We start from the raw sequence: 60,948 nt of genomic DNA on the forward strand, positions 1-60,948 counted from the left end.
CATCTGATCCACCGCCACGTTGATCTTCTTCTGTTGTATCTGCTTCTGTTGGACCGAATGCTGTTGCTGCTGCTGCTGCTGATGGTGATGTGGATGTTGATGGTGGTTTTTTATTCCGTTGGTATTTTTTTTGTCCTGTTGGCCGGATGCCGACGTTGGTGTCGCCGACGTCACCGCTCCGGGTCCCGCGGTCGGCGTTGTTGCCGCCGTTGACGAAGACGGCGGTGCGCTACTATTGGACGCTGCTGTGGACGTCGTCGTCACGTCGCTCAGGTCCGGGTTGGGGTTGTTCTTCGTCGGCAACGTTTGTTCGCGACAACCCGTGCCGGCCGCCAGTAGTTCCCGTTCCTTAGTGTTGCGCCACTTCATCCGACGGTTTTGGAACCATATCTTTACCTATACGTAATGATTAAATGTATTTTAATCGAAATTTTCAGTCACGAAATTGGTGGGGATTTCATATAAGATATTAATGAAGGCAATCCTATCACAGTTTTAAACTTGAATGTCCCTCCAAATGTACTTAGATGTATAAAAATTTTGGACGAGTAGTTTGTGGGTTATAACTTTTATAAGTATTTAAAATTTATAGATGAGCAAAAAATATTATTTTGTAATAGTTTCAAATGATATAAAAGAAAAATATTCAAAAACGACAGTATTGTTTGAAGTATAGTCTCTAACGTTAAATAGAATATCACCCCATACATCACACGCTGAGTTTTAATTAATTAATTTTAATTTTAATCTTTAATCTTGGTCCGTGGTGTACTGGTGTATACTATAATTATAATACTACATATATATCAAATTTAACAATAGATTTTAAGTTGTTAATTGTTGTAGCTTACATAGGCATTATATATTGATGTTCAAAGCTCACTCCATTAAATGATTTACAATAATAGTGTAGGTACCTACGTACCATATTATGTTTTATAGGTACTGACGTATTGTATAAGCGCATTATCAAATTTCTAATTGAATGGTTTCAACAGTGAACAATCCAAGTAAAGCGAAAAACTCGACCTCCTTCACGCCCTGCCTATATAGTCCGCAATAACTAATATTAATAACATTATTATTTTATTATTATTACTTTTTTTTTTTAGTGAAACCACAACAACAAAGATAATAATTGGCCTTTTGAAATTTAAATAATATTTACATGGAAAAAGTATATAATAATAAATTGTAGGCATATTATGAACATTTGAAAGAAGCAGATAGGTGAGTAGTATACTAGCATGTATAACAAATTCATAACAATACATTGGTATTAAATTATACTGTACAATTTTGATAATTTTAGGAATTTAAAGACAGATTTGATTTTGTCTGGATCGAGAGCCTAATGCTTCATGGAGGATGTGGGATATTTTGAAGTTGGCTCTGGTGTTCTTGTAGTTTCGGAAGTGGCAAATTATGTGTTTGAATAACATTATTATATGGTTTACAAGTTAGGTACATACAACACCAACACATTTTGGTATTTTCTGTCCTCCGGATATTATTCAATAAATATTTGTAGAGTATAATATTCACATATGGCGAGTATTAAGTACTGAGACCAAAGTTAGTATAAATTTATAATCGGCAGTCGGCACTATGTTATAATTTGGTGTAGTTATATATACATTTGTTAAAATGTTATTTGCTATTTTAATTTATATTTTGTTTACACTAACATTTTTTAAAAAGGTAGGATTTATTACGAACTTTTGGAATACCACTTTTGGATGGAACTATAACCCCACGCTTCTCTCCAAATGTTGACTCTTTTACCCCCGCTACTTGATGATTTACATTATGTGCACGTGTTATAACTGTTTGTATGTATAACTTATTCAAAATAGGTATAGGATATTTTGTTATTGTTGTCAATGAATTGGATAAGTTTCTAACACTTTTTTTTTAAATCCAATATGTCGTATTTTTTTATACATGCAATAAGTACCTAGTTACCAACTAGTACCTACATATTTTTTTAAAATTATTCCAAATGCTTACCTATTAAAGAGTTGTTATTATCTAGTAGAAATAATATTATTACAAAATAATATTTCATGACCATTCTAACCTAATTTATTTTCAAACTAATAGTTAATATTATATAGTTGCAACTTTGTAAGATCAATACTTTATCATTTCATTTCCAAGTTTATGAAAATAGTTGTTCTATATAGGTTACCTATAGGTCATAGATGCCAGTGATAAGTTTGTTTTTATGTATTTATTAAAGTAAAGTGAGTATAGTTTATCCTTGTGAAAATAGGGTATCTGTCAGTGCCGCTTAATTTGACAGTTGGTTTTTGAACCGATAATTTGTTATAACCCCGATATACCAATAAACATTTTTCACTATATAAATCACATTACCCACATTAAATTACCTACATTTTTTTCTGTTCAACAATATATCACCCATAATTTTACAAAAAACTTATAATAATTAATAAGTAAAATGCTTGTGGTTATTGTCACAATGTCTGTAAGCATAATTTCTTTTTTAATGTTGATCGTCATCTTGTTATAACTTTACAATAGCACAAAACTTCACTATTTTAAAAAAAGTAGACAACTGGTTGTCACTCTACTGTACAGTAGGTTACAAGTGGGTCACTGTAAAATATGAATATAAAACATTAGTACAAATTTAATTTAAACCTTTAAATTCAATTTAATCGAAAGGTAGACAAACTTATGAGGAATATTGTGTTATATTTTCAAACCTTAGGTAATATAAAAATTAAAATTGTTATGAATTTCTAACTCAAAATTACATATATGCAAATTTTCGTTATTTTGAACAATTTTGTCAAAATTCAAATTTTAGACGCTCATAAGAAACTATTTGTGATTTACGCTCAACTTTTTTATTTCTTTTTTTTTAAACTTCTTAATTTTCAATAACAAAAAGATACGAGTACTTTGTATTACATTTTCAAGTTCTTTGTCGTGTACCTTCTACTCACAGTAATTTTTTTTTAAATTACATAAAAAAATTGATTTTGGGTAAAATTTTCAGTTTTTCCTTAGTTTTTGTTTTTTTCGGTGCTTTTGAAAACTACTTGGAATTTTACCAGTCAACTCCTCAATGCACTAATTAGATTCACTTTCCCACCGGAAAAGGTACTGAAATTGAAAATTGAAGCATTATTTCGACTACTTATAGCGTACACAGACGACAACAAAAATGTGGATAAGTAGGTACAGTAGATAAGTACAGTAGGTTACAAGTGGGTTACTGTAATGGATGGTGTTAAATTTGAATTCAATGATATAATATCATTATACAAGAAAAACGATTCTGAGCGAAAACGGTAAGTCAGCCTATGATATTACCAAGTATATTTGACGATATTATTGTGAATAAAGTAATTTATATATAACCTATTTACGCGGAGGCTTGTTTTAAATTTTCAATCCTTAGCTATAAAAGTTGAACATTTTATAAATGTTTAACTACAAAATAATTATTAAATTATAAATTTGATAAATTTTGTAACATTTGAACTTGCTTACAAAAAAAATTGTGCCTTTGTATTTTTAATATTTTCCAACTGCTATTGTAACAATATATCAGCCTTGCATTAATTTTTCACGCTTTTTTACCCAACAAATAAAAATTGAAAACTGACAATGTCCGTAAACAGCTCATTAATAGTCAAATTATTTTCAAAATTGTATGGTGTATAGAAAATACAAACATAAAAACATAATATAAACATTCAATGAAATTTTCAAGTATCTACAGTCATTCGTTTTTGAATAACAACAAAATAGCAAAATCGTTACATGAGAAATCGAGTGAATATCAAATGTAAAAATATGAATTTCAAAAGCTCATAAAAATTTAATTTGACTTTCTTGTAGACATTTTTTTTTGATAAAGGTAGACAAACTTATGGATACGGATAATTTTGTATTACATTTTAAAATCTTAGATTTAAAAAGAAAAATTTTTATGAATTTTCAACTCAAATTAATTTGCTAATTTTTGTGATTTTTTCGTATTTTGTCGAGATTTAAACTTTAAATGCTTATAAATAAAAACTGTGACTAAGGATTTTTAATTGTTTTCATCTGAAACAATATATCAGAAGTCTTCTATTAAATTGTCAAGCTTTTTTAACCAACAAATAAAATTTTAATGATATTTATAGAAAAAAAACTAAAAAATTGGAAACTTAAAATGTCCGTAAACTGCTCAAAATAAGTCAAAATGTTATCGTGTATAGAAAATGCTAATATAAACATTCAGTTAAAATTGCATGTAGGTACCTACGGTCATTTGTTTTAGAATTGCACCAAAAACTAAAATCGATTTTCTCGAAAAAATATTTTGCGTAAAAATTCCCGATTTTCCTTAATTTTTCTTTTGTTTTTCAAGTCGCTTTTGAAGACTACTGGGAATTGTTTACTTTTGACCCCCAAAGTACCAACTAGATTCACTTTCCTACCAGAAAAGTTACGGTTGAAGAAAATCCATGCACTTTTACTGTCCTAAAAGGTGATGACAGACACAAAAAAAAACACATATCATTGTAAAATCAATACATTCATCGCTCCGCTTAGAATTTAAAACAGTTAATGTTTGAATAGGTAATAAAAATTAAAAATTATGAAAACAATTTTGGACTACAAGAGCTGAAAGTGGGGCGTGTACTTCATAATGTCATATACTCATTTGAAATACGAATGACATTCAAACAACATCATACATAATAAAAGATTGTTGGATATAAGAAAATATTATGGCAGTTAGAAGAACCTTCACGCAATTATAATATGAAGATGAGACTATTAGGATTAACGCTCATTGCCACTCACTAAAAATCGTATACTCTCAAAGAACAATTAATTTACTACTTTTAAAACTAAACTACTAATATCTAAAACATTTCTAAAAACAAATAGTATGGGATTCAACTTTGAGGATTGGTTGAGAAATCAAATTTAAACAAAATTCAAGCATTTCAAAATATCCAAGGGCACCCGCAGGGAAAGGCAAGAGTGGCCATTGCCCATCTGGGGATTCTTATCTGCATGTAGGACGTAGATACCTACTTGTATTTTATAGGGCGTGGTTTGTATGTAATAAAAAAAGTCAACATATGTAAATATTTATGTTTTTTTTTGCCAAAATATGTTCCTATTAAATACATGAAATATTTTACAAACTCAATTAATTAATTTAATTATTTATCAATAATCATATACAAAAGTCAAAAGACAAAAAGTACCTATTGAAGATATTATAGGTTTATTATATACATTTTTAAAATTGTATTTATTAATCAATGATTATTCATCTAATCATCTTCATTATTGTCTTCGCTTGGAAACAATTGGATACAGTGTACATATTATGGAGTTTTTAGCGAGTACCTATGTAGTTTTTTATTATAGCTCTGGATTCTCCTTGAACTTCATTTAATTTGTTCGCTGCATTTTCTACTACCGCAAGATTTTCAATTATTGTTAGATTTGATATTTCTAATTTTTTTATTACTTTAACCAAAAAACAACAATTTTTGGAAATAATATAGGCTAAATGATCATGGTTATTATCAGTAGCTTTTGTAATAGCAATTGCGCAGTATCTGAATCAATAATTGAAATAACTTCCTTAATTTTTTCGAAATTGTTAGAATAGTATTCGTCCATTGCTAAAATGTTGTTGGAATTTTTCTAACTTTAAGACTATACGGAGAAGCATCCGTTAAAAACAAAAATCGTTTCCGTACTTAACGCCCTGTGGCCATAGCAAAGCCATCGTATAATTAAAAACTCTTGCAATTATTGTTTAGTGATTGCACTTGATATAATATTGATATATCATTATAATTAATATTAAATTATAATTTATAAGTAATTTTCATCTTGCCCCTGGTTGGATTTTATCCTGAGGGCGCTCTTGTATTTTCCACTTCGTAAGATTACAAGATTACAAAGTCTCCGCCCTTTATCTCTATAACCTGACCCTCCACAAATACCTTTGAATTAAAACAATTGAGGAAGAGGCGTAGCAATATTGCATAAGCGTTTCTCTGTGGATTTGAAATTCACCCCCACCCCCATCAGACTAGGATTTATCCACCACTGTATTATATAGGAGTACACTGTACCCATATGGCAGTACATATTTTTTTATAGGGACACTTATGTTAAGCGGTTTAATATCCATTGACAAATAATTTCATATTGACATATCCTATAAACTTCCACTTAACTTCCCAGACACTCATCTAACTTTCTAGACTTTCAATAAACTTTTGAATATTTGTACACCGTTCTAGAGTCAATAGTTCTTGTCTGAAATTGTAATATAACTATACGAAGATTTATGAAAAACATATAAACGCGACACCACGTTAAAATAGTTTTCTTCGCAGAACAAGAATAATTACTATTAAACATTTTATAAATGTAGAATCAGCTAGAATGCAAGCGATTGTTCTCATATAAATATTTAAGTATGCAAATGTAAAGTTAAGGCATTAAATAGTTTAAATAGCTGAAATTTAATAGAATACCTACTGATGATCGTTCACAAAAATAATGACAACGATCAGTAAATTTTACTCTTTACTTATTATTATAGTTAATTATATGTGTGCATTGACTAATAATAATTACAACACTGTCTTTAGAACAAATAAATAATAATTAATAAGTAAATCGTTTTTATAGAAATATAAACACCGATATTTAGAAAATTTGACTCCGGAGGCAATAGACAAAATGTTGCTAAAAATCTCTACCTTCCCAAAAATAAATGTTTAATACTACCTAATGTTTTACGTAAAATACAAATATTTATTTTAAATTACCTGTGAATCTTTTAACGATAACTTGTCAGCCAATCGCTTTCTATCCGGTTTGCTGATATACTTTTGCACCTGAAACCGACGTTCCAAACCCTTCCGTTGCGCGTCAGAGAACACGGCCCGTCGCATCATGCCCCTCCGTGGTTTCCCCCTGTTATTTCCACCAACCACTACACCATTCATCACGTTTAAGGTGTTGTTGTTAGTGCTCATTAATAGCATGGTTGTTGCTGACGGATGATGCTGATGATGGTGCAACGGCGTAATTCTATGATGATGTGCAGTCGTTCCGGTTATATGTACAGATCCTCCTCCGTTTGCACTGGATCCCCCACTATAAGGCCACGTGGTGGAAGACGAAAAAGGCGACGGAGGAACGGAAGCCAGAGAGTTCGATGTTCCGTTATTGGAACTAGATACTCCATTTGATCGGGATTGCATCATGAGGATTTCATGATGAGTGTGAGGATGTTGATGAGCTAAATGATGGCGATAATTGTACTGAGGGTGTACCATAGGGAACCTGTTTGTTCCAGCGGCATTTGGTCGTCCTGGACCTAAACATTTTTTGGGAAAAAAATATTTATAACTAGTATAAAATGTATGTGCATTATTGACGATTATTTAGTAAATAAATAAGTACTTCCCGAAGGCCAAAAGTATCAATTTAGTTTGTTAAGTTGTCATTACTAACTAAGTATATCTAAAAAATATATACCTAACTTTAAATCCAATATATTTTAGAAGTAAGAAATTCAAAATATTGAATCATATAATCTACATTTTATTTTTATATATAAGTACCTATAAGCGTCACAAAAAATCAATCAAATCAATGACTGTTCAATTTTAGTGGCAGCACTGCAGCAGGAGTAATTGGTTTTACGTATTTATTTCGTGTATATTAGATATTATATATTATTACATATTTACACATAAATATGATTTAAAGAGTTTGGAAAAAAGTCAAGTAACTTTTTACAAACCAATCAGTAGGTACCCTGTAATGGTTATATAAATACCTACCATATACCTTTAATGTGTTAAATGAAACTGTATGTAAAGCCAACAATATAACCTACTATATGGTAATATAAATCGTTTGTATTTTTTTTCTTTTTAGATTAATTTGTACATAACGTTTTGCTTTTTAAATGTAAGTATAAATGTACATAACAACAAGCAGCTTGGGAGAGCGAATGGACTGCAAGCTTGCAACTCTATATTTTCCAAAATATTGCCATTGTTTAACCCGACTAGTCAGTGTATAAATAAATAATAATAAATAACCGCAGAGACGGTGTTAATAATAATATAAGCAGCCACAGCTGTTACCTTCTCATCTTATTATGATTATTACTGCGTTACGTCGACGCCACATTGCAGCAAAGAGCAGGGCGACAATATTCGCGCCGCCAACAGCACGTGTTGCAATAATAATAATAATAATAATAATAATTTTTATCCTTAAAATAATTCAAGTGTTATACGCATTTTAGTCACGGACCTATGATATTATGCCGGCCAGCAGAATGTTACACAGCTATCGTCTACGTTATAGTAGATGATTTTTAATTATTTATTATTATTATTTTTTATTATTGTATAAAGAAGGGGACGTCGAAATATATATACTATATTATATAAAAAAAAAAAACAGAAATGCAATCCGGTGCAACAGACGCTAATAACGACAACAACACTAATCGGTGGGCAGTGTGTGCAACTGACTTCAATAGTAAGAAGAATACGGCGGAAGGGTCCCTTTTTTGCGGCTGCATTGGATTATTAAATATATTATAATAAGTGAGTGGAAAAGAGAGATGGGAACAAGGGTAGTGCTGAGGGTAGTGTGTAGCGCGTGCGTTTGACAGGTTCGCCCAGGGGTTGGCGGCGGCGAATGAGTTTGCTGGCGGAACTGGGGAGGTGTATTAGAACAACAGCAATATGGAGCGAGGGGTTGGTTGGAATCACAGCACTCGATTACACTGCGCCGGGACGGGGTGAAGTCGGTTATTTCTCTTGTTCGCGCATTCTATATTATTTTCCTTATTTTTCCATTCTTCTCAAATTCGTCTCTATATTTATTATACTCTCTTATACAACTCCCAAGTTCTCGTTATAATTTTATTGATTATTATTATTTTTTATTTTTTGCTTTTATAATAGGCAGGTACCTTATCGTATGCGTATATATATATATTATATAGAACAAATAATAAATAATACACGGCGATTAGACCAACGATTATGGTCGTTTAAAATGCAATGTAATAATAAAATATATTATATTATATGATTATACGAATTGCTGTTAGTTGGTGCATATTATACTGCTGTGTTGCTGCATGTGCTGCCGATGACATTTCAGTCGAACGGAGGCCGGCGGCACGTGTCGGCCAGTCGCTGTAGACGCGACTGTACGAGTTTATGTTTACGACGTACGCGAATGCGTTTAACGATCTATTTTAACGCGTGGTATCATTCGTCAAAAACATATCCACGTAGATCGCATATTGCTAGTCTGTTTTTGATTTACGGTGCTCAAACTTTATAATAACGATATAAGTAATGAAATAATTATATATTTATATATGTATATCATAGCCGTAAATACGATAGTAGGTGGTAATTATAAGAGAAATTATTATTGTTAGCAACTGTGCAACATTCACTTACCCCCTCAACGAACTCTCTAGACAAACGATTATTTTATGATTAATGATTATTGTACGAGGTTTATGTTTTTTGGCACCTTCGAAAGGATCGCACCATTTGAGAAAAACATTTTTCCGGGTCAACGGGAAATTATATTATTATTAGTTTTTGTTTTTTTTTCTAAAGTTATGGTAACAAACTAACAGAAACAACAAACTTTCTGTTATAGGTACACTACTACCAATGCCAGCCACTACCACCATCATCGCTATGTACTTTATATAATATATTATAATATGATATACTATACATCATTAACGGTGAAGATTACAAATTACTTTAAACAAAATTTAAGTAATTAATCATTTTATACGGTCTGACGTTGGCCCAGCAGCAGCTATAATATATTATGATATAATATATATGTAAATAATATAGGTATAATTATTATAGTAAGTAATTACGGTGAATATAATATACAATAATTAATCTCTATAAGAAATTATAATATTAATATGCTATCATTACCGGGATTAGTAGAAGATGAAGTGGACGTGTTCGACAGTGCGGTGGAATTGCAGACGCTTGAGCCGCCGCTGCCAGCACTCTCGTTGGCGTTGTTCGCCAGACCGCCGCCGCTGCTCGATGGTCCGTTGGACGCCAAATTTGCGGCGGCAATCGGCAACAATGCGGAGTTGTGGAGATTCCCGTTGGAGCCCACATTGGGATTCGTGGCGTTGGTGGGCCTGCGTGCGATGGGCTTGGCAATGGTCCGGAGAGATTGTGCAGGCTGTGGAGCAGTGGTCACTGTGCTGGTGACGTCCGTCAAGAAGGTGCAAGTGGGCGGTGTGTTGGATGCGGCGGCTGGTAGACAAGACGGTGGAGGTGTTGGCGACGGACTGCAGGTTACCGCGTGTACTCGGTTTTGGTGTAATTGCTGCTGCTGCTGTTGTTGTTGTTGCTGTTGTTGTTGTTGTTGTTGTTGTTGGTGATGGTGGAGAGCAGCGACTGAAGCGAGATGATGGTGATGGTAAAACATTGGACCTAAAAATAAGAATAATAACCATCGTAGTAGCAAGTCTACTTTTAAAAAAAAAACTCATGTGTAGGTACCTAATATTATGCAGTCTTAATGAAATATCAATAAACATAGACCTATACCTAAGTATTCAAAGTATAATTTCAAGAGGTCCTGAGTCAGTACTGTTATTGGATGTCACTTGTTGACTGTTGTGCAATAATTATTATTGTGATATTATATGGATATACAGTCCATAGGGCATAGATAATATAAATTATGATGGATAGGCCATCATTCAGCACTGTACTTTTATAATATTGGTAACAATATGTAAATATACTTCTGTTCAAACTTCAAAATGTCAAATAACCCAATAGTTCAAAATTCAAACAGCAAGTAATACATTTTATTTATTTGATAACAATTATTAGTACAATAGAAAGGTAGAAATGGTTACATTAGAATGGTTACCTATTGGGTACTACAACTTAGTGTTGGGTAGTAACGTAACGAAAATTACTAATTACTGTAACGCAATTACTTTTTCAGTACCTAACGCAGCAGTAATTTCATTACATTTTACTTAAAGTAACGCAATTGTAACAAAATTACTTTTGAAAAGTAATTTCTATGAAGTAACGCACTATAACGCGGTATTTCCCACGTTATTAAAATAATAGTTTTGAATGTATTACAGGTATAGGATATCCTAGAAAAATTAAAAATCAATCATATTTATTTTTAATTCCGATAATTATTATAGTTAACAATATTACTAAACATTCCAGGAATAAATGTTATCATTTTATTAGTAGAAAGAAAAGAGTTCGGTTTAAAAATAAAATGTAATAAAAATTAATTATGATTTATGACATGACTATTGAATATATAGGTGAGATGATTGTAAATTTGTACATAATACTAAAATAGGTCTATTATCACTAGGTCTATGATTGGAAAATATATACATAATAATTGAATCTTATGAATTGAATATGGTTAAAAAAAATGATAAAAAAAAGTAACGTTATTTGTAACACATTACTTTATTAATGAAAAAGTAACGTAACGTGATAAAAATAATTTTAGGTAACGCAAATGTAATTTAAATAAAAATATTTGAAGCAACGAGTAACGTAATTTCATTACTTTTTAAAAGTAATTTACCCAACACTGCTACTACTTACTAGTAACAATGGTATATACCTACCGAAACTTCGGGAACGCTGCTCCTTGGGTGTTTAGTATAGGGATTGCCGATCCACTATTTATGACTATCTTTGGGATATACTAATTTGTGCAAAAATAATTTAATCGAGTACTATCGCATATGTATTATCGCAGCTACCGCTACTTATACTTATTTCCGATAAAAGCTATTCTGTTATTGCAACTACCACAAGTGACAAGTTATAACACTGCGTTATATTATTTTAAAAGAATTTTTTAATCTATAAAACAAAATAAAGTGTAAAACACATAAAAGCGATCAGTGGCGGATTTAGGGCGGGAGCTTGAGGGTTGAAGCATATTGAACTTTTTTTTTTATTATAAATTACTCAGTTAACAGTTATCACGTAGAACTAAACTCATTAATTGTAGACTACAGATGTAGACTACCAACTACCAACAAATAGGTTAAATTTGTTTCTAACCCGAAGTTGAAAGACGAGGATCTTTATTATCATCATAGTACCCACCATCAAAAAATCCTAGATTCGCCACTGAAAGCCATGTAAGCCACCAAATCAATTCCCAGGAACGCACATTGTTGCCTTAAAATATGGAATTTACTATGAAAAGAACATGTTCGTGACTCTTCCATAGATTATTGATGTGGATGCACATATGCATGTGGGTCGCATGAATCCAAATTATACGTTTTAAGAAACAGGTTTTTTTAATAGAAATGTTATAAAAAATCTTGTAAGAAATAGTAAATACCTATAGGTATTTACCTATCTTACAGGTAACAAAATTGTCCAAAAATAATATAACACAGTGTTAACCTGTGGTGATCGCAATAACAGAATTATTGAGTACATGACATTTACGGTGAAATTAAGGGGGATTAATAAAGTTTTGTATACATATATTTAACGTTTTTGTTGTTAAGTATGTACAGCGTTGTTAAAAAACTAACTACGAATAACCGATAGTTAAAGTTTTTAAAGGTAATATCTTATTTAATTTAAAATTGGTACATTTCAATAAATATACATGCTTTGAATTTTTCAATACTATTGGATGATGAATATGTTACATGTTGACATGTTGTTGATGTTATGAACATAAAATTTGATTACGAAAAAAACTAGTTGGTGAAATTAATCATATACTCCATATAACAAAATTCAATCATTTTTGATATAACTATGTCATATAAAAGTATGACATTTCAATACTGCTTGTAGCATAATATATATAAAAAAAATAAAAATTGTAGTCTGTAATATTAAATACTTCTATACATACTAAATAATATAGGGAGATATACCATATCAAAACAAAAATAATTGTATACAAGATGTATTTATTATCTTGGTTGTAAAGTTGTAAAAATGTAAATGACTAAGGAAAACAAATAAATTTATTATTTTAAACGAGCTAATTGTTCTCTGGCAAAATACCTATAGCTGACAACCGACAGAGATATTATGTAAATACTGTAAAAATGTATACAATTATAAAACAATCAAAAAAGTTAAATCTAAACTCTAAAGTAAATTACAACTCTTTGACTCTCTGAGATTTGTAACTGTTCTTACATTACCAATAGTTAAATGCCACGCTATATTATATAAGCAAACTTCGATTATACACTTGATTAACAAATAAACAGCCGGATATTTTCAGTGATTGATTTACCAAATTTTGGGTGAATTTTATTGTACCTAATAATTTATTAATAAGTTACTTATTATATAATTTGTTATCAAAAAAAAATGCTTTGTATACTTTGAAAAACTTTTAAAATTATACAATTATGAGAACCTGTCTTAAAATTCAGTTAGTAACCTACGTATATAAACAAGTTGATCACTTTTACTCTTTAATTAACATACTTAACAAATAGTATAAAGTAATTTAGCCGGGTTATGTTTGTCTAATGGTATCCTACGCACAATTAGTGCGCAACATAACAAATAAGATATTTGTGGAGTGTAGATTCTGGGTCAATAATAAAGTAAATTGTCTTATACTATCAAAATGAAATAGGAGAATATTATTTGTGACGTTTATACTTGATATATACTCATATATATATATATATATATATATATATATATATATATATATATATATATATATATATATTATATATTATATTATGTATATTGTATAATGTATTTAATATATGAGATTCGATAACACAATAATTTCTAGGAAATAAACCTTGCGTGATTATATAACCATCATACGGTAAACCTAATATTGCAAAACTAACATTTTTAAAATATTTAATGATAATTGATAATCATGGATAATATTCTTATTTTAAATTCTGAGCGGAATGATGTTGAATTGGAATTCGATGGTTTTACAATAATGTGTGATATGTGTTTGTTAATTTATAATTTTTCTTTTTTTTTCTCAGAACATTTTTTTCAATATTAAGCTTTAAGGGTGGTTTGGCAGACAATTTTATCTAATTAATACTGTGGTGCTTCTTAATTATTATAAAAAAAAAAACAGCGGGAAAGGGTGAATATTTATGCAACAATGTATTTGAAAGAATGAATTTTGATTTTTTTTTTAATCGTAATAATTATTTAGAAATTAATAATTATAGAGATTCGATATTTTCTCCAAATGTTAATTACAACATTTCCTAGACACTTTTTTTATTTATTGGTGTTTTTGAACTATATTGTATATATTAAAAGTTGAGATTTTCAGGTTTTTTTATTTATGTTAATAAAATAAATATGATTCTTCGATAAAATTATTGAAATTTTCTTACAAGGTTCCTCAAAAGTAGTTCTTATATCAATTTAAAATATTGAAAGGCACCTTCTCTTTTGAAAAGCGCTCAATGTTCAAATGTTTACAAAATTGTATACTTCAAATTTTAAACGAAAAATTATGATTTTTCATAAATTATGATTTATGATTGAACGTAATAAAATATAATATACTAAATATAAATTATAATTTTCTTTTAGATTCTGAGCGGAGCGATTGATTATTTTACAATGATGTGTTTTTTTTAATTTTTTTTTTTTGTGCCTGTCGTCACCGTTTGGGTAACTGTTTGTAAACAGTGAAACTGCTTTGACAAAATGAATCAAATTTAAAATTTTCAACTTTTATAGCTAAGGATTGAAAATTTATTTATTTGTGGTTCTTAACAGAATATATTCTCATATAGGTACACCGTACACATGTAATTATATAAATAACTCACATTCTATACCTACATAATTAATATTATAATATGTATTATTTCTAAGTACCTACCGACTATATTCATTTAGGTAGGTATATTATTTAATCTAAAATTGTTCTTGAATAAATGAATAATACACAAGAAATAATTGTGTACCTTAACATTAAATACACATATTTCATAGACCTGTATATAAATAAAAATGTCAGTGAATCATATTTCATTTTCCTAGTGTTTACTTTATAATAACCGTGGTGTTTCGTGTCATTTCTGTGTAACTCTATACAAATATCGATTGACTAACAGGCAACAGCACATATATATGTATATAATACAATCAGCTAAATCGAATTTTAAACATTGTGTATAAATAGTTTTATGTTACTATTAGTACTAAAGAGCTTCAATAGCAATATTTCAGCTGTGTTTGTGTTATATTACATTTTGTTCCAAGTGAAATAATCGATTGTACATTGTGTACATAATATTATGAACGAATATACGACGTACATTTATGTAAACAAAGAAGTGTTAATAGTGTTATAGTCGGATGTGCAGTGTTTACTATTATATTATATCTTATTATCTGTATCTATATCATTGACGAAAAATCGTAATAAATAAAGATCATGACATTTATTAAAAATATTTTACTCTTAAACGAAAATAAAATATTATAGTTTAGTGTGAAATCTCGTATAAGTTAGGGTTTGGATTTGAAGGAAAATGCCTTTTTTTGGATAACAATAGATCAATAATTTTTAAATTAAAATGAGTTCCATTTAATATCTAAGATAATGTGTGAACATTTTTTTTGCTATTTTTGCCTTTTTTACCTATAAATGTCATTTTCACTTTTTTCTCTTTTTGAATTTGTATGTGTTTTAATATAAATTACCTTATAGTTTTCTATATATATGAATGGAACAAATCGATAGAAGCTTGTGAAGACGACGCATTATCGATGTAATGTTTAAAATTAGTTTTAATGGGATTTATTATTGGCGATATCAATAAAGTATTTGGTATGGCAAGTTAATTTATTGTTTGTGTACATGGCAGTTATTTTTTTTTTTTATATATACAAACTAGTTAAATTAACTGAAATCTATTACATTTTTTAGAAAATTTTGTAATTGCTTTTGTATATTTTTAAATGATTTTTTTGGCATTTTTTTCATATTTTAAATGTTTTTTTTTATTGATTATACTACTTTCAAATCCGAACGCTAGTTATAACTTATAAGTAAATATTATTGTCAGTTTTTCAACTAACAGTTTTGCATCTAATTCGTACATTAATATTACTATGAATAGGTGTGTTACAATAATAATAATAATAATTGTTACAGTTGTTGTAATAAGATATTTTTATTATTATGTATAGAGTGAGATAAATGTGCAAAAAGGGCTGTGAATGACAGCACTAAACGGTTAATGCTATAAATTTAAGAACACGCCACGTTCTACCCGGTCGGGGAATAAGAAAAAAATGAAAGTTATAGCAAAGGAAAAAAGAGAAGATCGAACGGAAGTCCCGCCCATTATCATCATAATAATAATATATACTTCAATATCATTGCACGCAAAGTCCCTTTATAATGTTAAGCATTTATATACGTATTTATTTATTGTATGAAATATGAAGCCTCTTTGACGTGGTAATTAACTATATTACCTATATATATATATATATATTGTTATGTACCTATTACGTAATTTACTACCTATACAATATGAAAAAATGTACAAAATAAAATATGTATTCCGTTGTATATATTGTTTAGTATTTTATATCTAAAAGTCTTCCTAATATTACACACTTTACCTACCTATACCAATATTAATAATTATAAGTTTTAAGTTATAACTTTATTAATCATTCAATATTTCAATATCACAGTTTAATAATAATATTATGTGTTGCAAACGACGAATCGTTGCGTACTGCTCTTTTACCTATTACTTATTACTTTATTAGTAATCACTCATGTTATAAAACATTATACAGTTATATATTTTATTCGTTTGTTAAAATACTATCGCACTACTTTATAGTCTATTATTATTCAGATAATCAGATGCAACATTCGACTTACCAGAAGGCGATGAAGCGGAAGCTGCTGCAGCTGCAGCTGTAATTCGCAAAAAAGCAGCAGAAGCCAAATGTTGGCTGTGCTGTTGACCAGTGTCATAAATATTTTGTTGATGTGGCATCATTTTTCCACCGTACCCGAAACCACTGGACCCGTTGCTCCCGTTGCTTCCGGTGCTACAGTTGCTACTAGTACTATTGCTTCGTCCATTTGAACATCCTCCGCCACTGAGAATGGCGTTGACGCTGAAGTTTAACGACGAGACAGGAATGGTTGACGTTGAAGTAGGTGTTTGGGTTGATGTTTGTAGTACGGATTGTTGATGTTGATGATTCATAGCTGTGGATAAGTATATTGAAATAGGCGGTGGTTGGGTTTGCATTGATTGCATTTGTGAATCTTCCGCCGAAACTTTTGGTGATGCTGGTTCTTTATCAGCTGTTAACATTAATGCCAATGCGTTAATTAATTAATACATGTATAATTGATGTTACAAAATAAACAAACAATAATCGGTCTTAAGAATTAAACGTTTGTAGCATAAATACCCACCATTACGAAAATCGTATAGGTGCCTAAATATTATTTACTAAACATTTTTGTTTTTATAATAAAACCAATAAGGATTAAAAATAAAGTAATATTATAATTATTCCTGGGATACCTGTATACAAAATTAAGTTATTTCTAAATGGTTAAATCTACAAAGTAATGGGGTAAAAATAGTTCAAAATAAATTGTAATTGGGATAATATTATTGTAATCTATACATTTAGACCTTTAATAAACCCGACTAACTGAATACCTGTATTACTAATAGTAATAAGTAATGAATAATAACACGTATACTTGCCAGATAATCTAGCTATTTGTGTAATAAAATTAAGGTAACTGTATTGATTTTCAAGTGTATACGATTTACTTACTGTTAATTTTTATCTAAAATAAAATGTTAAATTAATAATATTACCTTATATAATTTATAATTAAATAATGATTTTTAGCTATCACATTCATCAAATAGTTACCTACGTGATTTATAAATTTACGTTTTAAATTATGTAGGTACCAGAAATAGACAACTAGGTACTATTGTTGTATTGAAAACAAATCTTTAAAACATAAATAATATTTTAAACTTACTTCAATCAAACAAAATACCTAAATTTTTTTGTTACTTTAATCTAATTCACTAAGTCGGTACCTGCATGTTGATATATAGATATAGATTGATATAGCGTATATAAAAAATAATTTTAAATAAAAAATTTAGCTAAGTATAATATGATTACTTTAAACTTAAATTTGTTAGTTATTTTACTAATTGTAAAATAAGAAATGTTGGTATTAACCGTGCAAAAAATTGTTTATAAAATTCTAGATTGTTATTGATTTTCTTACTTTCTCTTTTTTCAATATCACTTTCGCCGCTAGCATTAGTGCTGCTGCTTTCTGTGTTCTTAGATGTTCTCCTTCTAAAAGGAATAGTGCATTTACGTCTCTTAATTCTGTAGTGTTCTGCATCGTACATTTCATTAACATCGTCTTCTTTTTCTTCTTTAACGTCCATTACAGGGGATGATAGCTGTATCTCCTGTGGACTACAACTTCTACTTTTGCTTTCACTGCTGCTACTATTATTACTAGTATCTTCATTGTCGTTATCTTGTTCTACTATCGGATGTGATGGGGGAGATATAGTTGTTTGCACTTCACTAGCATCACCCGAACATGAAATAAGTAAATTGTGTATGAGAAATGATGTAGAGGACCGTGATCGAACACTGCTGGTACACCACCGACCATTTCCGGTAGTCCTCTGGCGTCTCTGATGCTGTTGTTGACAATCTTCAATATTATCCCCATTTTTCAATTCGTTATTCTTATTTGACGATTTATTATCAGTTGTAAATGCAGTAGAAGTAGTATTCTCCATCAAATTAGTTTTATGAAAACCAAATGTAGGAAATACCGATAAATATATCTATAGAAAATGGATTTAAATTTATTTTAGTAACGAATAAATATAAATTGAAGGTAAACCTATTTGATGATCATAGATGCTGTTACCACCGTAAGAATCGCGTGCCAATACTTTTGTTTCGCAACATTTTCACACGTATTTCACAATATAATATAATATAATATATTTATACATATTATAAAGCGGTGGCTATTATATATACAATTGTAACATAATGTAAATTAAATAAAAATAATATTTAGAAAAACCTTTTTATTTTATTTTTACGGTGTACAAGGAACATCCAACATAATCCTTAATCGCAGGATACACATTTATTCACCACACTGGAAAACTATTATTCGCACTACTGCTAACAGTTAACTCTATACTACATAATTATACACACAACAACTTGATTATTATTACTATTATTATTGTTATTATTATTAAAATTATTTTGCTTGGTATTATCAATAATGTTAAAATATTATATAGATGATAATACAACAACGGCGGCTGATTTCGCACTGATTATGACACTGGCGGTAAACGGCGGTGGTCTTCTCTCGGCCTTAATGTTTTTGGCCACCACCATCATTGTTTTTCCTCTCAGTCAACTTACTCCCGCACCCCCTGTAGGCAATAGAAGGGGATGAAGTGGATGCCACCGGGTAGAGTGGGATGAGGGATGCTGTACTGACGATAATTGTCGAGTATGGTCGGCCATTGCTGCTATTGCTCCTATGGGCGTGCCTCGAGAGAGCAGGCGTCACGCCCAGGTTACCTCCACCAAGCTGCAGTTAGCTACCCCACATCCCGTAGCCTTCAGTGGAAAACGAACGACGATAATAGCAAGAGAAAAAATGACGGCCTTTAATAATAATAATGAGATAATACCACCGAGTGTAAATATAAGGTACCTAATCGATTTAAGGATTTGGGGTAAAAAAAACCACTTCTCTGTATAGTTTATGTATTTATTATATTATATATTATATATATCTTACAAAAACAGAAACTCGCGCCAACAATCACATTGTAAATTACAATTTGATTTGAATATAGATAGGTAGGTATAGTGTTACATAATAATATAATATAATATATAAAAACTAAACAGATACAATAGATGGATATATTATGTTTTAAACCGAGTCGCCGAGAAGTAGGTACAGTTAGGAAAGTGTATATGATTGCATGTGTGAGCTCTTTATACAAACGAAATTATAAACGTTGTCCTTAATATTTTTAGCCTACATTATAAAATATAGTGATTTTTTTTACATCAGTATGAAAATAAGTAGGTACCTATATGAATTTTTTAAAAATTACAACAAGAAAAATATTTTGTTGAAATAAATATTATTATACTATATTTGAATGGAAAAAAATGAGTCGACGTTCTGTCGTACATTACCCCCTCGGCTTTTCTCGGACGTCAGCTCGACTGCTGGCTGGCAGCGAAAAGACCGTATATGACAGGGAAAAAAAATACGATGGGATTGCATATTAGAATAGAGATTTAGAATAGAAAACTGAGGAATATGGGGATAGAAGATTACGCTGCTGTTTTTGACGCTATGAAAAAGAGCATAGAAGGAGAAAACCGATAAACGGCAGCAAATGGCAAAAAGAGTGCAGGAGAGGTTAGGGAAAAGAGCAGTAGCTAGTGTGTGCGCATGACGGCAATGTATATATATTATGTACATATAGAAACATAATATATGTGTTTATATACATTTCTATTTTATAGATATAATATAACTATATAAGCGTGTCATATATTGTTGTGTGCAAAATAGTATTTAATATTTATGTTAAACAATATGTAATAATAATAAATTACACAATTATATTAGGTACCTACATGCACGTGGTGATAAAAATAATTGTGTACCTAATAAATGAAGACTGTGCAAGTTACTGAATAATGATTAATCTATACATAGTTCGGAGTCCTTCATTAAAATAATATTACAAGGATTAATATAATATATACAATTGGTAGGTACAGACTGTATATAATGTCCGAAAATACTTTTTGTCAAAAGTGTTAAATCGTTTGATCACAGTTTCTTCTTAAAACAATTAGATTCCTGAAATTCTATATTTTCACATTTTATATATTTCTTCATTATCAATTTTTAAAACTACATCAATCAGCTTTATTGTCATATAAAGTCAGTGTAAATTCCGAAATGTAGAATAATTATGTTTTATAAACGATATAAAGTTCATAATAAATGTCTACTCTTGGATAAGTTTTTAATTAACTAACTATAAACGTTGAACGTCAAAAGTTTTTGATAAAATGAGAGAGAAGAAATATTAAAATATTTTGGTTCTCACCTTTTTATTTACAAACCAGCTCATCTCGTTTTAAATACTTTTTTGTTTGAAATTTTACAATTCAAAAGTTAAATTTAAGTATAGTAACTAGTAGGTATAATTATTAAAATGTCCAGTAGGTATAATATTATATGGTAATAAATAATAATACATGTGTTGATTATAAATAGTTATTCGAACTAGGTTTATATGAAAAAATATAAGTAATATATTGACCATCATATATACATTACGCAGGTACCTATTCACATTTGCCTACACTATAAATTACTACACTAAGTCACTTCTACACTATATATCAATAGGTACCTATATAGGATATATATACGTATACGATACGTCATACCCATACGTATATATTTTATAAACATTTTCAGAAAATTATTCGGGAACAAAGTTATAACATTTTGATACGCAGGTATAGTCCGGTATTAAATTTATTATAGTGTAGGACATTTTTGAAATCTGTAGACAAATAATCTAAATAAGTATAGAATTTAGGGAAATTAAATATAAAATAAAAGGGGACGACGCTGTAGCATAGCTAGAACTTAAATTTAATAAAACAATATCGATTAAAATGTCATTTTTATTTTATTTCACAAAAAAATCATAATCAAATTAACTTCTAAAACTTAGATAAAATTATAAAATAATATTAAGAGGATGTCAGCGCACTATTTGTTTTCTCTATCTGGCCCACGCGCAGCATAGACAAAACGCAATAAAAAAATATTGTACTCACATTAAAATGATGTTTAAATTGTTTTGAGACAATATTTAGACAAATCGATATGACATTCCCTCAAAAATATTATTCTCTATCTTTTTTGTAATGGGTGATTTTACTCTGAGATTACTTAAAAACATAGAAAAATGATTCTGCGTAAATGCGTTTTGTCTATGTTCCACGTGGGCCAGAGAGAGAAAACAAATAGTGCGCTGACATCTTCTTAATAAAAACCACATTGTTACTTATATAAAAAAAAGTAGGTATACCTACCTATTTTCATAGAGAACATTTTTATATTGTTATATCTTCATCGGAGTTGTCAATTACAGCAGATAAAATATTATAATGATATACAATAAAATATATAATATTATAAATTATTCATTACACTATTCGATTCGTCAGTTGTGCATCTGTTTCTTTTTTCCATCGCACTTATGTAGTTTCAATTGTTTGAAAACCCGGCCATCCACTGGTAAGTGGTAATACTTTAATAGTCACTCTACGGTGCGTAGTATACTGTAGCTACAACTTTTTCGAGTAGGTATATCTTGTTATTGAGTTGGTCATAACTCATAATAGTAGGTGTGTTAAATATGAATTCAATGATTAATGATTCCATACGAAAAACGATTCTGAGCAGAGATAATCAGTCAGCTTGTAGGTTAGGTGTTTCGATATTCGGTTCGGTTAGGTTAAGTTCTAAGGTATGTTTTATTTTATATTCACATTGCTATTAGTATATGTTATTATTTAGTTTTCTATATTAGGTCCCTATTAAATAGTCGGTAGGTCGAATAACATTTTGTTGAAAATGTTGCATATATTGTTTTATGTAATTTTTACAATTTTACTTCGAAGTCAAATAGCCAATACTAGCTGATATAATAATACCATAGTCCATTTAGAACAGTCCGGCTATAAATATATGATATAAATTCTTAGCTTAAAATAAGTATAAATATTTTAAAAATTGTCTTCTGAATAGAAAATATAATACGTATAATGGCGCAAAATGTCAAGTTCCTACGATTAATATGTTTTGAATTAAAACTTGGTATAACTACAATCGTTCGAGGTAAAATCATAATTTTTTGTTTGACTATCCTGCAATTTTGTCAGAATTTTAACTTAAAACACTCTTAAAAAATTAATGGGGCTTGACATTACACCAAATTTTTTTAAAATTCAATAAAAATAATAAATGGAAGAATCTGGTATTACATTTTTAAATTTCATAAAATATATATTTAAATGTTAACTTTAAAATAAGTATTGGTGAATTTTCTTGATTTTTACGAATATTTCCAACATAAAAAAATTGTGACTATGGATTTTTGATATTTTTATTGCTGTAGAACTGTTTCAAAAATAATTTAAAAAAATTTAATATCTTTAAGTAGATCAAAAGGAGCTAAAATATTTTAAAAATGATTTCAAGCCGAGAATATATGGTGATACTTCGCTGTACCTATCAATATTTAAATAATAACAATCTAACAAAATCGATTTGTCGAAAACTGGTAAAGTAGTAAGACTTTAGAGTACCTACTATATAATTTTATGCATTTAGAACGAAACGAGTTACCGTAACGAACGCAACTCGCAAGTATTGCTATCGGCTAATCCCAGAAACTATAATAGGTACTTGACCGATTTTAATAAAAGTTATTTTAATAGATTCCTTACGATTTGAAGAGTGTTTTCAACTTCATTTTTCAACCCCTATTTGGCATTTTCTGATATAGGGTTTCTCACATTCTCACACATAAATTTTGTCTAGATCACAAAATACGAATATTTTTGGATTTGCGTAAAAATGAATGATTGCAAATTGTATACAGATTATTTCACTAAAATAATTATTATAGAATAATTTTATAAAATTATTATATTATTTTTATAGAAAAACTGGAAATAAAACTCTTCCTAAAATGTTGCACTAATTTTTATGACATTTTTGTGGGTCCTTGAATGGTTTGTTTTAATTGGAATTACCGGTAGTAGGGTCAACATGGTTACATCGCCTAACCGGAACATCTAAAGACATGAGTATGACATTTGGTCAGTAGGTACTTTATTTCTTTGATGTAAAGACCAAAATACCAAATAATATAGGATTTTCAAAATTTGAATTTTAAAGAGGTCCACAGACATGAATTTTGAGATTCATGGTTAAATTATAATTTTTTTTGTTATTGCTATTGTTAGTTCCAGATTATAATAGTAATAGTATAAATTAGTATTTATTTTGTATATAAAATATACCATAGCATACATTTTTTTTTGTTATTACATTGGTTACTCGGAAGATGAGGTTAAATCCAAAGTCGTACCTTATAAATTTTTAGAACAGTACCTAGAGTCCCAGAAACAACTACTTTTAATAAATCAATGTGAACTAGTAAATAATAATGTTAATAATGGTAATGATCTAAAGGCAATCTTTGCATGTAAGATAAAAATTGATAAAAAAAAACCATGGCGTGGTAATCGATATTTTTCCTCTAATCCTCCTAATAATTTGGTAAAAAAAAAAATATATGTACCCAACCCAAAAACATATAAGTGTAGGTAAAAAAAAGGTTTAGCACAAAAAAATCTGCACATGGGCTGCAAAGCTGAGTTATCCAGCTAGCTATAAATATAATACCTATATTATTAAATTATATTTTAATACATTTTGAAAATTATATCTATTAATGATAGCTATTTTATTTTCTGGAACCAAAGCAAACATATATTTTTGTATAAACAAAACAAAATAAGACTTCAGAATGTCTCTTTAAAATACGAATTTCATAGAATCACTTCTTATTGCACATCTAGAGAATAAGAGACTATTCCAAATTTCAAGTTCTTACGTTTTGTCGTTGAGAAATAGTGATGAGTGAGGGGTATTTTGCTTTCATATCAATATAAATTAACCGTTCAAATAACAGTTGAAGAAAATTAATGTAGCGTGATAAACATATTACCGTGACCTAGTTATAAATAGTTGTCTGTAATCTGTATCAATTTTATATTTACGCCTCGTTTAATGTTATGCAATTAATTAGCAAGTAAAACAAGTTTAAAACTAATTCGTTTACATATTATTAGATAAATTTGAGTTATAAGTTTATAACTCAAAATTTAAACACTATACATAGTGTATTATTATAGATTTTTAAATTCGGAAAATATACCAACAATAGGCAAATAAAGTATTTTTAATTGTAGTAAGTCGATATACGTTATTGATATTTAATTTAAATATACTATATTATACGATATTATATTACTATGTACGTTTATAATAGGTAATTAAAAATATTTTAATTTTAGTAGGTACTTAATACTTATGCATAAAAATGTAATTATTGATTAGGTATACCTGTATAAACTTACAATTTAAATATAATATTGATATGTAGGTATTTATTCCAGGTGTGTATTGCAGGGTAATATACATATTTTGAGTATACGCCATACTTTCCAAAAATGTATCTAAAAAAAGATTTTCTTTCTACGCTAGCAAATTATTCAAATAACATAATTTTGTTACTTATTACATAGTTCTCAAAAGTGTTGTTTGAACAACTCAAACAACACGTCATAAAAAAAAAACAAGAATATACAAACTATATAAATTTGATACCCATTTGATATGTAGATAATATAAATCTATTTTTATCCACTGTAAATCTTTTCAGCAGGCGATCTATTTACACATCAGTTGTATATTTTATGATTACGTTGTATGGTTCTTGAGCAGTGAAGCGGGTTAAGTTAACCACAGATTTGAAACGAAATAAAGAGGGGGGAAGTAGGTAACCTCTCTGCTGTAAAGTATTATGCTACTTATACTTATAAGTTTTAACCTTTAGGTCATAGGGATCGAGTGTACCTCGCTATTGTAGAGCAAGTTACTGTAATGGATGTGTTCAATTTTAACTCAATGTTAAATCATTGCATTCCATAAAACTATTAGACGTAGAGCGAAGGCGGTGACAGAACCTATATTATTAAGTAATAAGTATATTTTATGATATATTTATGTTGCTATTAAAGTTATTTATTTTACTATAAGTAATACGGTAGTTGGAATTTGCCAAAAACATTGTATTTTTGAAAATTTCATTGTGTGTATTAACTACAATGATATACGTTAAAAGTGACCATGAATAATATTGTTAAATTACAACAAAAATCAAAATGAAATCGTTATTCTTCATTTTTCATCTAATATTTTTGTCCAATTTTTAACTTAAAATGTCAATAAAAAAAAAATATAATTTATATATCTACCCACATATTTAGATTTTTGTTACAGTATGTACAGCTTATTCGAAACTTTGTATTAAATTTTCAAGCTTTTTGATTCAGTGAAAAAATTTAATCGACATTTATAGAGAAAAACTAAAAATAATTTAAAATTTAAAATGTCTATTAATAATGATCTCAAAAAAAGTAAATTAGAAGTAGATTAGGTATATTTAGAATATTATACCATGTTTAGGAAATGATAATAGGTATAAACATTTTGTGAAACTTTGTAGTATCTAAGATTCTAAGATTATGTTTAAGATTTTGTCAAATACTGATAAAAATTTCTGTTTTTCCATAGTTTTATTTTTTGCTTTTCCGGTTGTTTTGAAAAGTACCTACTGTGAATTTTAAAGGAGTTAAAAGTGTCCCAAAAAGTTATGAAAGACCATTAAATAAAAAAACATACTTACATCATTGTAAAATCAATATATTTGAATAATAAAATGCAATTAATAAAACAGAATTAATTAATAAACAAATAATAAAATAATATTGCTCACCATCACCTTATAGGTACCAAGGTACTTATAAAATTAATATTATTTTCACCGTTTCACGTGTACGCATTTCTTTATAAATATTATTATAAGCTAAGCTCTAAGCCTCCAATATAACCCTTTATATATAACCAATATAACCCTTTGGCCTTAGGTACATTTTGATTCATCGGGTATAATATAATACTACTTATAAACATAATATTATAATAAATAATAGGTAAATCGTAAAAGCATCTCAGGACTGAGATACGTTTCACTTCTAACTCATCTAATTAAGTATTAAGTATATACTAGTATAATACTAGCTCCTAAAAGGCTAAAAAAAATGATAAAATGAACAATCATCATTATTTATAATTTACTATTTACTATTTTTTCTAATAATAATAAATTAAAAGGTATAAGTTATAGGTATAGGTTAGGTAAAAAAAAGGTAAGCAAATGGGTACCACTCTGCCTCTGATGTACATTAGGAGTCATGTAGATGTGGGACACTGTAAATTGTAATGGTTGTGTTAAATATAAATTATAAAATTATAAAATAAACATATTTAGTGAAAATGTCTAGTATCACGGATGGACGTTTTTGTATTACAGCCAAATATGATAATCATTTAATGAAAAATTGTTAATTTACGGGAGAATGTTTAATTTCAAACGCTCATAAAAAATATTGTGAATTTACGCTAAACTTATTTTTGTAATAATTACACTATTCACAACTTATGAGAAATCATGTATTAAATTGTCAAGTTTTTTGACCGAGCGATAATTGTATATTTATATTATATTAGCAATATTTGAAAAAAAATCAAAATTTCTTATACTTATAAATATCTCAAAAAAAGTCAAAATATTTTGAAAATTTGTATTATGTATGGAAAATAGAAAATTTAGTGTATCTACGGTTATTGGTTTTTGAGTTACAGCAAAAAAACAAAACGATCATGATAAAAACTGATTTTGTGTAAAAATGCCTGCTTTTTCTCAAATTGTTTTTTGTTTTTCCCTAGGCTTTTAAAAACTACTGGGACCCCCAAAGTACCAACTATATTCATTTTCCTACTAGAAAAAATGTTGAAGTATAAAATCGAAGCATTTTTACTATCCCCACAGGTGATAATGGACGCAAAAAAAAAGCACATTTGTAAATAGCTCCGCTCAGAATCTAAAATTAGTACTACTTATATGTGTAAGTCTATACGGTATTTGGTACCACATAGTAATTAAAATTATTAAAAATTATTTTAAATTATTTTATTAAGTGCACCGTGTTAATGTGACATATGCATGCTGTACCCACATACGATTATTACTGCCAATATTTTATATTCCATTTCCATTTGTACTTAATAATATGTTGTATTCAATAATATTCATTAAATTTGAAAAAGTAAATGTGATTTATGAATTATAAATGAGTATATTTTTATTAATAATAAATGACTAACGATTCCGATTTTAAGAATTTCGAAAAATAGGTATAAAAATAACTTTTATTTATCTCGCCCAAGGTTGACTTTTTTATGGTTTCGCGAATGTTTGCAACAATTGCCATTGATATTTATACTAACACTTGACATACATATTCGTCTCTTGGATATAAACATATTTTGGGCAATTATATATTTAGATAATTTTTGTTTATTCACGCCATACGATGCAAACAACATAAATATTATTGAGATGACCCAGTTCTTACACTTAACCACTTAAAACAACAGTATGGAAAACCTTGCTGTACTGAACAGATTTATTTATAAATTACAATCATACATTTCGAGGTTAGTCCAGTGGCATAGCCAGGAATTTTGTATGGGGGAGGGGGCTAAAAACAATTTGGTGAAAATGTGTTGGAAAAATATTATTTTAGCTCCGTGTATGTGTGACGTCATTGTACTGGAACTGCACCAGAACTTATATTATACGTGAAAATGTTGTTCAATTCACACAATAATGTGCCCTAAAATTAGATTTTAATTTCATGTGTTTTTTTGTGCAAAAGACGAATGACGATAATACAACTAGCTTTATGTTATACAGATGTTGTACTTTCAACAACATGTGCAGATATTTATGATACAAATATAACTAATTTGTTCATACATCAATACTTAATACTTATGACGTATTGTAAAATGTATCATTATTTAAACTGTATTGTAAAAACACACAAAATGCATGTTGAAAAAATTAAATTAATAAATGATAAAATAAAGATATAGCGTTTAGTTTTTTATACATTAAGTAATGTAAATAAAAACATGACACCAAACCATTTTTCTTCGAATTCAATACATTTAACGCACTTGAAAGCTAACAAACTTTTTTTTTGTGCTCTACGCTTTTTTGATATTCTTTGGTTAGTACCTAAGTAAAAAATATTATTCAAAGCAGGGCTTGCATTTGAAAAAAATTCCGTTTTTGTTATTTACAATTAAAACGTTACACAATGTTTGCGTTTATCGTTATTTAGAATTAAATCGTTATTCAACTTTTGCGTTTATGGTTATTCAAAATAGTGTTAATACCTATTGAATTTAAAATTAATAATAGTTAATAACTAATGCTGGTAGTAATGGCCCGGATACGGAATATAATATAATCAATTCTTAGATTAATTGCATGAAATAAATGTTTCTACGAAACCAATAACACATATTGCTTGCATTTGAAAAAAAATTCCGTTTTTGTTATTTACAATTAAAACGTTACACAATGTTTGCGTTTATCGTTATTTAGAATTAAATCGTTATTCAACTTTTGCGTTTATGGTTATTCAAAATAGTGTTAATACCTATTGAATTTAAAATTAATAATAATTAATAACTAATGCTGGTAGGTAATGGCCCGGATACGGAATATAATATAATCAATTCTTAGATTGATTGAATGAAATAAATGTTTCTACGAAACCAATAGATCTTTTAAATAAATAGATTTTAAAATATTTCGTTTTTGGTTATTTTTCGTCAATGAAATTCTATAAATTACGTTTTGCGTTATGTTTTGTTAAACGATATATAACATGTTTTGTTAATCGTTATGTTTTGTTTTGAAGTATTTAATTTTTTTTGATTATCGCTTTCCGTTATAATTACGCTTATAGATTTCAATCGTATTTTGTCAAACATAACGTTATAATCATAACGTTTGTAAGCCCTGATTCAAAGTGCATATATATTTTATATAAAGAATAATGATGAAAAAATATATTTATTTCTCAATTTTGGTAGGGGTTTGATCGACGGTAGTGCTGTCGTCAATGCCACAAACCGATGGGCAATGCTGTAGGTGTGTAAAGCTTTTTAACGTTTAAAGTTAATTAAAATTAAAACATACTGTGTATAATATAATAATGTTATATATCAATATGAATACCATAAAAAAAAATTTAACTAACTATACTAGGTATAGGTACATGAGTTATTTTAACGCTTAACAACGCTTATACAAAATATTATGTATTTATGAAATAAAAAAATCCCGAGAATTTTTTTTCCCTGGGTGGCTGAGCGCCCCCCCCCCCCTCAACCTAAAGACGCCCGTGATTGAACAATGTATAATATCATTATTATAATACGTATAAATAAGTTTATGTTGATATTATTATTGATCCATCATTGTCATTGTCAAATGCCAATTGCTAAATATATCTATGTACAATGCACTCTCGCTTATTTTCTCGGTCCTTGATATTATTATTCTTATTCGCATTAGAAAACAACGGCGGCTGTTACATATTCTGTTCTAATAATAAATCCTGTTCGGGCGTCACGCTTCGGCCGATTAGTCAGCGCCGGTGGACGCCGAGTGCACACCACTCGATGATCGTATCCCCTCTTTATCCACATGTATGCTTATATATAATGCTATTTTATTTAAAGAATTTTAGTGACTACAATACTTTGGATTCAGACATTTACAAATAGCTGAACCGTTCGCACGATCCACTAAACGCAGGGCTATCTTAGAAGTTAATCTTCACCGGTCCAATACACTTAAATAAAACAAATATGGTTTACTCTTCCGACTTTTACACTTCCCGCAGACCGGCGTACTACAAACCGGCCAGTTCTTATTCAGTCACCGTAAGTTTTTTTTGATTTGTAATTATGTATTTCTATTAATTAAAAAATAGTTAAGTTGTGTCGTAATTATTAGCGGTTTTATGATGTCAGTAAAGGATAAATTAACGTTATCAAAAATTACCCTCTGAGTAATAAAGTCACCTGCTGTACCGTCTTAAGGGTTAGGTTATATGTCTGAAGTCAATTTCTTTACCACCCTTAATTATTAATGGCAATCATGACCCCGTATATTATATTTTATGGCATATTTTTGATTATTTGACAACAAATATTTTTATACTTTTATCGATTAAATTAACGTGGTGTTAAAACTTAAAAGTTCCGGAATGCAATCCGAACATATTTGGCATATTTTGGCACGGAGGTCTGTCTAAACCTTACGACGGCACTGCTTGAAACTTTCATTAAAAAATAAAAGGCATACATCCCCAGTTCATAAAGAAAACCTCCATCACAGACAATGTATGTTGTTAAATAAATTCTGTGCAGTCATGCAATGGCATAATAATAAACTATGAATTCTTTGCGAGGGGGGTAAAATATTAAATAGCCGCATTGAAAAAAAATGTATATATATTATATAAGTGTTTTAAAATAAAAACTACTAGGAAATGTATAATATGCCATTCACATATTACACCATTGGCTGTGGTGGAAGTGTGGCTAACGACATCGAAAGAAAATACTAATAGTTATATACTAAGTGTGTTTGTGTATGTTCGACAACGATGACGACCATATTGCATTATAAGTTATATTAAATAATTAGTTAGACGTTATAAAATAGATTATTTTGTACCTCAATAAATTGTATTACTTATTACTTATTATTTATTACCAACACCAAGCACCATCAAAATATTTCCATGAATCATGGGTTTATTTTTTCAATCATTTGTAATTCAACACTTATTTTTGTACATTATGTTTATATTTTAATTTTTTAAAGAATGTTCTCGAGTGTATAATTTATGCATACCAATATTTGGCGACTTGACCATTTCTGGGGCTCCGTATTTATTAATAACGCTAACGCACAAATCTAAATTTAAGTTTGTAAATTCTTTTAAACTTTCTTTCTTACACACAAGAATAATTATCCAATACATTGGTAAACAGAATAATTAAAAAATGATGTATAAATAAACTTTATTTTTTGTAGGACCTTAATAATTGAAATTTGTCACCTTTATTCTATTTTATACACAATTTTTATTTAATTATTCGATGACTGCATTGACTAGGTACAATTTTATATGCATTTATACACTTGATTATTTTTATGATATAATTGTGTTATTTAATACCTATCCTAGGTAGGTACGTAGACATTTTAAGATTGATTTTTCTTTTAATTGTTTGTCACCTCGTTTAATATTTTAATATTAGTAAATTTGTACTTATATTATATTGCATATTTGTTATTGTTTTAAACAATAATTTGTTTTATTGTTACATAATATTACCTATAGGTACTTCTTAAGTAGGTATGTACAATATTGATGTTGTGAAATATAAGTAGCCGTAAGCTTCTTAAGTGTTACATATTATGCAGATTTATAAAATATATAAGTTAGTTATATAATATATTACAAATTATTTTTAAATTAAGCTTATATTATGTACCCATGACCCATGGATGTTAAGTGTTTATTTTAATTATTGTAATTCAGAAATTGATGCATAACTAAAATATTATACCGGTCGTTTGTGTAACCAACATATACACACGCACATTTTAGTCATAACTTAGATACCTATATTGGAAACCGATTAAATTCCCGTATTTTGCATATTAAATAATACATATAGGTATAGATATACTTATCAGTGTGTGTGTGGGTGTGTGTGTGTTATAGTCAGAGCGCCACCAAGAACACGGGCAACCCAAACCGGCCGCGTTTACCAGAAACACGGTTCGTGTCCCGTGGCACAAGGTCCCCAATGTCCCCCGTCCCAGTCAGGTCCCGTTGCCTTATCTAGTGTTTGGGAGAAGAGGCGACATACACCAATTGCAACGGGAGTTCCTCGGGGCTGGCAACGAAACGGACGTAGAAACGGAAACAAAAGAGTTGATTAAGTCCGCACTGGCTCGCAGACACTTGCACGAAACCGAAACGATACCTTCCAAGAGCCGCCTGAACCACTACCGGGTGGATACTGAAGGGCACGAGGGGCACACTCGGCGGCGGATACTGTTCAGCTCGATGCCGCCGACGTTATACCGATATTAGAAATTAGAACAGACGACAAACTGCCAAACAATGTTTATTATACCGTTCCTCGATTCATAAACAAATAACAATAACATTTACAGTTTTCACGCATTCGGCAGTCGTGTCATTTTCTATATGTATACATTTACCGCAACAATAATATAATTTTAATAATTACATTTATGTAATAATAATACATTGGTAAAAGGTGTTGGTAATAATATTATATACATACAATATACATACATACATACATACATACATACATACATACAGACATACATACACATTACATAAATACATTCAACAAAACAGAATATTACTATTAGCCGGCAGTATAGAGGTATAGATAAAATCATATTATATTATATAGACGGTAGTGTTGTGACAGAATCGTTACACTCGTTAAAGACATATTACGCCGTGTTTACACTTTTGTATAACACGGGGTGCCAAGATACCGGAGATTTTTTTTCAATTTTCAATTTGTAATAGGCTTACGAATCAGGATGTTTTATATTAGTTATTAGAAACAATTATTTAAAAAGACAGTATTAAGAAATGCGTGACGTGCGCGTTGTGTTTTATATGTATATAGACGCCCAGCAGATACTCTGTGAGCTCGTCGTACAGCACACCTGCGCCGATTGAAACAAGAAGACAATATGAATACCACACTGAGCAACGCGTCGAGTCCTCAGGACGTCCGGGCTCAAGCTACTCAACAGAGAAGGTAACCCGCACAAGTTCCTCGTCTGATGGTCGTCCCGGAGGTTACCATTCGTCTTATTCTACAACCACCAGTGGTCGCTTGCCCGGAGGCACTCCCACCTACCGTCACTACTCTTACCGCGTCTAAATTAATTGACTGGAAGCCAAGAATCGAAAAACATAATATTATTATACTACCTATATAATAATGTTATTAGGTGTTGTCATACTTACATGCAATCATGCATATGTATAGATACACGTATAAATACTAATTGAAAAAATATATATATATACTATACAAAAAAAACTACGGTTTAATATAACAATATTTACACAATACGCACGCACGCATTTTTAATAATAAATTATTATATATTAAATTAATAACTTATAACTGGTGTATAGAATCTAATATAGTTTATTTTATACAGTTAGTTAATTTTAATATTGACACATGAAACATATTACATATAACAAGCACGTTACAACCACTACTACTGCTATTACTACTAAATTAATTTTTAAAAATATAATAATATTATATAATATATTTCGATATTGTCGTTATCGTTGTTGTTGTTATTGTTAAAAATAAATATTATTTATTGAAAAAAATATCTCATCGTGTGTTTAATATTATTTTATTTTCAACTTTTTTCCTATAAATGAATATTATTTATACTTGATTACAGCCACTGTATTCGTCCGATGGCTATGATTTGCCACCTACTTACTATAAGGTAATTATTAATCGTCTAATGTTATACACATACACAGAATATAATATAACATCACTGAATAGGAATTAGGTAGTAGGAAGATGTTTTAATAAAAAATAAATTGATAACTATCTAAGTTACTATTAACAGTTAGGAATTAGGTAGTAGGAAGATGTTCTAATAAAAAATAAATTGATAACTACCCAAGATAATATTAAATATTTAATATAAATATCATATATTTTCAAAGCCATAAATAAATTGAATACTAAATTGACAATTTAATCAACAAAAAAATAATATCCGACAGGTATTTAGTTCTTTTTATACATTTTCTCCCGATTACATTTTGATTTCAATAAATAAATACTATACAGAATGTCTATTATTGTTTCACTGCATTTGTACTCAACTGTCCAGTCATCAAAAATATTTTAAAACCAAAAAATATTCAAATTTATAATGTGCTTGATACTTAGATGGTGTCGGCTTGCACACCAAAGGCCCATTGATCAGTTTTTTAAAGAGCTTCACAATGAATGGCCTTGGCCCCTGCAGTAAAGAAAGTTGCGCCTAAAAATTACGTTAAATATTTCGATAAATACTTCGCCAAGTCCCTATAGACCAGGAACACGCCGAGAAAAAATACAATTTGCGAGACCCTAAAAAAAGGAGGACCAGGCCAATATTGAAATTGACGCAATAATAATTTTTAAAACAAATATCTATTGGAATTTAAAAAAAAAAAAATAAGCAGAAATTAAGTGATGTACTACAACACTGATATAACTGATTATTTATATAAATACATAATGAATGCATATATTTTGTTTTATAACTTATACAACTCTATAGTCTATACTAAATTATATTTATAGTCTTTTTACAGTTCTTCTATCGTCTATACATATTAATATACAATACAAGTATAATTTATAAACATTATAGGCAATATCCTATTATCCATATTTGTTAATCTGGTTTAATAAAGAAGTAAAGGGAAATTTTATGTTCAACGCGTGCAGTGGAAATCTAAACTTAGGTCTTAGACTCTAATGGTTTTTTTAACTTTATTTGTTACAAGCAATATGTATTGATGTACAATCTATTAATGTAACAATAACAATTTTAAACATGTGATATTATAATTATAATATTATATATAGGTAAATGAAAAAACAGCCACCGAATGGCGACATATGTTTATATTTGTGTACCTAATTTTTTAAATCCTAAAAAGTACATTGATTAGAATTTTGTTATTTATATTTTATGTGATGAGTTATATTAATTTTAGCTGAAAATTGTATAAATATGACATTATGACGTATTAGGTATTCAGGTTACAGTCTTCTTACTAATTATTATATCCGGCATCATATATAAAACTCCATCTATTATATTATTGTTTAATCCAATTCGTTTTTAGAAATTCTTGAAAATTATTTATAAAAAGTGGGTAAGTGAATGTCGCTTTCCTGTATAGTAGGTTATAAGTGGGTCACTGCAGTGGATGATGTTAAATTTGAATTCAATGATATAATATAATTGTATAAGAAAAACGATTCTGAGCGAAAACAGTAAGCCTATGATATTACTAAGTATATTTGCTGATATTATTGTGAATCAAGTAATTTATATATAACCTATTTACGTGGAACCTTGTTTTAAATTTTTAATCCTTAGCTATAAAAGTTGATCATTTTATAAATTTTTAACTACAAAATAATATTATTACATTTTAAATTTGATAAATTTTGTCAAAATTTAAACTTTAAATGCTTATAAAAAATAATTGTGATTATGTATTTTTAATATTTTTCAACTGCTATTCTAACGATATATCAGGAGCCTTGCATAAAATTTTCACTCTTTTTTACCCAACAAATAAAATTTTATTGATATTTATAGAAAAAAAAAACTGACAATGTCCGTAAAAAGCTCAAAAAGAGTTAACATTTTATCGTGTATAGAAAATGCTAATATAAACATTCAGTGAAATTTCCAAGTATCTACAGTCATACGTTTTTTAATTATAACAAAATAAGAAAATCGTTACATGAAAAATCGAGTGAATATCAAATGTAAAAATATGAATTTCAAACGCTCATAAAAATGTAATTTGACTTTCTTGTAGGCATTTTTTTTTTTGATAAAGGTAGACAAACTTTTGAGGAATATTGTATTATATTTTAAAATCTTAGATTTAAAAAGAAAATTTTTTATGAATTTCTAACTCAAAATAATTTGCAAATTTTCGTCATTTTTACGTATTTTGTCAATATTTGAACTTTAGATGCTTATAAAAAAAAATTGTGACTACGGATTTTTAATTTTTTCATCTGCCTTTGAAACAATAACCTAGGATCCTTCTATTAAATTTTCAAGCTTTTTTAACCAACAAATAAAATTTTTTTGATATTTATAGAAAAAAAACTAAAAAAAATGGAAACTGAAAATGTCCATAAAATGCTCAAAATAAGTCAAAATATTTGGAAAATGTTATGGTGTATAGAAAATGCTAATTTAAACATTCAGTCAAAAATTCATATACCTACGGTCATTTGTTTAAGAGTTGCACCAAAAACCAAAATAAATTTAGCCTAACCTAACCTAACAGATTTTGCGTAAATTTTTCTTTAACTTTTCTTTGGTTTTTCACTGCACTTTTGAAAACTACTGGTAAATTTTTACTTTTGATCCCCCAAAGTACCAACTAGATTTACTTTCCTATCAGAAAAGATACTGTTGAAGAACATCTAAGCATTTTTACTGTCCTAAAAGGTGATGACAGGCACATCATTGTAAAATCAATTTTTTTCCGCTCAGAATCTAAAATAATTGAATTTTTTCTATAGTGGTTTTCAGATATTTTTAACATATTGTCTGTCATCTTCTTTTAATATTATAATATTATTTCAACGTTTGCGTGCATAAAATAATATACTTAATATATTAGTGGGATTGGTATTTCATAGTTAGATGTCATGAACTACTTATTTAGATTACCATTAAAGTCACGACAAACAACTCGCGAGTTGCGAGAGTTATTTTAAAACATGCATGTAGATGAAAAAAATATGTTTAGTGTGATTCCGTAGACTGCAGCATATTTGATTTCGTGCCAGACGAACACATACTAATAAATAATAATCATGAAGTAGGTACCATGATCTTTTTATTTTAATCTTATAAGACAGTAATTATAAGTAATTGGGTAATGTAGGTAATTTTTACGGGTAATACAATATTTTTATTATTTTATTATTATTGGTACATACCTACTTACTTATTTTTTTTTATGGATATAAAATACAAAATAATTAATAATTAAGTAATATTAAAAAATAACCCAAATTATGGTTTTACATTAAGTTGATCCTATGGATGAAACTTACAAGAAATCGAAGTCTGTACATTTCATGGCTTTTCAAAAATTGGATTAGTGGTCATGTGTATTTAGTTGTACTATAGGAACAATCAACAAATTATATCCTAAGTCAAAATATCTAAAGTATACAAATCTAGAATTATAAAAACCAACGCACAGAGAAAAAACTAAAATTTAAAAACAAAAAAAATATAGCCTGTTCAACAAAAATAATATTAATATTAATAATAACAACTTTTATTATTTATAAATAATAATGAAAATTAAATAACGAGTTGAGGTACCTTAATCACATTAAAAAAATAAATCTTTAATTTGTTAATGACTGTCCGGTATAAATGATTGTAATATACAAATAAATGAATTAGTATGTTGCATGTCATATTTCATAAAATAAAATAATTAATACAATACTATAAGTATTTAAAACATATCTACGATAGGAACAAACATCATCTTTGGCCATCGGCATTACATGACGTATTATATATTTTGATTATTTGAATCTATATCGTACATTCGTACTAGACAGTATAGGTATATATAGGTTACATAATAAATCAGCTCAATCACAGACAATTTTATCAACATTTTTATGCTTCATAATGATAATCATATTTGTATTAATTATTATTACCTAATATCATCGATGTAGAAGAGTACATAGTATTAATATTGTAACCATCAGATTCCATCAGTTTCCATCAGTCTCTACTTTCCTGGTGACTATTTTAGAATTATAATGATCGTAATTTCGTATGTTGTTTACGTATTCAGCAGTGAGTTAAAAAAGTAAAATAATACTTAGTTATCATAAAAGTACATCTTACTTATTAAGAGGACGTCGCAACCGCATAATATGTTTTATCCGTCTTACACGCGTACGACATACCAAATTTTACGCTCGGCAGATCACGTTTAACCTCGTAATTTTAAAATTAGAGTCAATTGACCTCTTATAAAATTTAAAGGTAAGAATATTATCTAGGACATCTTATAGGCTTTTTGTTATATTTTAATTTTAAATTGAGTTATGAGTATTCAAAGATGTATAAACAATTTACAATTTTAAAATACTATAAATACTCCGCGTATATGACGGAGACAACATATAGGTATGCGGGTGCGACGTCTTCTTAGTACAAATCAATTTAAAAAGTATAAAGGGTAGACATAAAAAATATTTTTTTTTACATGTCAGTATTTTAAATGAAATATTTATTTTATGTAATTCATACTCAAATAAGTTATTTAAGATTAATTGTATTATTATTTATAACTTAAATTATAATACATTATTGACATTTGACAATCATACTCAAATAATCCAATTATTATTATTATAAGCAGGCTATTTTCAAATTTTATTTGGAGTTTTTTGTCCTATCCATTGATTTTTTTAACCTTAGATTTTAGATCTATAGATAAGTATTTTGACTTCTATATTATAATACATTTTATTTTGACTTAGATTCGTAAATTAAATATATTACTTATCTAAAAATATCTTAGCAATTGAGTTATATTTCAATGAGTTTTCAAGATAAATACACCTTGTATCTATATGAAAAATTAAAACTTTTCGCATGCAATATTATTATATAGTAATTAATTAATATTCTAATCACTAATCAGGCGCATCAAGTCTATCAGACGAGTACTACGCCTACTCCATTTATCTTAACACCATCGATATCAACTGGGAAACCATCTTCAAAAGTTTTACCTTACAACGGTTATCCTTATAATCACCATCACTACGTACCATTACACAGAAGATCCGCAGCTACAATTCATGGTGTTTTAGATAGGATAGAACATCGTCCGCGATCTCATCCATCGTACGACGCTACTGATGAGTATCTAAACTCTAGGAGTTCTACAGTGAGAACCAATTAAATTGATTAATAATAAATATTAAGATTTATTTTTTTTATTAATACTAACTATTATTTTGATGGTTTTAGAACTTTGATGATGTTACAAGAGATATCCGGGCTCAAACTGCTGGATTGCTTAAACAAGTATATACTCCTACAATCAGACCCAAAATATCTTCGGTGTCTAATGGATATAGTGAATTACCTATAGCACAACGTATAGAATCTGATGCTTATATTGAAAAGATCCTTTCCGACTCCGATTCATATCGCCGCGACAACAGTATTGGTATAATATAATAATAATAATTACCATTATTGTTTATTAAACAATAGTAATAACATTTATATTTTTGAAGGTAAAGGGCATTTGGCTTGTGTGTCATATGCTGGTGGCAAGGCATATCCAAGGAGAAGGCCACATTTGTCAAAAGAAGTTGACGACAATATCACTATGTTGTCTTATTACAACAAAACTAGAGAAGCTGTGGCGGCATCCTCAACAAATCCAACGGTTAAAGTAAATAATACAGAAACTCCGAAATATTATCCGAAAAAAAAGTTAGAAGATGAAAGTAAAAATAATTTTAATAAGATTGAGTCCACGCAAATAATTTCTAACAAGAATTTAGCAGCTGAAAAGGAAGCAACTCGATTAGCTTCAGAAAAAGAAGCAGCAGAAAAGGAAGCAGCTCAGTTACATGCTGAAGAGGAAGCTGCTAAAAAAGAAGCTTCTAAATTAGCAGCAAAAGAAGCAGCTCGGTTAGCGTCTGAACAAGAAGCAGCTGAACAAGAAGCCACTCGGATACTAGCTGAAGAGAAAGCAGCTGAAAAGGAAGCAGCTCGGCTAGCAGCTGAAGAAGAAGCAGCTCGGCTAGCAGCTGAAGAAGAAGCAGCTCGGCTAGCAGCTGAAGAAGAAGCAGCTCGGCTAGCAGCTGAAGAAGAAGCAGCTCGGCTAGCAGCTGAAGAAGAAGTAGCTCGGCTAGAAGCTGAAGAAAAAGCAGCTCGACTAGCAGCTGAAGAAGAAGCAACTCGACTAGCAGCTGAAGAAGAAGCAACTCGACTAGCAGCTGAAGAGGAAGCAACTCGTCTAGCAGCTGAAGAAGAAGCAGCTAGAAGATCTGCCGCTGAAGAAGATGCAGCTCGATCAGCATTAGACAAGAAAGTTGAAGAAACCGAAGAAACTGAACAAGTAGTCAATGAATTTACTACAGAAGAAGAAATCGATCAATCCGAACAACAAATAGAATTGTCTGAGAAAACTAGAGATATAAGCTCGGAATCCCAAGAAACTAATGCTGCTGCGATTGCAAAATCGTCAACTACAACCACCTCCACGGAAATAATTAACGAAGATGAAGGTGGGGTTAAAACGACTGCAGTATTTCAACGAACAATCAAAAAGACAACTACCATAACAAGTAGTACCTCTGTTGTATCTGAAAACGACGGAGATATTAGTTCAAATGTTGAAATACAAGAGATAGTTGAAGAAAACGGTGACATTGGCGAAGACGAACATGACACCGAGAATATAGATGTTGCTCAAGCAGAAGGACAAGAATCGTCTGAGGAGGAAGATGAATCAGAAGAGGAAGAAGAGTCCGAAGAAGAATAAAAGTTTTTTTTTTAAGTTTATTATATTAAATACATTTTTATTTATATTATTTATTTCAAGATTATTATAATCATTTAAATATTTATAATTTATATAGGTTAAGTTTCTATACACAGTGTTTAAATTATTAATAATTTTTAAACATTCAATATTGTCGTTATGTTATAGACAATAGACTTATAAGAGTTTGCATTTAAATAGTATAACATTTAACATCTTCAGTATTGTCATTTATTTGTTATAGAAAAAAATATATACTATATTTAAATTATTTAAACAATGAATTTGATAATAAGATATATGAAAGATAGTATGTATATTTCATTCTATCATTTAAATATTAAAAAAAAAACAAACACCAAAACTATGGTGTGTATTTAAATACAAATATATAATATTTAGGTACCTACCTAGAACTCTATAGTACCTTCATACATTGTTGCCATTTTTCAAAGCTTTTACGTGTTGGCCGTCGGAAGCAAAGCATCAAGACGTCAAGTTAAGATGTAGATTGTACGTATGTAGACTAACTAATTAGTACCTAATTATAATAGTAATATACTAATATATACTATATTACTATAATATATATTATACTCTATTCGGTAAACCTTATTTGAATAGTTTATGTACTCGTAAATTATCCACATTTCACAAGTTCCCGTAGGATTAGACCTATACCTACTTATTGTGTAAACGGTAACACTATTTTATAATAGCATTAAAAAACACCAGCATTAAAATAAGATATTATAATTTAAATCAGTAATTCTTAGTTCTTGCCCAAGACTTAATATTATTATATTATGTAATTAATTGACGATTTTCTATAAAAATACCAAACCTATTAGTAAAGATTTAGGCTTAGGGTTTATTAATTATGTAATATTTATTCACATAAGTGATATCCGATATATACCTATATAATTAGATATAATAGGGGAGAGCGGGCAAGTTAATTAATTTGATTTAAAAATTTATGTATTAAGACATTTAGTGGTCATTCTCGATTTCTCAAAAACATTAAGAAATATTAAAATAATATATTGATGTTTAGATGTAAATTATATCAATAAAAATTAATAACGATACCATTTTTCTTTGTGTTGTCATTTATTTGTTTATTGAATTACAATAAATGTTAATGTGGATGCCTAAACAATATTGTGTCTACAGTTCTCCAAAATACTTGGTAAAACAAGTATTATATTGTGTCATTTCAAAATAGAATAATATTATACTAAATAGAGTTATTTCTATATAGAGGTTTGTTTGAGATATACAAAATGTTATTCAACTGAATCTAATCCATGGGTGAATTTATGGGGGGAGGGGGGGAGGAGGGGCAACGTGGAAATATTAAAATTTTTTTTAAATAAAAAATAAAATATAATAATTAATTGTGTATAATATATATATCCAGATAGGTACATAACCTCATAATAAATGTAGAAGTTAATACAGTTTCGTATACCTTTTAGTGTGTTGAGGGTGATTGATAAACATTAACAAACAGATCAAGTATTAAGAAATCCTCTATTTCTGTAAAGGCGACTCGCCACCACTTAACCTACTCCGGACACAACATTACGGTTCACTGACGACTAAGGCTCTAAACGCACTGCGGTATTTTCGCCGTGGAGTCCAAACGATTCTACCGTTCGCGGATTTTACTATCCGCACCGCACTACGTTTTTTTTGTCGCTGATTCAATAAGGATTATCACAGAAAATAAACCGTCACAGTAGGTTCTTCTCCGTGGAAACAATGTGTTTACTTTACGAACGGTGCAACGACGCTGCCGTCAAACCGTTGCATGTTGCGGTGACCAACGGCGAAGAACGGAGAAGAACGACGAAACCGTCGAGTGCGGTGCTGTCCATCTAAATATAGCAGTTTGGTTGTGAACCTAAAAACCGTTGGGATCAAACCGTTCGGACTTGACAGCGAAAATACCACAGTGCGTTTAGAAGATTGATTCTGATTATAATGAAAACAAATTCAAGATGTAAAAAATTGGTAACAATATAATATAACATTAAAAAGTTTGTAAATATAGACTTTTAAACCATCTTACCAAAAATAACATAACATATTGCCAATGTTGAAAATTTCTTTTTTCCCTTTTTCCCAGTAAACGAATAGTCTTTTAGTAGTTCATCATTAAACAAATTATACATCATCCTTTTAACCATGGCTTTTACATATTTTCCGCCAATGTAGGATAATTCATTGACCTAATTATAGAAAAAATATATTAAGTTAATTATACATTATTAGTTGAAAATAACTTTAAATATGTTATTACAAAATTAGATCGGAATATATTACCTCTAGAAATTTTATCTTCAAATATTCTATTTTCATTATTCAATAATATTGCACAATCAGCCATATCATTCAACAAACTAAATAGGTAACTTATTGCTATATCATTATCATAAACATTAGAGTATGTTCATGATCATTATAAACATTACTATCTGATCGTGTTTCTAAAATTTCTAGTCTTTGGCCCAATTCAATTTAATTATTAACAACACGTCTTAGTTCATGTTTAATAAATGTTGGTGTATGGAGAAATTCTTATAGAAAGTAGTTACTTATTAATGTTCCTAACCAAAATCACGTCTTCGCTACAGAATCATTTTTCTTATAGAATGATATTTTATCATTGAATTCAAATTTAACACTATCCATTACAGTGACCCACTAGTAACATACTATATAGCAGTGTGACACCCACTTGCCCACCTTGTTTATGTTTATAAATAAATATTTGCTTAACACTAATTAAATGATAGTTTGTCTTTAACACAGTTCTAGTGGGATCTACTGGGAAATTATTAAAATTTAGTGACAGATCTACTGGGAAATTATTAAAATTTAAAACAGCAACGAGTCTTTAAAATCTTTAATAATGCTGAGAATGCAAATAAAGTAATATTATTTTCAACTGTCCAAAATGCGCTAATAATTTAAGAATGGAATTTATTATCACTATCAAAAATATTATTTCCATTTGACGTCAGAAGTCCATTTGACATTCATAGTCAGAATCTGAGCTATAATATTCAAATTCTAGTTTGCTTACACTATTATCATTATATTTGAAAATGTGCCCCCTATTATTCACATTTACACTACTGACGAATGAGCAAATTCGTAACATTAGTCTGGGCTGTACAGTGTACTTGATTGTGGTAAAAATTGTTCTTGGTTTTCAATAATAAAATTAACTGTTTCCTAAATATCTTCTACGCTTAGTAGATTTACTAACTGGGAATCGAAGCATATTGTAAATGAAACAAATATTAAACTTTAAAATGCTATAGTTGTAGAGTTATTACTCAAGTTAATAATCAGTAATCACTAATCAGCATCTTATGAAAACTGATAACATTTTACAGCCACTTAATTACAAGCTTTTAAATAAAAGTAAAGTAGACATTGAAAAATTATAAATAACCACAATTGACAATTTACAATAATAGATAAAAATAGGCGGAGATCTTAATACTAATTACCGGAGCGACTAATGTCATTTATGCTCAATAGCAGTAAGTAATTACAAACATGTAGGTACATATAATTAAATATTACTAATAGTTAACAATATACCAAGTTCTAACTATAAAACAATATTTAAAAGTTATAATAATAATACGTTATAACAAATCAAATTCTGCTTGTAGGTAACATTTAATAAAACAAAAAAATATTTTTATTGAATTGTTAAAAAATGTATACCTACCTATATAAACGTACAAATATATTGTTATACATACCAAATTACCAAAATGTTAAATAATTACTTGAAATCGAATACACTATGTGTACCTGCGTGCGTGGGTTGGTAATATTGGTATCTAGGTAATGCCTATATATACTTATATAGTAGAATAACTGCAGTGCTGGGCGGTGAATAGTTGAAATAATAGCATTAGGTACCACAATTTTTATAGAATAGAAATCGGATTACACATTAATATGCACGCACTGACGCACTTATTAATCACACTTAAAGATATAGGTAAGAAAAAACACAATTTTTATATTCGATATTGCCATTAACACTACAACAAAATCATAGTTTTTTTTAACTTACAAAAATGAATATTAATGTGCGATGTATGTAACATTCACTATAACAGACGAATGCCGAATTGCCGAATACTCAATAGTGAATACCGCCGAATACCGATTACCGTCTGGCGCGTCTGCCAATGGGCCGAATAACCTGCAAATAACAATTAACGTTTAAATGTAATCGTATACAGACGTACAGTCGTGACGCGGCTCGCTGGGTGATTCTCGGAGATTCTCGACGCCGTCATGTTTCAGGTACCTAGTACAATTATAGTACTCCTATTTAAGTTTTCCCGTATTTAAGAAAGTTATAAATACATGGAAGTCCAGTGTCATGAGCGTCAAAACGTAATTACATAAACGTATAGGTATATTAATTATTAGGAAGGTCGAAGGGTCGTAGAACAATAATTTTGTATTTAAAGATAGACTATCGTGCAGTATCGTGCGTCGCGTACTCACGTATATTATAAAAGGCATAATACTATAGCCAATTATATACTATAACCAGGGCCGGATAAGAGCCTCCACTAAATGTGGTTTTTTTGCATCCAAGTATAAAACACAATATATCATTTTCAAAATAGATTTAAATCACAACTTGAATAAAAATGTTCAATCAGTAATCACTGATATTGTCATAAATTTATAAATAAATGTTATTATTAATATTCAATAACTACCTAATAATATATTTATATATTACTAGCTGATCCCGTGCACTTTGTTGCACGTTAAATGTACCAACTCTATATGACTTAAACTTTGTTCAATTGGTTATTTAATATTCGGTGTATGGTGTTTAAAATTTATCTTAACTTTTCTGTTGCCCGGAATAAAAATTCGAAAGTCATTCATTTGGGCGAATAACTCAAAATTTACCTGAGTAAAGCATGTATCATTTAGGTGAACAATTAACCGATCGTTTAGGCGAATTTATAAATTATTGAATAATAGGGAAGTAACATACCTACGTAGGGATACAATAATTTTTATATTACTACAGCTTAATATTATTATTATATCGTTTCGGCTGATTGGTGAATATAGATAATGAACGATTATATTTTGTTAGCTTGTACTAAGGCGGAGACAAAACATTTTACTCAATATATTACGTAAAAATACTAAAGAAATACAAGACTATACATTAAAATCATGGGAAGAATATCAAACCGAAAAATTAACAATAATCGATTATGTTCAGCAAATGGGCTAATGAAATAAATTTAGTTAAGGTAATAAATATAATATAATAAATTATACGACAATATAATACATTTTTAACCATACCAGATAGAGTTAACTGAGAGTCCTAAGTATCTAAAAATGGGAAGGAAAACATATTAGTATATATAAATTTTGATAAATATATATTTATAGCTTGCCCAAACGATGTATTAGATGAATTAGGGGTCCGTGTAAATTTCGCACAAATTATATATAAATTCGCCCAAACGATATGTTACTTTGGGTCATTCGCCCAAATGAAAGTCCCCCAAAAATTCTGATTCGCAGCAGTACCTACATTATCAGGTAAGCAATCCACCTGTGGTATATCGCGGACACCGTGCTGTTTGTACGTAATAATGTCGTATGATTTAACTCTAAAGTTTCAAAGTTATACCAAGTTTTTACTTAATTCCACCTAGGTACAGTGGATTAATATAATCAATCAATACAAAATTGGATAGCCTAACCTAACCGTACTAAAATCCGGTGAATAAAAAAAACCAAATTTAACCCTTTTTAAATTAGTCTATCTTTTTTCCAGAGGTATAATCTACCCACAAACATTCATTTATATATATATATATATATTGACAAAAGATAATAATATACATCAACAAACATGCCCGATTAACCAATAGCAACCGATATATTCTATACTCTATTTTAATCTGCAACAATAAACTAAATTTTTATTTTATTATTTAGCTTATTTTTTTCTAGACAGATGGCGCCACTGTTGTATTTTTGACATCCTAATTTACTACTTTTATGGTGGATTTTCCTAAAATGTTCCTTCATATAAACCTTCTCCGTGAAATACTCTTCCGTTAAAAAAAAAATAAAAAAGGTCTGATAAGTGTTCCAGAGTTTAGCCTGTAGAGAAATTTTCATTTCACATTTATATAGTTAGAAGATTATAAATGCATAAAAATGCGCTACCGGTGGTTTTATTTGGCTACACAATTTGTATCTTAGTCCGTGTTAAATGCAGAAGGCGCTGTGAACTCCAGGAACACATAGCCACCCCCGCACTTTGCCTCTTGTACATACATTCATGGCCGTGATAAGCTGCTCGTTTCCAGTCCATTATATCTTAGTCCGTGACTCCGGTTAACTTTAATCAGAGATGGTACAACTGGCCCTTAATATCATACATTCATATCTATGATAGGTAGATATTGGCATACCCGCATTATTGTGAATTCATAAAAATACTTAATATAAATGACGCAAGCTGGCAACTTTTCAATTTCCAGTCGTGGTTAATTATTAGGTAATTTATTTTTAAAAATTGTTTACATACCTATAATAAGTATATAACAGAATTATAACTTTATTATTATAGTGCTCATTAGTAAGTGGGTTGTAGATAGTTGGTTGTAATGTTGTCAAGTGCACAAGTGTAATTTTATTTTATATTTTAAAATAATGTCTTTAAAATAGAGAGAGTAAAATTAGGTAGCGCTGAACGTGAAAAAAGAGCAAAAGTTAAATAGTTAAAATTAGAAGAGTTAAAACGAAAAATTACAAAATTCAAACTTTTTTTACGCCATCAGCGGTAAATAGTACCTATGTCTTATACGAATAATTATTATTAATTAGCATGAACTAAGATAAACTTATCTTAGTTCATGTTAATTAGTTATGTTACGGTCCATGTGGACAAATCAGTCATTGTAATACAACGCCCGGACATTGTATACAATGTCTAAGATATTTGGGAAAAGTAAATAATGCTTATACAATTCCCATATAGACTAGTCGTTGTAATACAATGTCTAGTCATTATATACAATGCTAAGACTGGTGTAGGCAATATGAATATTAGAGTTATTTTAAAGTATTATATTTTATAATTTCTCTTAGGCACTGTGTCCTACGGGTTGCGATAACTTTTATCAGTAATGGAATTAGTAGATAATAGGGAATTTGTGGGCATTTTCAACAAACGCCGCATGGCCATTCGTCGTTCATCAATTATTATAACGAACAATATTTATATCGCAATTATTATTATCTTGGGACGCTATGAAGTCGAATTTATCATAGCCGACAGTACACATACTGCCGTTTAGTGCTGTGATATAATTGTGTAGTATATTTTATGCGTGTTGTTTTTAAAATGGAAAATACATTTATTAATCGTTTAAATAATATTTTAGAGTTTAAAAAACCGAACAGTACAACTAAAAAAACTAAAATTCCAAATGATTTTAAATTGATTAAGAAGTATGACACAATTGCAGGACTTGACCGATGACTTCAACCGATTTTCAATACCTACCGGTTATAACCACTAAAAACCGAAATCGATTAAAGAACCTTTTATATATCGATATTAATTATATACTATAGCCATGGCCGGATTCAGGTGGGGGGGGGGAGGGGTGGCAGGGGTGGACCGTAGACGGTAGTGTGTACACTCAGTCTTCACTCTTCAACCATACAGTATATTATTTTGGTTGTGATAATTATCCAGATTAGTTCAATGTATTTTGTAACTCAACGATTTTCCATTAGGGCGGCTGTGTAAAAAGAGTGGCTTTTAAACCAAAAATCTAGACATAACTGTAGTAATTTGGTTTGACGGATTTCAATTTTGAAAACGGATTAGGATTTATTAATAACCAAAAAATGTGGGTGCTTAAGCCCCCCTAATGTTTTTGGGTGATTTTCGCCTATGGTTACCTATTGGCACCGAGTGTGGAATAACAAAATTGATATTGACGACCAAACAGAGACTTCAAATCTAACCTAACCTAACCTAATACCACTAATGATACACCTAAAAGGTGTCTTACCTCCGCCTATATTTTTTAAAGACGCTCGTGATTACATCGGATTAGATCAAAAAAATTATATTCTAGTCACACTTCAAAATAATAATAAAACCGATATCGCACTTATCTCTGAGATACTGAAACACACTTTACAAACTCTTCACATTTTAATATCCTTGGGGCCTGGATATCAAATTATTAAAACAAACCACCCAGATGGCACAGCACATGCTGGAACCGCAATAATAGTCAGTTCTACGCTGTTGTTTTACCCAGCTGGCAGCTGATATAACTGTAGGAGGATAATTATTGAAATATTTATGTAGGTATTTGTCAAACTTGGTTGAACTGGTTTCCCCCATAGAACATAACACTGGCCTAGGTGAATAATAAGTTGCACTATGCAGTATAACACTCTTGAGGTTCGAGTCTAAGTAGACAACGTCACAGTGTTTGGAAGGAACGAGTTCCAAAAGGAACGGATTCCTGGAACGAATTCCTTTTTAAGGAAAGGCACGTTGAACGAATTCCTTTTTATAAAAAAAGAACGAGAAAATGAACGAGTTCTTTTTTTCAAGGAAAAAGAACGAAATTTTTCGTTCCTTTCAAGTTCCAATTTACACAGATATATAAATAATTGAAATTGAAATATTTTTTTTCTTAGTGTGTATATTTCCAATATTATGATCGTTATCGAGTATCCGAGTATCAAACTTCACCGTTAAAGTGTTAGTCCTTAATCATTAGGTAGGTATTCTGGTACAGGGTACTCATTACTTATTGTTCATTAGTAACTTTATTAATATTTCTCATAAGTCATAACTCATAAGTTATAACTTAATATATAGAAATGGGTATAATATACTATTAGATTACATTATTACGATATAAAAAATAAATCCTTGTCGTTGCGTCGACGGAAAATAAAATAGCATGAACACCGAAGACTGAACAATAAAATCATTTATGAATTACGATGCGGGTCGGGACTATTGTAATACCTAGTACTTACCTACAGCTAAAATGTATAATAATATATTACCATATTGGCATATTAATATGACGTTACAATATTATTTTAATATTTTAATGATAATTATTTATAACAACAATAAATGATAAGATAGTTGACATACGTTGGCCAGCAATTTAATTTTGAAGAAAATCTCAAAATAGATTACTAAAATACGTCATTTGATTATACCGAAAACCCCAAATGTCTGAAAAGTCAAATAATCGTATAGTCGAGAGTCGACAGCCGGTATCAGTGTTTCATTTTCATATTGTGAATAATGTGAAGACTTGAAGTGAATTGTGATTTGCATTTGTTATACAGTACTACAGTAGTTATAACCGTATAAAAAAAAAAACTGCAGTCAGTATTATTTTCTTAAACTTAATAGTAAATTATAAATTTACTTGTAGGTATGTATAAGTATAATTAAAAATTAAAGTACCTAAATATATCTGTTTAAAAAAAAAATTGATGGTTAAATAAGAATTTTAATTTTATCTGGAACTAAAAAAGGAACTAGTTCTTTTTCCAAAGGAACGACAAAGGAACGAATTCTTTTTTTTTAAATAGGAACAAGGAACGGAACGAATTCCTTTTTTTTTTAAAGGAACAAGGAACGGAACGAATTCCTTTTTATAAGGAACTTGACAAACACTGCAACGTCATGTATCATGACTCAACCTGAAAAAAATCCGTATAAAGTAACGTCCCTTAAGCCTTCCACAGAAATCAAATTTTCTAGCTAGATTGCGGTGGTTTAGAAAAAGTGGAAACAAAGATATAACTAGCACAATGCATAACAATGACATTACTCATTAATGACATCCAAAACACTCAGATCAATGATCTAGGTACTAAATCTAATGGGTGTTTAAGAAATTAAGTTGTTTAGTACATTAGATATTTCAATTTGTGAGAGAATTCTATTGCCAAAGATGTATTGGAAAAACTTGAAAATATTATAATTTATGAGATTTAAATTTTTCCATGCAAAACAAAAAGCATTGAAGAATACATAACTGATTCAGATTTCAGGGTGCGCATTTAACAGTTTTCACTGTAGGTAGGTAGGTACTACCTATATTGGTAAAAATTAAAATCTAGTTAAACCTAATAAACCTTGGTTACATAATATAACCACAATTTAAGATAATAATAATAATAATAATAATAATAATAATCTTAAATCATGGCATTGTGAATATAATGAAGTTATCTACATCAATAGACTTGGCAGACAAACGCTAGTCCGGACAGTTGACAGAATTATCTGAAGGCTGAAATCTGTTATTCCTCGTCAAACGCAATTCAGAATTCGGAGGAGAAATATAGGTAGTTAGAAAAGCAGTGTGTTGAATTCCCGGTCTCTAAGCGTAATTACATAAAACGCAATAAACTACCTATATTTCCGTTACTTTGTTACAATAAAGAATTTGTAAAATTATTTTTTTAATATTGGCTAGTATGTGTACGAATCTGTATTAAATACCGACTTATCTATATTTTTTTAATACTGGCTAGCATGAATTTACAATAGAACCGTTATAAAATCTTAATACAAACAATCGTAATTACTAATTATATACATTGTACAACAACTACAGACAATAATAAATATTTTAATATCAACAATAGTTACAATATACTGGTAGATTTTCCTATAACGATTAACGAATAAACACAATGGGAACATAAGCTTAGAAACAAAAAAAAACATAAATATAGAACCCACAAATATAATAAAAAGTATATGAAAGACAGAAAGAAACACAAGAAAAAAATTGTAGGCTAGTCGATTAATCAAAAATTTAAAAATATTAATAATTTGTTAATATATGCAATACAAATCTATATAATATGCAGATTCATAAATATACGAAATGATATTTTTACAAATTAATAAACTATATGGTGTTGAGTAAAAATATAACACAATCTAAATATATGTATAAAAATGCAAAAATAAATTTTTTAATGACATTGTGTAAGTATAAAAGTATTAAAAATGTATAATTAAAGTATTATCTATACTACTATATATGATTGTAAGAGGTTTTCTACGACCGCGCTACCCGAAAAAACTACTGAACCGATTTGGCTGATTCTTTTTTTGTTGTATTCGTAATTGTCACGACAAAGTTCTTATGAAAGAACATTTTAGGAAAATCCACCAGAAAAGTAGGAAATCTGAATGTCAAAAATACAACAGTGGCGTCATACGTCCAGAAAAAAACAAACTAAATAATAAAGTTTAGTTTATAAAAAATTAGTTTATTGTTGCAGATTAAAATAATAATAGTGTATTATATAGTGGTTGTTATTGGTTAATCGGGCATGTTTGTTGATTTGTATTATTATTTTTTGTCAATAAAAGATCTAAAAGGGCCAATTTCACTTTTTTGCAAAAATGAGTTTAAAAGGTCAATGTCTACATTTAATAGCATTTTTATTGTGCTAAAAGTGCGTAACTCTCTAACTTTTTTTTTGTCAATACTTTTGTTAATACTAATTTAAAAATAACATTTTAATAGGTATTACATACTGAATTTTAAAAAGTATATCAATTATTAAAAAAAGTTGTAAAAAATTAGATTGGCCCTTTTAGACCCAAGCCACAGATATATATATTTATGTATAAATTAATGTTTGTGTGTAGATTATACCTTTGGGAAGAAGATAGAAAGGAGATTTAAAAGGGTTAAATTTGTTTTTTTTCTTAAGATTTTAGTACGGTTTGGTTAGGATTTTGTATTAATTGATTATATTGATCCACCATAGGTGGAATTAAGTAAAAACGATAAACTTGGTATAACTTTCATACAAATAGCGCGGAATCTGCGGTCTACCGCAAGTAGATTGCCTACCTGATACCTAATATACTGCTGCGAATCAAAATTTTTATTCTGGGCAACGGAAAATTTAAGATAAGTTTTGAACACTATACACCGAATATTAAATAACGAATTGAACAAATATAGATATATATATTGAGCCAAATAGAGCTGGTACATTTAACGGGCAACGAAGTGCACGGGATCAGCTATTTTTAATAAAAATATATTTATCATTTATACCGCTAGAAACATTTCAATACGTTTTCATTAACCGTTTTTTATATTTACTTGCCGATCACATTAAACGATAAAATTTGAATAAAAAATTATATATATCATCGTCCGTAGGCAAAATAAACAACCTATCACGGGCGAAGCTGTGACGAGTCGGCTAGTAATATATTATATACATATTATATAAAATAATTGTGTTTACAAGTATAACACTATTTATATTAAACTATTATAGCTTTTATGGGACAAGTATCGGCATGAAGTAATAAAAATCGATTTCAACTTTTTGAAAACTTCTACGATTACTTCGTAAAAACTTCTTTCCGTGTCATAAGATACAATTGGTGCACATTTAAAAAACTAGATAAATCTTCAACTGGCAGTGGTCTTCGTCTTTGTCACATTCCGTTACCTTGTCGTTGATTATACTATCGATTTTTTAATGTAGAATATCCAAGATTTTTATAGACGCGTGTGGGTAATTATAAATTGACCACTAAAAAATCCAATATTTTTCGTCATTCGTCGATAACTTATCGATATACATTATAATGGGTTATTTACGATCGATAGTAGGTATTTGTACAGACGTAAATATATGACTATTTTAATGAATAAAGATTGAATTATAATGATGATTATTATTATTATTATTATTATAATTGTGGAATATTCAACATTCATGCAACTATCAAGAAATGTATATTATGCAAATATATGCAAAAAGAAAATAACCATAGAATCTACACATCATGAAACATGGACATATTTTAATTTTAATAATCAAAATTATTCTATAGGTAAATCGTAAAAGAATATGTAATTGCATATAAATCCGGGTCCTACTTATTAATAACTTATTTATCACTTATTATTTGTAAGTTCCTATTACATTTATAATAAATATCAATAAGTTATTACTAATTATTAATTATTCACCAATAAAATATTTATAAAAATTAAATTGTTGGTTTTTTTAATGTTCAATTTAACAAATAATAATTTTAAAAAAAACTGTATGGTTTGTTCCAAATATTAAATTGCTTAATAATTATATTTATTATAATGATATTTATTATTTATAGTTCAACTATTATTCACCAGTGTCCTGTACAGTACCTAGTACTAAATGTTTAATTTTCTTTTAATATAATATATTGACAATAGACCATCATATCGATTTTGGGAAAGTAAAATCATTTTTCAGTAATTGCTAATTACTATGAAACAACTATGTTATTTTGTAATATTAATTCCAATTATTTCTAATCTTTTTTCAATAATTCCGAATTCGCCATTTCCTCAAATAGGTACTGATCAAATTTAATAACAATAGGTACAAATAATTTCTTATTATTTTCGTTATAAATTACTAGTTAATAAAATCTAGATACATCAATGTGTTTTCGTGGAAAAAAAAATTTGCAAGACTACAAGAGTCTTGCAGTGGATGGTCTTGGTTTTGTAGCTTCGGTATTGGTTTGGTCTTGTTCTTGCAAGCCTAATCTCGGTCTTGGTTTTGGTCTTGCAGCAAGAGTCTTGCGAGACCACAAGACCAAGACCAATATTTTGATCATCACTAGATACCAGCACATAATATAACAATAGGTGCTACCAGTAGGTACTATTTTAATATTTGTATCAAATGAATGTATTGTGGTGTAGCTACTATTAGTAATATAGTTCAGAAAAAAAAATGATAAATCATTGGGTTCATTACTAGGGCAATAGGGCATCATATGAATACCTAGGTCCTGAACAGATGAACGCTAAGTGTAACACTAATCTCTATTGCATATATGTTACTAACGTCCTAAACTCCTAACATCATGTTCACATAGCCAGATGAGGTATAGAGGTACAGAACTAAATTAAAGACTTAACAATTGATTTATGTATGTAGCTATAAATAATGTTTAACAATAATTATTAATCTTTTGAAAAACTGTACCTCTTATAACCTATTTTTATTTAGTACATTGCATTCTTATTCATAGTAGTACTTATTACCAGTTATCATTATAAATTATAATAAATTGTTTGAAGAATCAAATATGATATATCTTGAATTGATCAAGAATTGGTGTGACAATGACAATCTGTAATTGAACTTAAGTAAATCTATATGAATATGTATTTTTAAATATTTCTAACTATACAAGTACATTAATTAAATAGTTTTAATTCTGACTTATGTATTCATTCTTATTAATGTAAATATTAAAATTCACTTTATAATTGTATTCCTCTGGAGAGTTTATAATATTAAATACTTAGGTATTAATTTTGACCACAGATTAAAATTTATGGATCATATTTAATCTGTCAATAACTCAATAAGAAAATTATTTTATAAATTTAAAATACTACTTAATACCTATTTTAGATCTAAAACTTTAAGGGTAGTTTTCTTAGCATTTGCACAGTCAGTTTATTTGTATGGTTCATGGGTCTGGGGTTGTACATACTACAGCCATATTAATGTATTATGTAAAACTACAAATTCTTTAATAAAAATTATTTTAAATAAACTAAGATTTTTTCCAACAAATGTCTTATATACAGATCTTAATGTCCTAACATTTGAATTACAAACTTTATTATACATGTATAAGGTTAGGACTTCTATTAAGCAATATCAACTATCTCATGTTTACCAAACAAGATTAAAAAATAATAACAACCTAAATGTTCCTTTAGAACATTAGAATTTATTAGAGTTCATTAAAATACATTTTATTTTGGTAATCAAAGCCCTATTATTGAAGGTGTCTTATTATTACGTAAACACAACATAAATGTTTTTTCTTTTATTCATTTTATTCAATATAGAAAGCATGTAGTTAGTGTTATATCTTAAGATATTTTTGTATATTTTAATTTTTTATTTGCTAAGTTTTTTTTAATATTGTTTACATTTTGTTATATTTTATGTTGAATTTAAATGGAACTCAACTCATCCACATTCAAGTTTTTAATTATAATAAGTTGCAACTTTTGTATTTTCAACGGATAATTTTAAATGCATGTTAAATTGTCGTTGTTGCAATAAACTATTATTATTATAATTAATTTAATTAATAACAATTAATATAAATTCTAAAGGCTATTACTTTTGTTAAGATTAATTTTTTTAGTTTTTATACATCTTTGAATAGTAAAGTTTACATTAGTGTATTTAAGAAATAACTATTAATTTGTCTCTTATCCTTTTAAATATTTTTATTTATTAAAACGTTTAACTGATAAAAAATTTAAATTTTGCTAGCTATTTAGTACATAGTAAATATACCTAATGCTTAATTAATTATACAGAGTTTAGAGTAATATATATAAACATAGTTTCATTATTATTTATAAATTCATATTTTAATTTAATATTTATTTATAAAATAATATTATAATTATTAAGAAGTGTTTTTTCAATATTTTTTATAGTTTAAGTTTTAGTTTAAATCTAATCTATGAGTACAGTTATTCAATACTATTATTGTGTTATTATGATAAACATCATGGTATAAATTAAATAATAGAACAAAATAGAGACATAAATCTCCAATCAATCAGCCATTATATCTGTACTACAGTAAAATGTAAATTATTTATTATAATAAATTATTTATCCAAAATATTGTAGAAAAAAATGTTCAGCTAATTAAAGTTCTGTTTCTATTATACTATATAGTTTGATAAAATAACATTAACTATTATACATAAGATAAGCAAATAGTACAATGAATAAATGTAACATTATTTTAACTTATTAAAAAATAATTTTTAAGTTAATTTGTCAACTGTAAAAATAATTTACTGAAAAATACATAGTAATTTAATCTTAAATAGTGTTATAGTGGTCATTCTTCAGATTCTATTAGTGCGTCATTGCTTCCTCTTTATTTTGTTTCAGCTAAAATTAAAAACAAAATATATTAGTTTAGTAATAAACACGTGTGACATATTATTGAGTGTATAATTCAATATGATTGAAAAATGTTGGTGATCTACAATCAATTTATTTTATAGTAAAATTCAATATTGGTTAGATATTATTTATTCAATATTTATATCTGTTTTCTATTTTATAATTCAATAAATATAATATTTGTATTTTGTTAATTAGACGTTTAATAAATAAATTTTTATCGTAGAATTTTAAACATCTATTATTAAATACTTAGTACTATTTTACGAAGTGCCTTAAGAGCTAAAACACTATAAACTATGAAAGAAGTAAAATAATGAAATCACATATTTACTTATTATTATAATTTTTTTATATAATTCAAAACAATTTTTCAATTTTTATCAACATGGTTATACTATTAATGCTAATGTGAGCAAAGATGTGTTTTAATTTCTATTAAGAAGAAATGTTAATTATAATACTTAAATAAATTATTTTTAAATATATTTTCTTAATATTATGGTAAAATAACGTATACTATATTTACCATATTTATTAATATTATTATACATTGTATAATGTATATACTCAATATTACATATTATAATATTATATACTTAGATAAGTATATAATTGTTAATAATATTTGAATTTTTTATACTGCATTGACTAAGTATTGTATCACTAACACAAAATTTTATTATTTATTAGTTTAGTGTTGACATAGGTGCATCGCAATTTTACCAGCACTGTACTGGTTTTGAATATATAGCGTCCCGGTATATTATAAAGTGTTTAGGGATAGCCAATTACCCAAAAATTAGTATTCAGTAATTTATGTTAACATTTTGTCTTTTACCGAGTATTTACATTGATAAAGTAACAAAAATCAAGTTGCTTTGATCAGTTTTGATTGACAAAATCTATAAATTATACGAAAAATATTTGTGGTGTTTGTCTCGTTAGTGAAGTAAAATAAAATATGGCAACCCTATATTAGTTTAAGTTTTAATAGACATATTATAATTTATAAAATTAACCTTATGGCTTATATTATTTCTTTTAAAAGTTTAAAAAAAGATTTTGAATATTTTATAACTATATTTTTTAAATTTGTATGTAAACAATGTTTTTTTTATTACTTATTATAACACTTGTGTAATTTGTTTTGTGCAGTTGTTTGAATAAAATAGTTTGCATTATTTCGGTAAAGATGTAATTGATTTCCAAGTTATTGAAATGGGCAACATATATATGATGGAATAATTGGTCAACTGGTTTGGCTGAAAAAATAAAATAACTTTATTAAATATCGGTAATTAATCATTAGCCAAAATCACAAATTGTACATTTTTAAAATTTTTCTTTTATAGATAATTAAAATGTATTATACAAACATTTAAATTAAATTAGCAATCATCAAAATAAATATATAATTTCCATATCAAAATATAATAGGTAATAATATTTTATTAAATAACCAAATAGGTAATAATATAATCCTACATAATGCTGATAAGAATCCCAGTAACTATTACTTACATTTTTCTGTACCTATATTTGATGATATATTAAAATCTAACTTTAAAATACTATATGGAACTTTAAGTGAGAACTAATACATTTAATTGAAACTATTTTACCAATTTATTTGTCCAACTTATCAACGAATAAAAAATTATCAGTAATTACTTTAGTTAGTAAGTCTACTTATAACTTATTACTACTATAATATACTATGTATGTTCACCCAAATAAAATTATTTTTCTAAAATATTGCCTTACAATAATATTACCATCACAAGTAGTGCAATTGTTCATTCCATTATGAGCTTCTAAACTTAAAACATAATATTATAAATGTAATAGGCCCATATTAGGTCATAAGTCGTAATAATATGAATAATAAATACCTTTTTCTAATGTGATGATTGATGACTTGAGTTAAAAAGTATAAATAAGAAAATTACAAAAGCATTAATATGTTATGACCTTAAAAATACTTCTATAGTATCATTATATCATTACTATCATAGATAATATAAGTTAAGCATAGTTATCATAAATTGCGTTAGTGATAAAAATGTTATCTCCGTGAAAGCATGAAGATTAGATTAGACCTCAGAGTAAATAATATACTTAATTACATATTACCTTAAAGTACATAGAGTATATTACACAATAATACAATATACCTACATAATAAATAGATATTTTCCAACTTTCTAATCAGTGAATATCATATAAATTATAATATTCCAAGGGCGCCGGGTGAACTGTTCGACCGAGAAACCAGGATATTGCCAGTCGTGGTTTGGGTAGCTTAAAAAAAGAATTGCCGTCGTTCGGTTCCTAGAATTTTGTAATCCTTTCTGATAGATATTTGATTTTATATTGATATTGGATGTTTGGTTTTGTCTTTGTGATACTTATTTTATAAATAATTTAATATAATGTACTTGGAAATGAGTTGAAATCGTATAAAATATGGAACATACTGAATTATAGTAGGTGCGATCAGTGGCGTCTGCAGGGGGGGGGGATAACAAGCTGAAGCCCTCCCTCATTGCCGTATTATTATTACTTTAAAAAAAAATATTTTTCAAGTTTCTACTGTCAACTATATAGCAAGCAAGATGTAAATTTCATATACGTCTTACCAGAATGAACCCATTTTTGAAAAAACATTGTATTTGCATACCAATTTTCCTAAAATTATCTGTAATTTTTCGGTAAAAGTATGAACTACTTGTATGAAAGACCTTGTATTAAATTGTCTAACCTTAGCTATACACATTTAATATTGTATAAGTTTTGAACTACAGTTAACTGTGGTTTTGAAGAAATTTGAACTTTAAAGGATTATAAAAAATAACCATGATGCCTATGTATCGTTAATATTTTAGCTATAATAAAAACTTACGTATTACATTTTTAAGCTTTTTGACCGGATAAATATTTTTTTTATTTACATTTACAAAAAAAAAATGTAATTAATCTAATACAACCCAATTGAGAACGGTATAACCAAGCTGGTTACCAAACAATTTTAATAAATACATTTTTTTCTACAATTAATTTAAAAAGCACTGAGCATTTTCAATTTTGACCTCCTAAAAGTACCAACTAGATACAATTTGCTTTCAAAAACATACATCGGGCATCAAAGTTTATGATCAGAGCATTTTTTCTATCAGAAAAGTTCAGAAGTTACAAACATTTTAAAATACCTCAAATAAACGTCTAAAAATATTAGACCGTACAAAATAAAAATAAAATTGTAACTAATTTTCAGACATATTAGAAAAAATGATTCTGCGTAAATGCGTTTTGTCGATGTCGCACGTGGGCCAGAGTGAAAACAAATAGTGCG

At 28.5% G+C, this 60,948-nt stretch overlaps 2 protein-coding genes and 1 long non-coding RNA gene across 3 annotated transcripts in view; 1 reads left to right on the forward strand and 2 right to left on the reverse strand.

The window, feature by feature from the left end:
* LOC132936601 (protein bunched, class 2/F/G isoform-like) overlaps window positions 1-19,652 on the reverse strand; it is a 19,982-nt gene extending 330 nt beyond the window's left edge. The window contains exons 1-6 of the mRNA XM_061003357.1: window positions 19,231-19,652; window positions 18,400-18,982; window positions 17,002-17,436; window positions 10,020-10,535; window positions 6,837-7,390; window positions 1-396 (exon numbers count right to left, since the gene is read on the reverse strand). The exon at window positions 1-396 is cut by the window's left edge and continues 330 nt beyond it. Coding sequence (XP_060859340.1) covers window positions 1-396; window positions 6,837-7,390; window positions 10,020-10,535; window positions 17,002-17,436; window positions 18,400-18,934 — 2,436 coding nt within the window. The 5' untranslated portion in view covers window positions 18,935-18,982; window positions 19,231-19,652. The remainder of the gene's footprint in view (window positions 397-6,836; window positions 7,391-10,019; window positions 10,536-17,001; window positions 17,437-18,399; window positions 18,983-19,230) is intronic.
* Window positions 19,653-30,687: 11,035 nt separating this feature from the next.
* Window positions 30,688-41,703, forward strand: LOC132933540 (plectin-like). Its single transcript, XM_060999815.1, has 5 exons — window positions 30,688-30,948; window positions 34,571-34,618; window positions 39,624-39,872; window positions 39,956-40,157; window positions 40,228-41,703. The coding sequence occupies exons 1-5, from the start codon at window positions 30,874-30,876 to the stop codon at window positions 41,484-41,486; spliced, it is 1,833 nt and encodes a 610-aa protein (XP_060855798.1). The 5' UTR covers window positions 30,688-30,873; the 3' UTR covers window positions 41,487-41,703.
* A 15,448-nt stretch (window positions 41,704-57,151) lies between these two features.
* On the reverse strand, window positions 57,152-59,645 carry LOC132933838 (uncharacterized). Its single transcript, XR_009662951.1, has 3 exons — window positions 59,489-59,645; window positions 58,718-58,858; window positions 57,152-57,578 (listed from the first exon to the last, which is right to left on the reverse strand). It is a non-coding gene; the product is annotated as an uncharacterized LOC132933838 (long non-coding RNA).
* Window positions 59,646-60,948: the final 1,303 nt, after the last annotated feature.

The sequence above is a fragment of the Metopolophium dirhodum genome, chromosome 1 (assembly GCF_019925205.1).
Source record: "Metopolophium dirhodum isolate CAU chromosome 1, ASM1992520v1, whole genome shotgun sequence".
Taxonomy (NCBI): domain Eukaryota; kingdom Metazoa; phylum Arthropoda; class Insecta; order Hemiptera; family Aphididae; genus Metopolophium; species Metopolophium dirhodum.

Bases quoted from the DNA above. Each gene is read 5' to 3' on its own strand.
- LOC132933540 (XM_060999815.1), top strand. From the start codon at position 30,874: ATGGTTTACTCTTCCGACTTTTACACTTCCCGCAGACCGGCGTACTAC. The intron at 34,619-39,623 runs GTAATTATTAAT...ATCACTAATCAG, and splicing joins TGCCACCTACTTACTATAAG to GCGCATCAAGTCTATCAGAC. The intron at 40,158-40,227 runs GTATAATATAAT...ATATTTTTGAAG, and splicing joins TCGCCGCGACAACAGTATTG to GTAAAGGGCATTTGGCTTGT.